Consider the following 72,089-nt stretch of genomic DNA (forward strand, 5'->3'; position numbering starts at 1 on the left):
CATATTAATATTAAATTTACCATAAGTGTCACAAATCTCAACAAACTGCTGTTGGATTTCCTGGCTTTTATGTGGACTCTTAAATGAAAGAGTGAAAACTAGTTACTGCCCTGAGCTTGAGAACAATTATTAAGCAAAACCAAAAACATTTCAGGGGTTGGTATCAAGTTTTACTGTAAAAGTTTACTATATAGTACACACTGATGAAGAACTTTGTTTTGAAAACTTTTTTTTCCAGCTCAAGTAAAATTGAGAATCTTAAATGTGATGCAACTGCTTTACAGAGTTAAAAGCATGCTTTCATTAGTTTACCTGTTTGGACTATTTATGTTTCTGCCTCACTGTAAAAAAAAAAAATGTTGACAACTTCTCAATGGGAAGGATTTGCTATTATATACAACAGTTGGGCATAAATTGTGCTTGAGAAATAATTTGAATAGCATATAAAGAAAACAGTCAACATATCAGTGTGATTGTATTAACTTTTATTGGCAAATGTTAATTTATTTGAATAACACTTCAATTTAAATTTTCCATTCAAAACTAAAACTAATCGATTACCTGAACTTGCACATGTGATAGTAAAGATGAACATTCACTATCACATGATATCCTGGCTGATAATTTTGATCAAAATTCTAGTCCAAAAGATGTTCAGTGCATTGAACAGGCAACAGCAGAAATATTTGTGTTCATCACCTCCTCTTTTACCTGTTGGGTTTCTTCTCACATGATCATGCAATGGTTAAATAGGGACAAAGCACTTTATAGAGTTGATCACTAATACCTGACCCGAGTGATTATTACTGACAACGTGTAAATCAAATGACTGTTATACTGTTTAAATTCATTGTACATAACAAATAGCACAAGTAGATTGAAGCCACATTAACCAGCTGAGAATAATCAGAGTATTATTTAAGTATAGCAAACCAGTGTAAAATAAAAGGCATTATTTATTTCAGGGCATAGTTGTTTCACTTGAATGTAATCAAATATTCAGGACAGGCCTGGCTGTCATGGAAGATAATGAACATGGTGGGCGGGGACTCGTCATTCACAACGCTGTCGTACTTATCAATGGAGTTGGGGTCCTTGGGGTCCTTGGCTGGTGCTACCTTCATGTCTTCTTCTCCAACTATAAAATCTCCTGTTAGCACCCGGCAGAGATACATGCACTTCTCACCATTTTGATTTGGTTTGGAGTAGGTGTCGTCGGCAGAGTAACTGGCATCGACAGCAAAGTATGTGCCAATGCCATAACAAGTAGCTGAAAATGAAGATGACAGCAAAAAATTATTTAATTAATCTGTGAGATGTGAACGGCAATTCTCTCATTAAACATCACGAATTTAAGTTGAATAACTGTGGTGTTGTAAACATGTATTTAGATTAAACTGGAATTTCTTTTTAGCTAATTGATTTTGCTCTAAAGAAACTCTTGATCAGCTTTAACCAAACTGATTTTAAACTGTGCTCAAGCTAACAATCAACATTTCAAGGAATAGCATGTGTCTCACTGGAGTCATATATTTTGGTTTGCAAACATGATTAGGGAAGTGAGTGAACATGGTCTGATATTGTCACCATAAACTTCTCACCATTCTTTCCTGCGTAGCTCCTGTTGAAGCCGTGATGGTTGATGTGGTCCACAGTGGTGTGACAGGTGCCATGAAAGAGACGCTTCTCGTTGTTTTGATGACCGTTTCTCTGATCCATCTCACGCTTCTTGATCTGAAGGCCCTTCCACAATATAGGGTTCTGGATCCTCTCAATCTACGGGGAAGTGAAAGTGTATATTTAACTCCATGTAGAATGAAGTGGCTGAGATATACAGCAGATGGAAGTTAGTGACTTCATGACCAACTTTTTCTCTGGCAAGTGGTAGTACAGTAGTGTTAAATGTGGACTACCTTAATAATGGTCTGTTTGCATGAGGCCTGGAACAGAGTCTGGACTTCATTGTACTCTGCTGTTCCAGCCTGGATGGTAACAGCATGACAAAAAGTTTGGGGTGGCATAGTATCCCAGTTCTCAGGAATATCATCATCTAGTAGCAAAATAAACAATGTCATTTTTTATTATTGGAGCAGAACTTTTTCAAATTTCAACAATGACTTGTCTCCATCTACTAGTAGAATACCTTTCAACTTATCGATTCTCTTTATCTGCAGTTTATGTCCTTGGCTATCAGAGGCCGGTCCACTTGGCATGGTGACAGTGTAGTCTTGTCCATTGACTGTGAGTTTTATAGTTGGTACATTGTTTTCCAATGCTTGCTCAAGGTGGTAGTTGGTCATTGGATCAAAACTCTGAAACTGTTGTCCTTGCTGTTGGTACTGCCACTCTGCCAGTGTGCTTGTCACCTCCACTTTCTTCATTAGCTCCTTCTCGTCTCTTGCCTTTGTCAGCATGGTTTGGATCTCGTTGATGGCTTTGAGTACATCTTTGGAGAATCCCTCAATAGTCATTGTGGCTTTGCCCTTCTTGCTTTCAATCCTTATGCCCACACCCATGGTCTTCTGCATGTCAACAATGCGCTGGTGGTCTGCTTCAGAGAGGCTCAGGATGGTGTGGTCTGAAAATGTGTTTGTGACGTACTCTTTATCTAGCAAGTCATTGATCCACTGCTTGGCGTTGTCTACTTTAGTTTGTGAGTCACCACAGATGTGGAAGCAAGCTGGATCTATTTTCTGAGCCTCAACAACAAAATCTTCTTCTTTCTGTGACTTGCTGGCAGCGTCACCAATAAAGAAAGCTAAAAGAACAAACATCAAGGTCTACTTTAGACTAGAACATTAAAACATGACTAGGGGTTGAGTATGAACATGAACACCAAAATAATTCCCTTCTTTCTACTCACCTTTGATTTTGGTGCCAATGTTGTCAAAGAACCCGGCTTTATTCTTGGGTTCAGCCTTAGATTCCGTGCCTTCTCTTTGATGCATACTGTCATAGAAATCTTTCAGCATTGCTGGTTGGAAAATTACTACCCGGACTGTCTTCAGTGTTGCAGTAGGGGACTGGTTCAACACATCAATAACTGCATCCATCATTGCATCTGCCACCTGCTTTGTCTGTGCTTGGCCTTGACCTAAAACAGTACAACAGAAATTTCAGTCTTTAATAATTATGATAATTAAAAACTGTAGGAGGGCAGAAAAACATAATTAGACAAAGGCTATACTGTGAACGGCCATAAACACATGTTCATGTTGACTGTGATTGTTGAATCTGAAACTATAAAATCACATTTCCTTAAATAGCTGTATACAAACAAATCTGACTCAAATCTCACCTGTGCCAATGGCAGGGAAAGAGACAGAAGTGTATGATTTTTTCACACACATTTCAAGAGCATCTTTCACAACCTTCTTGATTTTTATTGGGTCACACTGTCCAGGCAAGTGAAGGATCTTCTTACACTGTAGGTTGCCTGGCTGGGTCATTATCATGCCTGAATTGGGCTCTTTACCTAGAAATATAACACAGTGTATCTGAATGAATATTAAAGTTTACAGCTTTGTTGTTTGTTGTTTGTTTAGGCCAGACATTGTTTATAGCGTATCTTGTTTAATGATGAGTTGAGTTAATGATTGTTGTTACCAAGCAAAGACATCGTTATACAGGGGATGGTGTCATGACTGATACAGCATTGTAAAAGTAAAGGTTTCCTCACCAAGGGCTTTACATTGTGCTTCAACAGCCTGACCAGCTGCATCCAGAATAGCCTTAGACACTCCTGGAGAGAAGAAGAAGAATAAATGTCACAAATCATATCAAATCAATTTAGCAAATGAAGAGCATGATAACCTTGAAAACATTTTTTTGTTGATATATATAATTAAGAATTCTTCTGTCTAAAACATTGCTTGCCTTATAGTTACGTTGAGTATTTTGTATCATGTATCTATCTATTATGTACACATTTAGATTTAGATGTAAAGAAGGTGGTGGAGAAGCTAGAGCTTATGTATGGTTTAAATGAATAATTACTATTTTAAATGAGGTATTTTACTTCTTCCTGTCTTTTACCTGATTTAAGAGAGAATGTTTCATTGGAGGAGTTGACAATCACATCACTTGTCTCCTTGGTGATGTCTCCTGTGACCACCTGTATTGCCACACTCCCCATTTTGGTTTCATGCATTCCTGAGCTCGAGACAACTTTAGAGAAGGGATCTTGTGGCAGAAGAGACAAGTAAAGGATTAATGGCAAGGCTACATGGGTTGAACTTTATTTGAAAACAAAATGATTCAGTATTCATCAAATTGTTGATCAAAAAATATACAATAATTTACTGACAGAGTAAATACTGAGACATAATAATATGTAAACTTCCAAGGCTTTTTTAGTTATGATTTTATAAATTCAGAGATTTACTTCAGGGTTAAGTTTTTTGTCAGATTTTTAACATACAGCATTGTGTTGTTGCACATACAAATGTTGAAAAGATGTCACATACCCAGACTTTGCAGGGAACCTGGAGTACCTGATGCTCTGATGAAATTGTTTTTAAATTCATCGCTAAAAGCCTGTGGAGAGAATCAGAGTGTTTTCATCCTCCAAAGCACTCACAAATATTATAAATATGTGTGAAACATATAACAAAAACAGAAACATCAAGACATTGCCTCTTTGGAAACATTGGTGATGTTACTAGTAGATACTACTGATATATATTTTGTTTAGCACTCTGAGCACAAAGGTATTAGCATGATTCATTTGCAAAATTACCTGAACAGTCTGTGTATCTCCAGGGTAAAGGATGATAACAACCTTCTTCAGGTGCTGAGGTTGTTTCTTACTGCTAAACGCATAGATTTCATTAAAGATCAAAGATGCCACAAGGTCCCTTGGGAAACCCAGGTTCCCAGTGCCAATGGCAGGGAAGGACATGGAAGTCAGACCAGTACCCTCGGCTTTCTCTAAGCAGTCCTTGAAAATGGCACTCAAGATCTGTAAGGTAAAGCATAAACATGCCATCAAGATCTAAGAGCAACATATTGATTTCCAAACTCGTACAACTAAGATCTTGTGATGTTAAACTGTGCACACAACAGCTGAGCAAACCAATTTTAAACTTTCATATCACACCATGTGCAGTCAGAAGCCAGAGGAACACATGCAGATCTGTGGGAGATTCCTCATGGTGTATATTGACTTTCCATCACATTATAAAATCTACATTATATCTGTTTACCTTTTCAGCTGTGCCTTGTCCATCGTCCCAAAAAGGTGTAATTGCATGAAAGACGAGTTTGCTCTTCAGGTTGCAGCCGTCAGTAACAATGATCTCACCAGTTTTTCCATTGGCATTCTTAGCATTTATCAGCTGCTGAAGTTTGGGTCCAGCTGCACTCAAGATGGCATTTGAAACTGCTCCATTGCTCAGATCAAGATCTTCAGACACAGTATTCACGATCACATCAGTCTAAAAGGTAGTAAGAGAATTTATCAGTTGCATGTTTATCTCTGATTATGTGAATACTATGGACTGGAGAAAGAGAATGGTGTACGGTACATATTCCAATCTCCTCTTGTTCCACTGTGGAAATGTTTCATTGTTATACTAACTCTTGTCTCTTTGGTAAAGATAATTTAAAAAGATATCCAAATTACCATGGCATCTTGGATTTGTCCTTTGGTAAGACTGATTTCCAAGCCGTCTTTGGTCCTCACTTGACCCAAGCAGTTTTTGTCAGATACAGCAGGTCCAGCAACTTTTACAACAGACTGTGTAACTTTGGTAGGAAGTTGAGAATGAACTACACCATCACTTCCAAACTCAAGTCTGACAGCTCTCTCCATAGCCTGAACAGCAGCATCATCAATGTTCACCAAATGGATCTTCTCCAGAGTGTTGTCATCATATCTCTCATCACAGTATTCTTTTATGGCTTTGATGATGGTGATTGCACACAAATCAAGAGCAAAGCCTTGGTTACTGCTGATGGCAGGCAGGGCCACAGAGGTGCAGCCGTACTTTTCAGCAAGGTCTAAGCTTCCTTTAACAGCTTTCTTCAACTGTGCCTGAGCCTTCTGAGATTTTTTTGGGTCAAATGTGGGCCCCACTGCATGGATAACTTTTTTGCAACAAAGCTTCCCTGTCGCATCAGTAATGACACGATCTCCAGGCTTGAGTTTTCCCTTCGATCTGATTATTTTGTCACAATCATCCTGCAACTGACAGCCTGCTGCTTTCAGAAGTTCTGCTGAAAGACCGCCATCATGCTTCAAGTCAGGATTGGAAGAATTTACAACTGCATGTGCTGGGTAACTACACATATCTGCCTTGACAACAGCTATTTCCACTCCATCTGCTGTCTGAAGCTGATACACAGGCTTTGCAAAGTCATCTTGTCCATGAGTCTCATCAACCAGTTGGACCAGGCAGCCGGTCAGTGATGAAACATACATAGTTTCTTTGTCTTTGAAGAACTTCTTGACTCCAGGCTTGGAGACCTTTAAACTTTCAAAGACCACTGAAGAGACCAACTCTTCAACCAAGGTCTTGCAAATTGCAACATCAGCTCTAGAACCACTCAGGCAGATGGCCTCATTTTTGTAAGACACTGTGACTTGCTCCTCAAACTTTGGGCTGCATTTCTTCATATATTCAACTACGACATTGGACTCAACCACAATATCTTCTTCAACTTGAGCATTCTGCTTTAAGAAGTCTTCAAGTTCAGTGCTAACTCTTATGACACTGTTCTTGTGGCCAGACACTACAACTCGTTGGCTAGTAGTGTGGATTTTAAGTCTCATGAAGGACTTACTGTTTGCATCCTCTAACTGACTGACCAGTTTCTGCCACTCTGGCTTGTCCAGGACATTACAGTCTTCAACATCAATATCTTGAGACATTAGCAGATTTCCCAGATGATCTTGAGCATCAATCAGAGCTCCATCTGAGGCAGCAAGAAGCTGCACCCTCTGTCCACTGATCTCAAATGCTGCATTTATTCCATGAGCTGTAAGGAGGGCATTGGTCAGCTCCTCTTGTTCTTCACACTTCAACAGGTCAATGACATAGTTATCTATTTCTAATATCCTTCGTTTTAATGTCACTATTGCTTCACATATAACTTTGTTTGCTGCAAGAACCTCATCATTTAAGCCAGTTACTGCCAAATCTGGACTGTCTTTCCTGAATGACATTTTGAGTGCTGGAAACTCTCGTAGCAACTTGTCCTGAAGACCATCTTGACACAAGATGTGGAAAATTGATGGTGAGACCTTGATCACTTTGGTTACACTCAGTTTCTCTCTCTGAACTCTTTTGGCAATCTTGTTCACAACTTCATGAAGAGCTTGCTCAACTCTGTTGACTTCATCTGAAAGGCCAACCACAAATAACACACCACTAGCTTTGTCAGGCACAACACCCACATCCTTACTCTGTAGCGTCTGTCTAAACTTCTCCTCAGACTCTTCCCATACCTCTACATCTGTCTCAAATGTCAGGGACTTGAATTTTGACACAGCATCTGAAAAGGCTGACTTCACATTTTCCTTCCACTGTTTGATCATGGCTTTGGCATCTTTTTGCTTAAGCAGTGAAGGCATGGGGCTCAATCGTACAGGAGACTTGCTGAGGTTTACATCACAGAAGTGTTTTTCTAATTCTCTGTGAATGGTCTCTGCTGCTGACTGATTGACTGTGAGGTATCTCCAGACAGCACTGTCAACAGGTTCAGAGATAGCAGCAGGGAGTTTTAGTGAAGGCTCATCTTTGCCGTAGAGGGCTACCCCCAAAGATTCATAGAAAGGATAAACTCTGATCTCTTTCTGTTTGATATGATGCTTCTTCCTCATGATTTTCTGAACAGCTAGGAGAAAAAACAAAATTGTGTTGAATTCATACAATGATGATAATCACTGCTATATCAAACACATACTGTACATACTGACACTGTAATATTGAACATGTATGGTAATTGCCCTACCTTTATGGATTTTAAAAGTGATGATGGCAGACTGTTCCACTTCATTAAGCAGGACATTTTCCACATTCCCACCTTCTTTCTCAAAGTACATTTGGAGTAAATCTTCATTATAGTTCTGTATGTCCTCAACCACAACTTTCTCTGTGACTTCAAGAGGCCGGACTGATAACCTCTTTTTTGTAAAAATGTTGTTTTGAGGACATGTTGTCACGAAGGCAGAGTTTTCTGTGAAGACAAAGATAAGAAGTTGTGGTGGTTAGACCTTTCATAACTAGGTCTTGTGGATTCATGACATATTTTGGCAAAAGGCAGAACCTGCACACAACTTTGTTTTCAAGAACAATCCACATGTTGTCTTCACTGTTATGTCTCAATGAGGTTGTGCTGGATATGTGTGCTTGATAGGTTGTAAAGGGAAAAATGATCTAAAAGTAATCTAATCCTTTTACTACACACACACACACCACACACACACACACACACACACATACACACACACACACACACAAATGTGTACCTTTTTCAGTCTGGAAAGTAACCACAGCAGAGGAGATGTCAGGGATGACCTCCAGAGTGAAGCCTTTGGAAGCAGATGAAGAGGCAACATTTAAAACGTTCTCCACCAGCATCTCCAAAAACTCCCTATCAAAAGACTCTGGAATATTTCCTAAGACAGCTGAGGTGGAGCACACTTCCTCTTCTTCCTCAGTCTGAACTTCCGCTGCAGGTGTGGGTTCATCAGCACTTGACTGTTTGTTGTTTGTAGCAAGCACAGCTGTTAATGAGATAAGAGGGTTAAGAGGCTGAACATACAAATGAGACAACAATTTGGGCTACCATGTGTGATTAATCCACCCAGGTAAACCCACTTTTTTTTTTTTTTTTTTTTACTGAAGTTCATTGCTTTTTTAATACCAAACTTGAAAGTCATGGTTAGGTTAGAGCAAATTTAAAATTCACATGTGGCAGCTGGTGCTTTTTAGAAAATATTTGTATCCCTGTGCTGTAAACTTATCACCACTACTTAGCAGAACACTTTGTGCTTGTTTGTGCATATCTTTACAGCCATTTTACAACTGTGAGTCATACAGTATGTGGATCCCATCAGCACTCCTTTGGACAAAGACAGGAAGTGACTCACTTACAAGCTACTTTGGATGGATCAACACTGTGACTTAATTGTATTTCAATCAAATTTCAAATCACCACAACCACCATTTAGTGCCTGTCTCTAAAACTGAACTAAATAGACTTAATATAATGAATCATACCACAGTGCACATACTGCACTGACACAAAAAAATCAAAATAAATAAAAACTACCGAAATGTGAGAAAAGTGAGCAAAATATTTAGCAATAAAAATCAAACTGAAATTTTACATTCGACACCCCGTAAGTTGTAGTTGTAATATAAAAATGAGAGAAGGATTTGACCAATTCCTAAAAGGTGTGAAACCATTCAACGGATTGTACAGAAGCGTATGTGCATTCAGATGCATGCATGAAGGTATTTAATAACGAGTAACTTTCTTTTACAAAGTAAAACTTTCTTTTACAAATTTTTTTTTTTTTTTTAGTTTGCGATATGATTTGCAATAGAAACAAAATCACAACAGGGAAGTGAATAACAAAACCATTTCTGTTCATGGTATAACTGCACTGTACTGTCTTATGTGGTATAGGGTGAAAAGTGAACATATGTGTGTGTGTGTCTGTATTCATAAAGAACACACAAAAATGCACGTTTACAAAGTAGTATCACATACCAATCAATACTTGTCACATATACCAATCAATACTTACACTTCCTATCAGGTTTATCAGGTGTAGTTTCCTGTAAGGAAGAAACAAAAGTTTATATTAGTCAGTTTTGATAACAGCTGTGACATCTTGTGTGACCAGTTTCACTTGCACAATTCTCCAACTGGTTTGAAGATGAATATAATTAGAATTATAGCTGGCGGCCCTGGTTCGAATCCTGCGTCGAGCGGCCCTGTCCTGCATGTCACCCCCCCCCCCCCCCCCCCCCGTCTCTCTCTCTCAACTGTCCTATCCATTAAAGGCAAAAAAGCCCAAAAAAAAAAAATCAAATTGTGGACATTATTGCTATTATTCAAATTTTAATAGAGACTTAGAGAATAATTTAAAATATTTTTTAAATGCAGCCAGGGAGCTCTCTGCTCCCATTTACCCTGGTTCATTTTTTTCAGACCAGAGCAGATGGAGCTCCAGTTTGTAACTCGCTGTAAATGGCATTATACTTTGTTTAAAGCCCCAGTATGTAACTTATTTGGCTTTTTATTAGCAAAAATCTAATATTGCTTTCATAAATACGTATTTCACTGAAGTCGAATCACACCCGCATTCAGATGAAAGCTTTCTCGTACCTTAGAATGAGTTGTTACAAGTCGTTACAAATATACAGGGGGGGGGGGGGGGGGGGTGCACCGAACCTTGGCTGCCATGTTGCATCGCCATTTTTTTACGTTCAGCGGCAGCGTGACCGTAGGTAACCATGGAAAGTCACCGGAGCTGTCGGCTCGGGGAGAAAGTTTTCCAGGTAGCGCCTGTTAAAACTGTCACCATTGTGTAGTCGTGTGAGGAAGGACGGAGGCACTGATGTTACATTCAGGTGCAGTCCGGCACCTGAATGACGCCGTCGGCTAACCAACCGGATGTCATTTTACTCCACGAGAGAAAGACGGTAAAACGTGGGTCAGGTAAACAATACGACATCACCATGACAACATATTGTCACGCCTGTATTGTTTTGCCTCGTGCTGGCGGACCACTTGTTTACATAGACGCTTGTTTATCCTGTTACATGCAGCGTCTGTTGTCTGTCTGACTTCTGCCCGATTTCACGTGAACGCAACATCAAGAATACGTTCAGATATGCAACCGCACCACTAGATGGAGGTAATTCCTACATACTTTGTTTAAATTCACTCAAAATAGTCACACCTCTACATGTACTTCTTGCTGAGTTTTTTTTATTATTTTATCAACTTTCAGCTATCATTGAATAATCTCGGATTCATAACAGTGTAGAACCATATTCAAAATAAGTGTTGCTAATTGTCCAGTTGTACTAAGGTGACTGCTTGCCAACCCCAAGGTCGCTGTTTCTAACCCTGCCTGGGCAATCTCGATAGGGCATCATTCCTAAAATCTCTCTTTCTCAATTTAGCACCACACTTGATTCAACTATTCAGCTATCATCAGACAGTCTTTGATTTATCAGGGTATAAAACTAATTATTGGGTTCTCTGTGGTTGAGCGGTTAGCTTTCAGGGTTGCCAATCATGCGGTCCAGGGTTCAATGCCTGCCTCATCTGTGTTTGTTGCATGTCATTCCTGTAAATCCTCTCTTTGTCAAATTCTTCTCCTAATTCAATCAGCAAGTTGGTATAGTGACGGGGCTTTGCACCAGTCGGTCCCTGATTGGCCAACGTGCTGTGTCAATCACAGCAGCGACGCTGATTGGCTCGGTCTTCTGAGGGTTTCAGGCCAAACGCTTACAGCGGGAATGAGGCCAGACTCTCCGTCAGAAAAATAATGAAATGCATTTCCGCGAGAGGCTGGTTTACGAGGCTAGCCCCCCCTAGGAGGAATATTGACATCTGGCATTGGGTCGAACATTTACGTGAAGTCTTTTTCACTGATTATGCATGGGGTGTAGGACTTCCTCGGAAGAAGCAAGAAGAAAGAAGAACATTGAAGAAAACAATAGGGCTGCCCCCAAATAGTCGACCAAGCACTGGTCGACCAAAAAATCATTTGCCGACCAAAATTTCATTGGTCGATTGGTCGCAGGAAAAAAAAAAAAACATTTGGAGCCGAGTCTTGTCAAAATTAACTCATTGAGTGCCACCACGTAATTTCTTGTTTTTCGTTCCCATGCGTTGAGTGCCAAAAACAAGATTTTTCGTTTTTTGCTTTTTTTTTAAATTATGAAAATAGACACTTTAATACACATTATATGTAAATTTGGGGACTCTACGACGAGCAGAACTGAAATAGATGACGATCAAAGTCACATGACAGCTCATGATCTGGAAGTTTTTTTATCATAACTCAGCTTCTGCAAACGGAGTTCTGCATGCAGATGCAGCGCAGCTGCTCTGCTCTCACCTGCGCTGCTGCTCCGCAGCTGCTCGGAGCAGAAACAGGAAGCTCTCAGCCGACTGTCCCGCCCGGTTTTCATCTGGAGCAACACCGTGTCCTCCCCAAAGTCCTCCCGCGGTAAAATCTGATGGTCTCTGGGCCAAAGCAGACCGCCGGCACCGACCCGTACCACAGACGGACCGCGACCACCGGCGGGACCGGTGTTCCGGACCCGCTGTGGCCGACTGACCCTCACGTTCCGCGGCGAGAGGCTGTGACACGGCACGGCGCGTCTGTGTTATTGTTGTTTAGTGGCGCCCCCCCCGCCCCCGATGGTGGTTTTGTGAATAGAACAACAATTGTTGTATATATTTATCTTACACGAGCCCTTTGATCCAGAAATGCGAGTGTCAGAAGAGCGACAGACACAAACAGCGCACCTTTCATAAAAGACGCTCTATCTCCTTTTCTAGAAAAAAAGGAGGGATTTTGGTGAAACCCAGCCATGTTTAGCTTGAGTTTTCTCAGGAACGGAGGCACGTAGAAACAAACGGTTTGTGGCCATTTGAAGCATAAAGTTAAACCTTTCAATTGAGATACAGTATGTGTTGGTGGCAATAATATAGAATACACTATGGCTCTACATAAAAAGTCAAAAATGGTCTAAATTGCCGGTACACTTGACTAAAACTTTGGAAAGGAGCGTGGCACTCAATGAGTTAAGCCAACATCAATGACTGAACTGTATATGAAAGGTTATGGGGCTTTTATTTTGAAGGGCCAGATACAAGAAGTCGGGTCTCTCTCGTATCACCGCTGTCACCATTAGCGGGTGTTGTCTGAGCCCCGGTCCCGTCCCACAGCGCTCACCGGCACAACTTCCTGAAGTACAAACTGATGCTTTGACCACTGAGCTACAGAGATCACTTAACATTCAGAATTTCTCACTGAATTAAAGAGAAAAACTGTGGAATGACAGCTGAATGGTAGAACATTTTGTGTGTGTGTGTGTTTTTTTTAAAAGTTGAATCAAAGCAGAAGTTTGAGGGAATGATTCACTAACAAATTTGTTGAGGTGAGATTCAAACCTGCTAGAGTAGTCAGTAGTTTTGTTACCTAACCACTCAACTATTAACAGACTTGATACACATGTCAGAGATCAGTGAGTCTGTTAATCAGCTACACCCTGTCTCACTCTGAAGTTAACAAGCTCAAAGTTGCACCTGCTCGTCACTCACACACAGAGCAGAGGGAGAGCAGAGTGAGATTTGGGCTAGGAGCACCTCCTGAATCACAGCCGATTCTCACCGTACCTCCTATCATAACATCGAGGTGATTTCCTGGGTTAGAAGACCTTCCTGAACCCAGTGATGTGCATTACATGTTTGTAGGGGAAAAGGTTTTCTTGTGAGGGCAAATTAGATATAGGAGCCATTTCTGGTTTTCTCAAGAGATCAGCTCCTCCTTTGTATGGGAGTCAATGAGTAGTACTGTAGCTGCACAAAGAGGCCCAGTCAGACAATTCTGTAAGTCTGTCTGCTGTTTTGAGTGTGGCTACAAACATGGAGAAAATCATGTGTAGAGTTTAATTTGTGGCCGTGGTGACAGGGTAGAGAGAAAATTTCCAGAATGTTTTTTGCCTCTCCTCCACTCTGTTGATGATGTCACCACTCTAAGCTCTGATCGTTAGGTGCAATACACACCCATTATAAAGTTGGATTTTGTCAAAAAATTTGAATGATTTTAAAATTGCCAAAAATCTCAAACTGTTTGTAGCAGAAACTATGCTGAAGTTTTAGAAGTTAAAAGAAGCACAAGATTTGAAGAGTTTGAAGACTGTTTGGGCTGACCCAAAAAAATCGAAGCTTCGAAGCTTCGTTCGTTGCCATGGTAATCGATCATGAAGTCCGTGATTGATTGTTTTTTTTTTCTTCCTTTTTTCCTTTTTGACACCGGTTCTCATCGGCAATTGTTACATTAAAAAGAGTAGGCCACTTGGCATCCAGGAAACCTGCCTGATTTTGGAGATATGCAGTGTTTGTTTGCCATTACTGTCATTATTTCCGCTACGATCGTGGCCCAGTCAGACGTTACGGTCGCCGCCACCGCCCCCCCATCCCCCCGACCCCCTGCGCCCCCCCGCCCGATCGCGCACCCCGCCGGCCGTCAAAGCTTCGATTAAAATCGATTTTATGTCCGCGAAGCTTCGATTACCGAATTATATGATAATCGGGTCAGCCCTAGTTTCAATGTATTTCCTATGGGACAAAAAAATCAGAACTATTTGAATATTTTAGTATAAAAAAGTTGAATACAGAAAAAGCTGCACGTTTTAATATTTGAATTGTTGAAATAGCACAAAGTATGAAGGACTAAAGCGGTCCGTAAAACGGCGGAAAGTAGGGAGAAATAGAAGTATAGAAAATGGCCAACCTGAAGAACAATAGTGTGAATGCTTTCAGCATTCGGAAAGGCGGGGTGTGTAACCATGAGTCACCCAGTAAGGAATGTGGTCTCAGCTCACCTGCTGACGGCAATTTCTCACCTGTGCTGCTTTCTCATCTGGAGGTAGGCGGACTGTCATCTTCAACACGCATGTATCCAAAGAGATCTGATGCACCTCTTTCCCCAACACATTTCTCCGGTCTGTGAAACAGTTAAAACACTTTCAAACGAGGGGGGGGGGGGGGGGTTGTGTGTGTGTGTGTGTGTGTGTGTGTGTGTGTGTGTGTGTGTGTGTGTGAAAGCTTGCCAGTGGTCCTTCAAGAATAACATTTAACAAATAATAACAATTTAGATAGCCTATATGAAATGACCAGGCCCCCCTTGGTCACATGATCCACCAAGATGTGCCCTGATGTGCCCCGACGTGCCCCTAGAGATGGGCTTGGTCAATCACTAATTGGATTACGTTATAAAAGGGGAGTAGTGATGGCCTGGCCATAGGGCAATATGGGCAAAGTCCACAATGGTCGGACCGGCGTGGCCGCTGAAGATGCAGCCGTGTGGTGCTGTTTGAGAAGTGTTTTAAGAGCTCAGCAGGTCTGCATACAGAGCTGGAGCTGTGGCCCTGATGTCTGTCTGAACTCTTTTTTTTCATAATCTTTCTAATCAAATGAGTAAAAATTTTCAGCCTCTGAAGTAGAGATGCGCGGTTTGCGGACACAACCGCGGAGTCCGCGGATAAACCGCGGGTCGGGCGGGTGACATGACGAAAAAATATATTTTAATTAGGGCTGTCAGAGTTAACGCGTTAATCGCGATGCGATTAATTAAAAAAATTAACGCGATTAATTTTTTTAATCGCGGTTAATCGCGGCCCATTTTGTCCTCTGTCTGCTGGACTGGAGGACTGGAGTGTGGGACCTCCAGTCCAGTAGGTGGCGGTAAGGCACCTTCAAGTTGGTTGCTACACAAATATACACAGTCTAACATATATCCACAGCTCCATCCATTGATTTTTTGACGGCTTTGTTGTAAACAAATGCACGTGGCCAGGCAGAGGTGTAGCAAAGTAACGGGCAATTTCCACTGGATGCAATTCGTTTCAATTCTGTGTGAGTTTCATGCATCATGTGTTATGATTAGGTACTAGGCCTACTAGGTCTGGTCTAAAAGTTGTTTGTCTAGAGATTATAACACTTTGGAGTGTTGAAAGTCCAAAGCGCCATATATAATATTTTTAATAGAGATTAATCGCGAGTTAACTATGGAAAAAATGCGATTAATCACGATTAGAAAAATTAATCGTTTGACAGCCCTAATTTTAATTAGATTCTGGCGGGTGGCGGTTGAACCAATTAGGAAAAATATATACATAGTTAAAGCAGAAGTGAGTGATATATTTGTGTTAATATAAGTCTTAAATAGTTATATCTTCCGACAGCAATCACTTTCATAGAGTGTTTGGACCGAAACACGGGTCTCTCAGTCCCTCTGCTCTGCTCTGAGCCGAAGAGAAAACATTTATCGTATCCTACAGTTTTTATCCAATGAGGAGAGAGAACGGCATGCAGGGCTGTGTGTGCAGCCAAGGAACGCCGTGAATGTGGTGACGTAGGGACGAGGACTGTTATGGTGCGTTCAAGGAAACTCGTATTTTTCCGACCGTGAAGTGGTACCAGTTCGATCTGGTACGAGTTCACCGGTCGGAAGTTACGAGTGGCCGTTATAGTGACTTTCACCGGTAAAACAGGTCGGAAAAACACGAGTGGGTTGCCTGAAACGCTACAAAGTCGTAAGTTGTGACTTGAAGCTGTAATTTACGATTTCAAAAGCCTGCCTGGAACGCAGCATTAGCGAAAACGACCGGACCACTTCTGCTTTAAATATTGTTACCCACATACGAAAAACGAGCAGCACTCTTTGAAACAGTCAAATTTTCATCAGGCACTGCAGTAATTGCCCACTGGTGTCTGTGCATGAGAGATGGCAACACCTTATTCATTTTGTGAGGAACGCACTCCTGTCCTGATCTGAGGGCATTGGCAACAACAGTGATCACGGATATAGTAGCCTAATCAACCGCTTAGCCTATATGGATCAAAAGGCTTGGGACGGAATCATTTCTAGACAAATGCTGTTTAAATAATTAGTTATAGTGATCAAGAAATCCGCTAGTGTTCATTTTTTTTGTCATTTTATGGATGAAAACATGCGCAAAAACAATTCAAAAACTATGTGTAGCCTATTTATTTTATTTTTCGGCGGTGTCCCTTTGACGTGCACTGCTGCAGCAGCAGCCTGCACATGTGCTGCGCTGTGTTGTGCTGTGTGCGTCACCTGGCTGCTGAGCCACATGGCTGTCGGTGCGGCGCAACTCTTTATCACTGGCTGTTTGTGTTGTCTGTCAAAACATGGATGATTTATATCGACCGCGGACGTCAGGAATAGATTTTCGGCTTTTGGCTCGTTCCGTACATCTCCGCATAGCGCTCTTTTCCCGTTATTGGTAGAGAGAGAGAGAGAGAGAGAGAGAGAGAGAGAGAGAGAGAGAGAGAGAGACGCGCACTGCATGACAGCAGCGCGAGGCAGAAGTGAAACTCAGGCCTGACCCCCCTCATCCATATTAGATGTTGGCCTACAACAACGGGCGGATGGCGGGCGGGTGTGGTTTTGAAAAACCGTTGGTTCGGGTGGATGGCGGGTGGATGACGACTTTTGTGATGCGGTTGCAGATGAAATAATGGCCTATCCGCGCATCTCTAGTCTGTATAGATGTGGCCCTGATGTCTGAGTAGGCTGAAGTTTGAACTCTCTCGTCTTTTTTTTGTAATCTTTCATAAACTGGAATTTGTCAAAACTTTAAGCCTCTGAAGTCTCACGGTCATCCACCCCCCTCAATAGAAAGTAGCCTACAGATCCACACTCACCCTCCTCTGAGCGGAATCGAAGCGTCGCTGTCCTGCTGCCGCTCTCATACTCAACCTCACAGTCTCCTCCGTTAGATTTCTTACTCTGAAAGTACTTGACTAACTTATTTTTTAATTTCGGTGTATTGTTTTCTTGGAGCTCGACGAGCAGACGGTAGGAGTACCCGTCTGCCATGGCTGATGGCAGCTCAGTCTCTGACTTACTTTTGCTTTTGTTTCTTCAGAAATGACACAGGGGCGTTGTAGTTATAGGAAATTTGTCACTGTTTGAAGAGCCAGCGCTTTTGGCTCCGCTCACTAAATAGAGCCGCTCTTTCAGATTTTTCTGTTGTTTAAAGTAGCCTAGCCTATTTTTTTTATGCAAAACTTAGTGTAAAATGAATTACTACACATTAAAACACTACACACTACACTACAAACATTACAAATGTTTATCATTTAAATGGTAGGCCTACATACTGAGTGCTACAAAAATAAATAAAGTACAAAAACAAAGACCCATCTCAATTAGACAAAAAGGTCCAATCGCTGATAAACTTTTTAAATATTTACAGTGAAACAACCTGGACAAACTTAGAGAATCACACCACAAAATAATATTTTAAGACAGCATGTGAACAGGTGACAGACATATGACCGTGTGAGCTTTGAATCTGGTTTTATTATGATTTTATCATGGACCCTTAGAGATAACTGGGGGGAAAAGCTGATGGTGAATGTTATATTAAGTAATCACTGATTCTAAGTAGTTATTAGGCTGTGTGGAAAAGTGATAGGATTAATAAGAGATAGTCACAAATTAATTAAACGTGATAAACTTCATCTCTATCTAGCTGGGACGTTGTAGTGGCCTCTGACTGACTTAACTACGGTGGCCTGGAGGTGCAAATCAACATTACAAAACATAAAACACTTTTACAAATTCTGAAACAAATTTACATTTCAGAAAACAAAACTACAAGTCTTAAAACAAAGTTACATTTCAGAAAACAAATTTACATTTCAGAAAACAAAATTACATTTTAGAAAACAAAATTACATCTCAGAAAACACATTTACAAGTTGCAAAACAAAATTACAATTCAGAAAACAAATTTACAAGATGCAAAACAAAATTACATTTCAGAAAAAAAAATTACAAGTTGTAAAACAAAATTACATTTCAGAAAACAAATTTACAAATGCATCTTCAACTGGAGCTGCTGCATCTCCACTGGAGCTGCTGCATCTTCAACTGGAGCTGCTGCATCTTCAACTGGAGCTGCTGCATCTCCACTGGAGCTGCTGCATCTTCAACTGGAGCTGCTGCATCTTCACTGGAGCTGCTGCATCTTCACTGGAGCTGCTGCATCTTCAACTGGAGCTGCTGCATCTTCAACTGGAGCTGCTGCATCTCCACTGGAGCTGCTGCATCTTCAACTGGAGCTGCTGCATCTTCAACTGGAGCTGCTGCATCTTCACTGGAGCTGCTGCATCTTCACTGGAGCTGCTGCATCTTCAACTGGAGCTGCTGCATCTTCAACTGGAGCTGCTGCATCTTCACTGGAGCTGCTGCATCTTCACTGGAGCTGCTGCATCTTCAACTGGAGCTGCTGCATCTTCAACTGGAGCTGCTGCAGCTCCACTGGAGTAAATTTGCTGCAGCTCCACTGGAGTAAATTTGTTTCAGATATTGTAAAAGTGTTTTGGTCTTTGTAAAAGTGTTATGTTATTTGTCATTTTGTTTTCTGAAATGTAAATTTGTTTTGCAATTTGTAAATTTGTTTTCTGAAATGTAATTTTGTTTTACAACTTGTAATTTTTTTTTCTGAAATGTAATTTTGTTTTACAACTTGTATTTTTTTTTCTGAAATGTAATTTTGTTTTGCATCTTGTAAATTTGTTTTCTGAATTGTAATTTTGTTTTGCAACTTGTAAATGTGTTTTCTGAGATGTAATTTTGTTTTCTAAAATGTAATTTTGTTTTCTGAAATGTAAATTTGTTTTCTGAAATGTAACTTTGTTTTAAGACTTGTAGTTTTGTTTTCTGAAATGTAAATTTGTTTCAGAATTTGTAAAAGTGTTTTATGTTTTGTAATGTTGATTTGCACCTCCAGGCCACCGTACTTAACACTAGGGGGCAGCATTCCCACACAAACAAGAAACAAATGTCTGTAGCCTGCTGTAACGTTGCGTGAGCTGGAATACTTTGTTTTTGTTGTTTTTTTAGTCACAGAATACCACATACTGCATTTTCTCTTGCTGTGATATATTCAAGCGTACCTGCAGTAGGCTATTCCCATTAGCTGCTGAGTGGGTGTGACAGATCCCTTCAGTAATGAGAGAATTGTATCCTGTAAATTAAATCAAATTTGATGAATCCTCTCATCAAAAGAACAAGAGATGTAGTTACCACACAAAATGAAATTTGTCGTAACCAGTCTTCCAAAAGCAGGCAGGTGGTCTATAAATGAAAGTAGGCTATGATCTGAATCCTTTTTATCCTGGTAACAGCAGAAGAAATACAGGTGTAGACAGAGTTACCTCTAGAGTGCTTAGGCCTGCCCTATACACTGTCATGCAAACGTTTGGGCACCCCTGGTCAAAGGTTCTGTTAATGTGAACAAGCAAGTGGAAGATTAAATGATCCCCAAAAGGCATAAAGTTGAAAAAGCCAAACAAAGCAGCATCCTGGAGACTTGAGCTCTCAAATAACTGGTGAGTGAGACTAACTAGGTATGCTTTTCTGTCATTTTGAAAATGTAAAAGATGGGGAAAAAATGACATTATTATTATGATTATTATTAGACTTGGCTCACTGTTCACAAGACATTTTGACCAGGGGTGCTAACAATTGCATTTCACTGTACCTGTGATGTTGTCTCACTTAGAAGTGTTTCAAAAGCATTCTTATGCAGACAAATGAGCACTATCAAAGCTCAGTTTTTCAAGGTCCAGGGACAAATCTGATGTCAATGCCAGCGCCTGAAAAGTTTGACACACTTCTGAGCTCGGAGGAAGCACCATATTAATATTAGATTTACCATAAGTGTCACAAATCTCAACAAACTGCTGTTGGATTTCCTGGCTTTTATGTGGACTCTAAATGAAAGAGTGAAAACTAGTTACTGCCTGAGCTTGAGAACAATTATTAAACAAAACCAAAAACATGCCAGGGGTTGGTATCAAGTTTTACTGTAAAGGTTTACTATATTGTACACACTGACGAAGAACTTTGTTTTGAAAACTTTTTTTTCCAGCTCAAGTAAAATTGAGAATCTTGTGATTGAAGAATTGGGCTTATGCTTGAACATAAATGTGATACAACTGTTCTACAGAGTTAAAAGCAGGCTCTTTCATTGGTTTATCTGTTTGGACTATTTATGTCTCACTGTGAAAAATTGTTGACAACTTCTCAATGGGAAGGATTTGACATACTCTGATGTTATAGGTTTTGTCACTGAAAAGGAGTGTAGTTTGAAAAAAAAATGTAACCAACATGTATGTTGGGAAACAGTTGGGAAATTAAGAAATCAATTTAAATTTCAATAGTATATACAGTAAAGAGAACAGTCAACATATCAGTGTGCTCATATTAACTTTTATTGGAAAATGTTAATTTATTTGAACAACACTTCAATTTCAATTTTCCATTCAAAATTAAAACTAATCGATTACCTGAACTTGAACATGTGATAGTGAAGATGAACATTCACTGATATCCTGGCTGATAATTTTGATCAGTCTAAAAAATGTTCAGTACAGTGAACAGGCAAACAGCAGAAAGACTTGTGTTAGCAAAGAAACCATCCTCTCCTCTTTTACCTGCCGAGTTTCTTCTCACATGATCATGCAATGGTTTATAGAGACATTTTCAATTTGATCACTAATTGACCCTTACTGTTTCTATTAATTGTACATATCAACAAATAGCACAAGTAGATTGAAGCCACATTAACCAGCTGAGAATAAGCAGAGTATTATTTAAGTTTAGCAGACAGTGTAAAATAAAAGGCATTATTTATTTCAGGGCATAGTTGTTTCACTTGAACGTAATCAGATATTCAGGACAGGCCTGGCTGTCATGGAAGATAATGAACATGGCGGGGTTGGACTCGTCATTCACAACGCTGTCGTACTTATCAATGGAGTTGGGGTCCTTGGGGTCCTTGTGTGGTGGCACCTTCATGTCTTCTTCTCCACGAGTGAAATCTCCTGTTAGCACCCGGCAGAGATACATGCACTTCTCACCATTTTGATTTGGTTTGGAGTATTTATTGTCAGCAGAGTAACTGGCATTGACAGCAAAGTATGTGCCATCACCAAAGCAAGCAGCTGAAAATGAAGATGACAACAAAAAGTAAACATCAAGAATGTAATTTGAATAACTGTGGTGTTGAGAACATGTATTGAGATTCAACTGGAAAAATAGTTTTAGCAAATTGAGTTTGCTCTAAAGAAACTCTTGATCAGCTTTAACCAAACTGATTTTAAACTGTGCTCAAGCTAACAATCAACATTTCAAGGAATAGCATGTGTCTCACTGGAGTCATATATTTTGGTTTTCAAACATGATTAGGGAAGTGAGTGAACATGGTCTGATATTGTCACCATAAACTTCTCACCATTCTTTCCTGCGTAGCTCCTGTTGAAGCCGTGATAGTTGATGTGGTCCACAGTGGTGTGACAGGTGCCATGGAAGAGACGTCTCTCGTTGTTTTGATGACCGTTTCTCTGATCCATCTCACGCTTCTTGATCTGAAGGCCCTTCCACAATGTAGGGTTCTGGATCCTCTCAATCTACGGGGAAGTGAAAGTGCATATTTAACTCCATGTAGAATGAAGTGGCTGAGATATGCAGCAGATGAAGTGGTAGTACAGTAGCTGGATATAAAACATTATGCACTAAATACAGAGTGTGTTAAATGTGGACTACCTTAATAATGGTCTGTTTGCATGAGGCCTGGAACAGAGTCTGGACTTCATTGTACTCTGTTGTTCCAGCCTGGATGGTAACGGCATGACACAAAGTGTTGGGTGGCATAGCATCCCAGTTCTCAGGAATATCTTCATCTAGCAAAATAAACAATGTCATTTTTATTATTGGAGCAGAACTTTAACAAATTTGAACAATGACAAGTCTCCATCTACTAGAAGAATACCTAGAATCTTATTGATTCTCTTTATTAGCAGGGTCTGTCCTTGGCTATCAGTGGCCGGTCCACTTGGCATGGTGACAGTGTAGTCTTGTCCATTGACTGTGAGTTTTATAGTTGGTACATTGTTTTCCAATGCTTGCTCAAGGTGGTAGTTGGTCATTGAATCAAAAGTCTGAAACTGTTGTCCTTGCTGTTGGTACTGCCACTCTGCCAGTGTGCTCGTCACCTCCACTTTCTTCATTAGATCCTCCTCGTCTCTCGCCTTTGTCAGCATGTATTGGATTTCCTTGGTGGCTTTGAGTACATCTTTGGAGAATCCCTCAACGGTGATAGTGCCTTTGGACCTCTTGCTTTCAATCCTTATGCCCACACCCATGGTCTTCTGCATGTCAACAATGCGCTGGTGGTCTGCATCAGAGAGGCTCAGGATGGTGTGTTCTGAAAATGTGTTTGTGACGTAATCTTTATCTAGCAAGTCAGTGATCCACTGCTTGGCGTTGTCTACTTTAGTTTGTGAGTCACCACAGAGGTGGAAGCAAGCTGGATCTATTTTCTGAGCCTCAATGACAAAATCTTCTTCTTTCTGTGGTTTGCTGGCAGTGTCACTAATAAATAGAGCTGAAAAAACAAACATCAAGGTCTACTTTAGACTAGAACATTAAAACATGACTAGGGGTTGAGTATGAACATGAACACCAAAATAATTCCCTTCTTTCTACTCACCTTTGATTTTGGTGCCAATGTTGTCAAAGAACCCAGCTTTATTCTTGGGTTCAGCCTTAGTTTCACTCCCTTCTCTTTGATGCATACTGTCATAGAAATCTTTCAGCATTGCTGGTTGGAAAAGTACTACCCGGACTGTCTTCAGTGTTGCAGTAGGGGACTGGTTCAACACATCAATCACTGCATCCATCATTGAATCTGCCACCTGCTTTGTCTGTGCTTGGCCTTGACCTAAAACAGTACAACATAAATTTCAATCTTTAATAATTATGATAATTAAAAACTGTATAAGGGCAGAAAATCATAATTAGACAAAGGCTATACTGTGAACGCTCATAAACACATGTTCATGTTGACTGTGATTGTTGAATCTGAAACTATAAAATCACATTTCGTTAAATACCTGTATGCAAAACAAATCTGACTCAAATCTCACCTGTGCCAATGGCTGGTAAAGAGACAGAAGTGTATGAGCTTTTCAAACACATTTTGAGGGCATCTTTCACAACCTTCTTGATTTTTATTGGGTCACACTGTCCAGGCAAGTGAAGGATCTTCTTACACTGTAGGTTGCCTGGCTGGGTCATTATCATGCCTGAATTGGGCTCAGCACCTAAATATAACACAGTGTATTTGAATGAAAATTAAACTTTGTTGATTGTTGTTACCAAGCAAATACATCGTTATACTGGGGATGGTGTCATGACTGATACAGCATTGTAAAAGTAAAGGTTTCCTCACCAAGGGCTTTACATTGTGCTTCAACAGCCTGACCAGCTGCATCCAGAATAGCCTTAGACACTCCTGGAGAGAAGAAGAAGAATAAATGTCACAAATCATATCAAATCAATTTAGCAAATGAAGAGCATGATAACCTTGAAAACAAATTTTTGTTGATATTGATATTATGAAGAATTCTTCTGTCTAAAACATTGCTTGCCTTATAGTTACATTGAGTATTTTGTATTAACATGTATCTATCTATTATGTACACATTTAGATTTAGATTTAAAGGAGGTGGTGGAGAAGCTAGAGCTTATGTATGGTTTAAATGAAAAAATTACTATTTTAAATGAGGTATTCCACTTATTCCTGTCTTTTACCTGATTTAAGAGAGAATGTTTCATTGGAGGAGTTGACAATCACATCACTTGTCTCCTTGGTGATGTCTCCTGTGACCACCTGTATAGCCACACTCCCCATTTTGGTTTCATGCATTCCTGAGCTCGAGACAATTTTAGAGAAGGGATCTTGTGGCAGAAGAGACAAGTAAAGGATTAATGGCAATGCTACATGGGTTGAACTTTATTTGCAAACAAAATGATTCAGTATTCATCAAATTGTCGATCATAAAATATACAATAATTTACTGGCAAAGTAAATAAATACTGAGACATTTAAGTCAGTAATATGCAAACTTCCAAAGCTTTTTTAGTTATGACTAATGACTTCATAAATTCAAAGATTTACTTCAGGGTTAAGTTTTTTGTCAGATTTTTAACATACAGCATTGTGTTGTTGCACATACAAATGTTGAAAAGATGTCACATACCCAGACTTTGTAGGGAACCTGGAGCACCTGATGCTCTGATGAAACTGTTTTCAAATTCTTCGCTAAAAGCCTGTGGAGAGAATCAGAGTGTTTTCATCCTCCAATGCACTCACAAATATTATAAATATGTGTGAAAAATATAACAAAAACAGAAACATCAAGACATTGCCTCTTTGGAAACATTGGTGATATGTTAGTAGTTGATACTACTAATAAATATTTTGTTTAACACTCTGAGCACAAAGGTAGCATGATTCATTTGCAAAATTACCTGAACAGTCTGTGTATCTCCAGGGTAAAGGATGATAACAACCTTCTTCAGGTGCTGAGGTTGTTTCTTACTGCTAAACGCATAGATTTCATTGAGCATTAAAGATGCCACAAGGTCCCTTGGGAAATGCAGGTTCCCAGTGCCAATGGCAGGGAAGGACATGGAAGTCAGACCAGTACCCTCGGCTTTCTCTAAGCAGTCCTTGAAAATGGCACTCAAAATCTGTAAGTTAAAGCATAAACATGCAGTAACATATTGATTTCCAAACTCGTACAACTAAGATCTTGTGATGTTAAACTGTGCACACAACAGCTGAGCAAACCAATTTTAAACTTTCATATCACACCATGTGCAGTCAGAAGCCAGAGGAACACATGCAGATCTGTGGGAGATTCCTCATGGTGTATATTGACTTTCCATCACATTATAAAATCTACATTGTATCTGTTTACCTTTTCAGCTGTGCCTTGTCCATTGTCCCAGAAAGGTGTAATTGCATGAAAGACGTGTTTGCTCTTCAGGTTGCAGCCGTCAGTAACAATGATCTCACCAGTTTTTCCATTGGCATTCTTAGCATTTATCAGCTGCTGAAGTTTGGGTCCAGCTGCACTCAAGATGGCATTTGAAACTGCTCCTTTGCTCAAATCAAGATCTTCAGACACAGTATTCACGATCACATCAGTCTAAAAGGTAGTAAGAGAATTTATCAGTTGCATGTTTATCTTTACATCTTTCACTGACAGTCAGACATGTAAAAGTCAGTCAGAACAATCAGTCAAGCCCCAACCTCTGATTATGTGAGACTGGAGAAAGAGAATGGTGTAGTAATTACTGCTACATGTTCCAATCTCCTCTTGTTCCACTGTGGAAATGTTTCATACTAACTCTTTTCTCTTTGTTAAAGATAATTAAAAAAAAAAAAATCCAAATTACCATGGCATCTTGGATGTGTCCTTTGATAAGACTGATTTCCAAGCCGTCTTTGGTCCTCACTTGACCCAAGCAGTTCTTGTCAGATCCACCAGGTCCAGCAAGTTTCACAACAGACTGTGTGGCTTTGGTAGGAAGTTGAGAATGAACTACACCATGATTTCCAAACTCAAGTCTGACAGCTCTCTCCATAGCCTGAACAGCAACATCGTCAATGTTCACCAAATGGATCTTCTCCAGAGTGTTATCATCATATCTCTCATCACAGTATTCTTTTATGGCTTTGATGATGGTGATTGCACACAAATCAAGAGCAAAGCCTTGGTTACTGCTGATGGCAGGCAGGGCCACAGAGGTGCAGCCGTACTTTTCAGCAAGGTCTAAGCTTCCTTTAACAGCTTTCTTCAACTGTGCCTGAGCTTTCTTAGATTTATTTGGGTCAAATGTGGGCCCCACTGCATGGATAACTTTTTTGCAACAAAGCTTCCCTGTCGCATCAGTTATGACACAATCTCCAGGCTTGAGCTGTCCCTTCGATCTTATTATTTCATCACAATCATCCTGCAACTGACGGCCTGCCGCTTTCATAAGTTCTGCTGAAAGACCGGCATCATGCTTCAAGTCAGGATTGGAAGAATTGGCAACTGCATGTGCTGGGTAACTACACATATCTGCCTTGACAACAGCTATTTCCACTCCATCTGCTGTCTGAAGCTGATACACAGGCTTTGCAAAGTCATCTTGTCCATTAGTCTCATCAACCAGTTGGACCAAGCAGCCAGTTTGATTCAGCATTGATGAAACATACATAGTTTCTTTATCTTTGAAGAACTTCTTGACTCCAGGCTTGGAGACATTGAACATTTCAAAGACCACTGAAAAGACCATCTCTTCCATCAAGGTCTTGCAAGTTGCAACATCAGCTCTAGTACCACTTAGGCAGATGGCCTCATTTCTATAAGATACTGTGACTTGCTCCATAAATGTTGGGCTGAATTTCTTCACATATTCAACTATGACATTGGACTCAACCACAATATTTTCTTCAACTTGAGCATTCTGCTTTAAGAAGTCTTCAAGCTCAGTGCTAACTCTTATGACACTGTCCTTATGGCCAGACACTACAACTCGTTGGCTAGTAGTGTGGATTTTAAGTCTCATGCAGGACTTAGTGTTTGCATCCTCTAACTGACTGACCAGTTTCTGCCACTCTGGCTTGTCCAGGACATTACAGTCTTCAACATCAATGTCTTGAGACATTAGCAGCATTCCCAGATGGTCTTCAGCATCAATCAGAGCTCCATCTGAGGCAGCAAGGAGCTGCACCCTCTGTCCACTGATCTCAAATGCTGCATTTATTCCATGAGCTGTAAGGAGGATGTTGGTCAGCTCCTCTTGTTCTTCACACTTCAACAGGTCAATGACATAGTTATCTATTTCTAATATCTTTCGTTTTAATGACATTATTGCTTCACATATAACTTTGTTTGCTGCAAGAACCTCATCATTTAAGCCAGTTACTGTCAAATCTGGACTGTCTTTCCTGAATGACATTTTGAGTGCTGGAAACACTTGTAGCAACTTGTCCTGAAGACCATCTTGACACAGGATGTGGAAAATTGATGGTGAGACTTTGATCACTTCGGTTACACTCAGTTTCTCTCTCTGAACTCTTTTGGCAATTTCGTTCACAACTTCGTGAAGAGCTTCCTCAATTCTGTTGACATCATCCAGAAGGCCAACCACTGATAAAACACCGCTAGCTTTGTCAGGCACAACAACCACATCCTTACTCTGTAGCATCTGTCTAAACTTCTCCTCAGACTCTTCCCATACCTCTACATCTGTCTGAAATTTAATGGACCTGAATTTTGACACAGCATCTGAAAAGGCTGACTTCACAGTTTCCTTCCACTGTTTGATCATGGCTTTGGCATCTTTTTGCTTAAGCAGTGAAGGCATGGGGCTCAATCGTACAGGAGACTTGCTGAGGTTTACATCACAGAAGTGTTTTTCTAATTCTCTGTGAATGGTCTCTGCTGCTGACTGATTGACTGTGAGGTATCTCCAGACAGCACTGTCAACAGGTTCAGAGAGAGCAGCAGGGAGTTTTAGTGAAGGCTCATCTTTGCCGTAGAGGGCTACCCCCAAAGATTCATAGAAAGGATAAACTCTGATCTCTTTCTGTTTGAGGTGATGCTTCTTCCTCATGATTTTCTGAACAGCTAGGAGAAAAAACAAATTGTCATATTGTGTTGAATTCATACTGTACATTGGTGGTAATCACTGCTTTATCAAACAACATACATACCGACACTGTAATATTGAACATGTATGGTAATTGCCCTACCTTTGTGGACTTTAAAAGTGATGATGGCAGACTGTTCCACTTCATTAAGCAGGACATTTTCCACATCCCAACCTTCTTTCTCAAAATACATTTGGAGGAAATCTTCATTACAGTCCTGTATGTCCTCAACCACAACTTTCTCAGTGACTTCAAGAGGCCGGACTGATAACCCCTTTTTTGTAAACATTTTGTTTTGAGGACATCTTGTCACAAAGTCAGAGTTTTCTGTGAAGACAAAAATAAGAAGTTATGGTAGTTTTACCTTTCATAAAATTAGAGTATTGTGGATTCATGATGTATTTTGGCAAAAGACACAGAACCTAAATTACAATTACAAAAAAATACAAGAACACTCCACATGTTGTCTTTAATGTTAATACCTTAATACGTTTGTCAGTGCTGTGTCTTACTGCATTGATCATATTTTGTGTTGTCAGATCATAGTAATTATAAATATATTATCTTACACACTCACCTCTTTATAATTAACACAAATGCTTTAAATCACCATAGGTATGCTGGGTATCTGTGCTTGATTGATTGTGAAAGGGAAATATCAGTCTTATATTTTTAGAACACACCCACACATACGAATGTGTACCTTTTTCAGTCTGGAAAGTTACCACAGCCGAGGAGATGTCAGGGATGACCTCCAGAGTGAAGCCTTGGGAAGCAGATGAAGAGTCAAGATCTTTTAAAACGTTCTCCACCATCATCTCCAAAAACTCCCTGTCTAAAGACTCTGGAATATTTCCTAAGACAGCTGAGGTGGAGCACACTTCCTCTTCTTCCTCAGTCTGAACTTCAGCTGCAGGTGTGGGTTCATCAGCACTTGACTGTTTGTTGTTTGTAGCAAGCTCAGCTGTTAATGAGATAAGAGGGTTAAGAGGCGGAACATACAGTCATAAATAAATAAACAAAACAAATCATGTCATGGTTAGGTTACAGCAAATTTACAATACACATATGGCAGGCTGTGCATTCTTTTTTTATTCAAACCAGGGCTGTAAACGTATATTTTTTTAGTAAAACACTTGTGTTTGTTTGTGCATATCTTTATGGCCATTTTATGACCATGAGTCGGATGTAGATCCCAGTTGCCAGGGTTCTCACCCGCACCAAACCTTGGCAGCACATCACCTCTACCCTCAAACATCTGGCTCAGCATCAGATAACCTTCATACTTCTCCTCCTCACTTTCAAATCTCTGCATGCACTTGCCCCTCAGTATTTAACAGACCTCCTTCATGCTCAACACCACTCACAGAACTTGCGGCCTGCTGACCTGGGTCCCCTCACCATCCCCTGCACAAGTAGGCCCACCTTTGGGAACAGGGCCTTCAGTGTGGCAGCTCCCACTGACTCTGCGCCAAACACAGACTCTGGACTCTTTTAAATCTATGTTAAAAACACACTTGTTTTTGCAGGCTTTTGCCTGCTAATTTGGTTGTCTGTGTTGTTGTTTTCCGTTGTCGTTGTTGTTAAGTGTCCTTGGGTATCATGAAAGGCTCTATATGAATCAAAGTTATTATTCTCAAAGGAGGCTAAATCGAAAGCAACTGGACTTAGTTATTTGTCTGGGAAGACTTCATCAGTTCATGTAGCATCTGACCAGGCTGGGACTGGTGAGTGACCAGTCCCAGTCACCAGTCCCAGCCTGGTCAGATGCGTACATGAACTGATGAAGCCTCTTGGATGAGAGGTGAAACGTCTTCCCAGACAAATAACTAAGTCCAGTTGCTTTCGATTGAGATACTATGACCTGAACAAATGAGAATATGCACAGGCCCAAAGTTATCATTGTTATTATCATCTCCTCAGCACTCACTTGGAGAAAGATGGGAAGTGACTCACTCACCAGCCATTTTAGATCAACACAGTGACTTTTAAACAACTCTGACACTATGGTAATTCGTTTACATGTTATTATGAAGTTAACCAAGTACCCAGAGAGACTATAATCAAAGCAAAAGAGAGAAGAGGAGAGAGAGAGAGAGAGAGAGAGAGAGAGAGAGAGAGAGAGAGAGAGAGAGAGAGAGAGAGAGAGACCAGAAATTGAAACCAACTACTCTCTGCTATTCTCTGCTATGTCATGCACTTCTGTGAAATGCTTTAGCTAAACTAAACTGACCTACATGACTTGGTACAGAGCCCAGTTTCTGTTTTGAATTTCTCAGTCAAGTTATTTGATACGCTCCAATCCAGCCTCTCTGCTCCCCTCACCCACACATAAGCACCAGATAGCTACTCTGTGTTGGCCCGCCCCAACTGACCTCAACCGTCCTTGTAGCCTACACTACAGTCTCTTTCTTTGTAAGTAAGAGTAACTAGAACTGTAACTAGTGATCTCACTGATTACTTTTGAAATAAAGTAATGTGCCAGTAATTTAATCACTTTTCCAGATTAATTTGCCCAGCACTGCTGCTGTCGATGAAATGGTAACAAAGATGATCAGAAACACAAAAAAGTCTGGGTTGAAGAGCAAGGGAAGAGAAAGAAGCAGTCCTCTACACCTCCAGCTACGCTAAGGAAGATGTATTTGCAGTCAATTAAATTGCAAATCATCACAACTACCCTTCAATGTTTGACAGTCTCTAAAACTGCACTAATGCAACTTAGTATACGTAATGACCGCACCATAGTGCATACTGCAACACACTTTGAAACACAAACACACACATCATCATCATAATAATTTGTGATCGTTAGTATAAAAATGAGAGAAGGATTTGAGGAATCCTCTTTCGGGTATCCCTCAGCTTGGTGTGAAAATATTGATTGATCAGAAATGATTTTGCATTCAGGTGCATGCACATGCACAAAGATTAATAATTATTAGGAGTGACTTTGCTAAAATATAAATTATTTTTTTTAGTTTGCAGTGGGATTTGCAATAGAATCAAAATCCCAACAGGGAACTGAATTACATAACCATTTCTATTAATGGTGTACTGGTGTGCGTGTGCCTGTTAATAAAAACACACAAAACACATGTTTACAGAGTAAGAATCGTTTTAATAGGCTATCAATACTTACACTCCTTACTGACTTTATGTGGTGGAGCCTCCTGTAAGGAAGAGACAAAAGCTTAGGAAGAGCCAACCAAACGTGCAATCACCTCTAATGTAACTGCATGCTTTTACTGTACTGCTCTGTCTTGTAATATTGTATGTGTTTATGCTGTTTTAATACTTACTTAAAATGTATTCTAACCTTTTGTATTGTAACACCAACCTGCCTAGAGGACTCCGGATGGAAATTAGCCCTCGGGCTACAATCTGGCACATTTACAGGTACTACGGTACATGTTCATCAATGTGCATTGTCCTGACTTTTCAATAAATAAATAAATAAATAAAATATATAGTCTGGTTTGAAAACTGCTGTGGCATCTTGTGTGGTTTAGGCATCTGTAACATCACAGCAGCAACTGACAGCAGCAGAAATCACAGTGCACAGCCCCACCTGTGTGTGCCAGAGTAGCTCTCTACATGTTATGTTCTTATTCACAGCTTCATCACTCTGATTAGAACTGAGGGGAGGTAGAGCCATTACGTTAAAGAGGAATAGTTTTAGGAATGTACCTCAGGGCATTAAGTGAATGTTACTGAAATGACAGATGTTTTTCCTTCACTTACTTTCTGACCTCCTCATATAGACCATACACTATGTACCCTGGTGGGTTCTTACACACTCTCTCTAGACACATCAGGTCTCAGCTCACCTGCTGAAAGCAGCTGCTTCTCACCTGTGCTGCTTTCTCATCTGGAGGTAGGCGAACTGTCACCTTCAACACACCCTTATCCAAAGAGATCTGATGCGCCTCTTTCCCCAAAACATTTCTCTGGTCTGCGAGACAGTAAAAACACTTTCAAACGACCTCGCTAAAGATAACAGTAACGAGGTAACAGTAGGCTACTTGTAACGGTACACACTCACCCTTCTCTGAGCGGAATCGAAGCGTCGCTGTCCTGCTGCCGCTCTCATATTCGACATCACAGTCTCCTCCGTTTGATTTCTTACTCTGAAAGTACTTGACTAATTTATTTTTTAATTTCGGTATATTGTTTTCTTCGAGCTCGACGAGCAGAGGGTAGGAATACGCGTCTGCCATCGCTGGTGGCTCTCAGCTTCTGATTTAACATACTTTCACTTTTGTTCCTTCTGAAATGCAACAGGTGGTCTTGTGCTGTTTTTCCCCCGCTGCTGTCGAGCTATAAATTGTTCAAAGTGGGCTGCGACTGAAACCAAAACACAGGATCTGTGGTCGGTAAACATGGAGATAAACCCAAACTTGGAGTCTGCTACTTTTGCTTTCACTATGTGCTTTCTCTTACTTTTCCAGCTGAGTGAGTCTGTAAATATTTAATTATGTGGTCTGTAGGCTAAAGTTAAACCAATTTAATTATAAGCATGAAACATTCAATATTTTAGATATAAAAGCCCATACACCATTTTACATTGTACATTCAAATGAAGAAAGAGGAGATCCAGAGATAGAAGAAGAAAATATTAATTGGTAGAACATCAGAGAGACTAGAGCCCTGTCCTCCTTATATGCTCCGAAAGCCAATCGGGCACAGGTTTAGGGCAACTGCCTACCTAATTGTAACTGGCAGGTTAATGCTGACATCAATCAATCAATCAAATTACTTTATTCATCCCCAAGGGACAATTAAAAGGCACACAGGGTAGCATGCATAACACAACAACAACAACAACAACAACAACAGTATGAGAAATAAGAAAGATGAAGTGCATCAGTTGGGGTGGGGGGATGCTGGACTGCGAATGATGGGAATTAAGGAGCTGGACAGCCATGGAAACAAAGGTGGCTCTGCAGCCTGGGCAGTGAAGCCTACATCCTGACAGTAGCAACTCAAACAGGTGGAACATAACATGTGATGGGTCCTGTGAGCTGTTCTTATGGTCTGCCGTTCACAGTGGGTAAAAGCACTCTCACAGTGACCAATAATTTTAGAGCAGACTTTGACAGCCAACCCCCTCTGCTGTATGGGCCAATGCCAGCAGTTCCTGCACCAGTCCACCTGAAGGTAATTGACAGGTGAGATGTGCCAAACTCCCTTTCTCTCTCCCTGCTGCATGGTGTCTTGTCTGTTACACAGTGTTCACTCCTTGTTGAGGAAGGTGGCAGGTACCACTATCTAGAGTTCTTTGATTTAGCACATTGATTATTAGTGAATATTTTCCAGATTACTGGTTCAGGAGGCTGCATTTCCTCCTGCGCCTCTGCTTGGTAAGTGGCTCAGATTCCCACACACAGCCCAGAACAGAGACACTGATGTTTGCCTGGTTTAGTTATTTAGTTTCTCCTTCTCCACTTGAGTCTTTTAATCCATTGTTTGTTTGTTTTTACATTTTTTAGTGATACTCTGTGGTTTTAATTTAGCAAAAGGATTACTGACAGCCATTTTATGCAATTGATTTCTGATGTTAATTAAATGTATGATTAATTCCCTACATGTAAATCATAATGCCAAGCTTTTCATTGTGTAAACTCATCCAACTGAGTGTAGAGAGTCAATAAGGAGATGGATCATCATCTTTCATTAGATTTTTTCCTAAAGTGGTTGCCCTCACCCACCATCCTGGTTGTTGTGTTCCCCCTCCTGGCTGAATGATAGAACTACACTAGACAAACATACTGTACATACCAATACAGAGTGACTCATAGCTGTGTTTCCTTTTTATAATCTTTGTATCAATTTTCAAAAGAAATAGTGTGGTGATCCTTAGAAAAAGAGACTCATTCATTTCACTATTGTGAACCAATTGCTTTTTTTTGTGTAAAAGACAATCTAAATGTAAACTTATCCATGTTAGTGGAAATTCCTCACGATCTGCCGATCTTATTTTTTGCTTTACAGTTTGGAAGTTAACCAGGTCTAAGAAGTTGCGGATATTTCTTATTCTTTTTTGGAGTATCATGTACAGATCAGGCAGACACAATGGAGGAGTCAGGGATCAGGCAAGCTCAGAGGTTGTTTATTCAAAAAGCAGGGTCAACGCCAGGTAATCAAAATCTCACAGGCAAAGGTACAGAGCTCCGTTAGGCAAAACTCAGGGAACAAGAGACAGATTACAGTCACAACAGGGAAACACTCAAAGGGTGATAAAGGCTGAAAAGCTTACATATACTTGACAAGATCTGGCACAGAAGGAATGGGAGGCACAGCTCATGGAGAGGAGACAATGAGAGATAGGTGAAAGACACATACTTCAAAATAAGACAGGAAGTGACGAGAACAAGACAGAAAACTGAACTTAAGAAATAACAGCAGAAAATTGGCTCTATGTGGTCCTTAATGAATGAACATTTATAGGTATTTCCCCACACTTTAGCACTGTAATTTAGGATGAAACCAGTGAGCATTAGAGAATCTGGATTGTGTTGTAATCTAAAAACTGTCTTGCTTTGTTTATTATTGCAATACTTGGTGGTTTGGAGTTTATGTGTTTTATGTGTGGTTTCCAGTTGAGTTTTTCATTAACAATTGTCTCAAGAAATTTAACTTCCTTAACTGTTTCAATAATAACCCAATCCAGAGACCCAGAGACAAATCTGATATATGGCAAGAACCTGATCTACAGAGAAACACTTCTCAGCGCTGAGGAAACTTAGTCTAACATTTAACTACAGCACAATATTTACATAAAATTTACCATAAATGTCACAAATCTCTAGCCTGACAAGCCAGACTATATCATTAACATGTATAGTCTGGAAACGACCGGTATAGACCTCGGCTCAATCCAGGGGGCGGGATGAAGACTGTCTTTCAACTGCCTCTGCACGCAATAGGGTAGCGCTACAACTAATCAGAGCAAAGAGCAGGATGACGTTAGCCTGACAAGCCAATTAAAATGTATGTCGCCATCGCGTTAAGCCCGCCCAACAACTCTCTAAACAGATAGAGCGCTGTGATTGGTGAACACAATCGGTGTTCAAGACTCAAAAAGTTCCTATGGCTCGTTTCTAGACCTACCTACGGAGCAAATATATTTTCTGCCGCTAGGGTGCGTCTAGATTTCTAGGCTAACAAATCTCAACAAACTGCTTTTGAATTAACACTGTAAAAGTACTAGTTCATATGATTTCTGATTTCAAATTCGTCAGTATTTCCTGTCTTTAGTCCTACGTGATGTCTATGAAATTAAAGAGTGGAAGACAATAACTGTCCTGAGCTGCAGAACATTTATTAAACAAAACCATGATGTCATGGATTAACATCCACAGTTTTATTGTAAAGGTTTAGAAAAACCTTACACACACTGACAGATCAACTTTGATCTGGAAAAACAGTCAACATATCAGTGTGCTCGTTTTAACTTTTATTGGTTAAAGCAACTACAAAGAACTTGGCCATGGTGTAAATAGTGAAACTCTATACCTTTGGAAGGCAGTAGACAGGTTGGTCCACTGGACGAAACGATTTACAGCACTCAGACCGGAGGAGATGGCACACCTGACGAGGCTATAAATTAGAATTGAGTTGCTGCTAAGCTAGCCAGTAAAAATCGAGCTCAATTTCATCACTATATTCCCGTCATGGCTGATACTGGGACAGGATCCGCAAAGACAAACCTACCGTTTTTGTCCACAGGGGTTCTTTGTAGTTGCTTTAATTTACTGGAATAACATTTAACTTTATATTTTTTCTTTCAAAACTAAAACTGAACGATTACCTGCATTTACACATGCACACAGAAGATCACTATCACTGTCTGATTATTTTCACGTGTCTAAAAAATGTTCAATGCAGTGAACAGGCAGACAAAAAAGTTTAAGAACTAAATTATTCCATAACCATGTATAGACACATTCATCTTATTCCAGTTATAAAGGTTAATTGTGGTTTAATTTCCACAGTGATGGAAGAGTTTGATCAATAGAATGTTGAGATATACACTTTATCTATCAAGAATAAATCACATTGTCACAATCGTTTCATGTGAAGAGGTAAAAAGAAATATTTTACTCCAACTTTATAGGCAACCATGTACCAATTGTATGAAGTGGATACATAAGTATAAGTATATTGAAGAACAAACACTTTAACCAGCTGTTAGCAGGCAGTTAAAATTAAATAAACTAAAATGCATTTGTTCTGATCTTATGGCATAGTTGTGTCACTTGAAGGTAATCAAGTATTCAGGACAAGCCTGGGTGTCATGGAAGACAATGAACATGCTGGGGGTGGACACATTGTCCACGACGCTGTCATACTTATCAATGGAGTTGGAGCCCTTGAATGGTGGTACATTCATGCCTGGTTGCCCAAGAGTAAAATCTCCAGTTAGCACTTGGCAAAGATACATGCACTTCTCACCATTTTGATTTGGTTTGGAGTAGGTGTTGTGGGCAGAGTAACTGGCATTGACAGCAAAGTATGTGCCATTGCCGTAGCAAGTAGCTGAAAATGAAGATGACAACAGAAGGTGATTTATTTACTATGTGACACAAGCTGCAATTCCCTCAGTAAACATTACAAATTTGAATTGAATAACTGTTGTGTTGTAAACATGTGTTGAGATTAAACTGGATAAAACATTTTAGCTGATTGATATTGCTCTGAAGAAACACTTAATGAATGACTTAGGTTTAACCAAACAGATTTTGATTTCTTGTGCTAAATTTTGGTGTAAAAGCTAACAATCAACATTTCAATGAATGGCATGTGTCTGACTAGAGTTGTAATCTGTTTTGCGCATATGATTAAGAGTGAACATGGTCTGATATTGCCACCATAAACTTCTCACCATTCTTTCCTGCGTAGCTCCTGTTGAAGCCGTGATGGTTGATGTGGTCCACAGTGGTGTCGCAGGTGCCATGGAAGAGACGTCTCTCGTTGTTTTGATGACCGTTTCTCTGATCCATCTCACGCTTCTTGATCTGCAGGCCCTTCCACAATATAGGGTTCTGGATCCTCTCAATCTAAGGGGAGGTGAAAGTGCATCTTTAACTCCATGTAGAATAAAGTGGCTGAGAAGGAATTAGTGACTTCATGTTAAATGTGGACTACCTTAATAATGGTCTGTTTGCATGAGGCCTGGAACAGAGTCTGGACTTCATTGTACTCTGTTGTTCCAGCCTGGATGGTAACGGCATGACACAAAGTGTTGGGTGGCATAGCATCCCAGTTCTCAGGAAAATCTTCATCTAGTAGCAAAATAAACAATTTAGTTTTTTTCATAGGATCAGAACTTTAACAAATTTCAGCTATGACAAGTCTCTATCTATTCGTAGAATACCTGTCATCCTATCAATTCTCCTTATCTCCAGGGTCTGTCCTTGGCTATCAGTGGCCGGTCCACTTGGCATGGTGACAGTGTAGTCTTGTCCATTGACTTTGACTTTTACACTTGGTATGTCACTTTCCATTGCTTGCTCAAGCTGGTAGTTGGTCATTGGATCAAAACTCTGAAACTGTTGTCCTTGCTGTTGGTACTGCCACTCTGCCATTGTGCTTGTCAGTTCTACTATCTTTGTCAGCTCCTCCTCGTCTCTCGCCTTTGTCAGCATGTTTTGGATCTCCTTGGTGGCTTTGAGTACATCCTTGGTGAATCCCTCAATGGTCATTGTGGCTTTAGGCATTTTGCTTTCAATCTTTATGCTCACACCCATGGTCTTCTGCATGTCAACAATGCGCTGGTGGTCTGCATCAGAGAAGCTCAGGATGGCATCTTCTGAAATTGTGTTTGTGACATATTCTTTATCTAGCAAGTCATTGATCCACTGCTTGGCTTTGTCTACTTTAGTTTGTGAGTCACCACAGATGTGGAAGCAAGTTGGATCTATTTTCTGAGCCTCAATGACAAAATCTCCTTCTCTGTGTGGTTTACTGGCAGCGTCACCAATAAAGAATGCTGAAACAAATTTCACACTCTACATTAGACATATGACATTAACATATGATCAAGGATTGAGTATCATGAACACCAAAGTCATTCCCTTCTCTGTACTCACCTTTCACTTTGGTGGCCCAGTTTCCAAGGGACCAGCCTTTATTCTTGGTTTCAGCCTTAGAATCAGTGTCTGCTCTTTGATGCATACTGTCATAGAAGTCTTTCAGCATTGCTGGTTGGATAATTACTACTCGAACTGTATTCAGTGGAGCAGTAGGGTACAGGCTCAACACATCAATAACTGCATCCATCATTGCATCTGCCACCTGCTTTGCATTACCTTGACCTAAAACATTACAACAGTCAATACAATTTGATGGAGGGCAGAAAAGCATCATCAGAATAAAGGCAGACTGTGAAAACTCATAAACATGTTTGTGTTGACTGTAATTTTTGTATTGTTGTACCATAAAACCACATTTCCCTACTTTTCTATTTTTTCAGCATTGTTTTTATGTAAGGCAAAACTGACAAATCTCACCTGTGCCAATGGCAGGGAAGGAGACAGAAGTGTATGAGCTTTTCACACACACTTCAAGAGCATCTTTCACAACCTTCTTGATTTTTATTGGGTCCGACTGTTCAACCAAGTGAAGGATCGTCTTACACTGTAGGTTGCCTGGCTGGGTCATTATCATGCCTGAATTGGGCTCAGCACCTAAATATAACACAGTGTATTTGAATGAAAATTAAACTTTGCCACCCATGAGTATGTTTATTTCAGCAAACTTCCTTTCTACATTGTGTCACGATGTGGACTATAGGGATGAGTTGATGACTGTTGTGATCAAGCAAAGACGTCGTACTGGTGTCAACACTGGGGTACAGTGTCATAAAAGTATCGAGGTATAAATGTTTCCTTACCAAGGGCTAGGCATTGTGCTTCAACAGCCTGGCCAGCTGCATCCAGAATAGCCTTAGACACTCCTGGAGAGAATAATAATAATAAATATAACACATTATATAAAATCAATATTTAGTAGCCAAGGTGATAACAGTGAAGACAACTTTTTGTTGATATTGATATTATGAAGAGTTCTTCTGTCTCAAACATTGCTTGCCATAGTCTTATTTTGAGTATTTTAAGTATTAACATGTATCTATTGTATCCTGTGTGTACACATTTAGATTTAGATTTAAATGAGGAGCAAGATCTTGTGTATGGATTAATTGAAATCATAATAATAAATAAGATGAAGTGCTTCACTTCCTCCTGTCTTTTACCTGATTTAAGGGAGAATGTATCGTTGGAGAAGTTGACAATCATATCACTTGTCTCCTTGGTGATGTCTCCCGTGAACACCTGTATAGCCACACTCCCCATTTTGGTTTCATGCATTCCTGAGCTCGAGACAACTTTAGAGAAGGGACCTTGTGGCAGCACACACAAGTTAATGATTAATGGCAGGGCTACAGTGAGTTTATTAGCAAACATAATGATTCTATATTAGTCAAATTTGTTGATTAAAAAAAATGCACAGTATAATTGAGTGACTTTTTAGTGAGTAATGCTGCGTTCACATGGAGTCCGGTAAACGGCAGACGGCATGCCATCGTCAGTACCGGTACCAGACCTGCCAGAGACAGGTCTTGAACAAAGTTCATTTTCTCCTGAATTGTCCGTCTGAAAATTGCCATTTTCATGTCAAACTGTTCAGAAGAGATGTGGCTTATGACAAATGAGTCCAATATTTACTATGGGGCGAAGTGACTAACTTCACTAACATCCGCGGCAGCATCCAAGTAATGCATTACGCCACCACGACCAATCACGATGTGCCACGTCATCGCCAGTCGCGGCCCCGGACAAATTTCGCAGCCTGTACCCGTACCCGTTGGTACACCGTCCCGAGTTCAAATATTTTAACTTTTGCCGTCTGCCGCAACGGTATCCGTATCCTCAACCGAATGCGACATGTGAGTACGAGTATGTTGACGTTGCCATAGCAACATGGTGACGCGTCTTGCCGTTGTGCCGTGCTGTCCGACAGTTTGTTTGTTTTTACCGTTCCGTCCAGCGGCATTCGTCATTTACCGTCTGCTGTTTACCGGACTCCATGTGAACGTAGCATAAATCATTATTAAGATATTAAAGTCATTAAATATGTAAACTTCCAAAGCATTTTAGTTGTGACTTAAAATAATAATACATTTGAAGATTTACGTTCAGGGTTACGGCGTGTTCCCACCAAACGCGGTGACGCGTGGTCGCACGTCGAGATTACATGTAAAGTCAATGCAAAGATGCGATTAGACGCGTCATCGCGCCGGGCGATGCGACGGACGCGATAGCGCGGCGCGATGGACGCGTTGGCCGCGAAAAATCGCTTCATCGCTCGAGTTGAAATAATTGAACTTTTGCGGCAAATTCACGTGAAGACTCGCCGCGACAGCCTATCAGCGTCGAGATCGTCGCTGACGTACGGACGTACTGGTGTTCCCTTGGCAGTTTAGTCAGAGCGAGTCTATTGACAATATTAGAAGTTATCTGGTTTAGTTTAGTTTATTATTCAGATCCCCATTAGCTGCAGCAAAGCCACAGCTATTCAGTGTTGCTTTTCTGGTGCTGTCATTCCATGAAAACTTAAGTTTGGGTCCCCAACATTCAAAGAGGTATAGGAGGCATAATAAAACTGTCAGTAATACTTTCAGTGTCTGAAGCCATTAATTAAAGTTTACTTTCTAGCATGAGGTAAAATAAAAGTAAATAATAAATATACAATTTGCACATATATAACTTTTTGTGTTAAACTACAGTCATTTTCTCATGTCCGCTCTGACCATTTTTCTCATTCATGTAATGTAAAACTTAAAAAACATCAAATAAATCTCAAACATTTATTGTTCTTATAGTTAGAAATACTTTCTTCTTAATAGGAAAAATGTTAATTATATTAAAATGTCATATTTCTTTTATTAAAATAGCATAATTTCTCCATGTCCATCAATTTCATATTCCACCCCGTCACACCAATGTAATTTTGCGCCAAAATGCAATAAACTTCCTGTAAGGAAACAGGAAACAGGGAGTGACATCATTCAAGAGTTTGAAGGAGGGAAGTGCAAACAATGATGAGTTCTGATTTTTCTTTTAGAACATTTTTGGTAAATTTTTCTTTCAAAACCTTCTCCGTTAAGCATAGCATATCCACCCCGTCACACACAAAAAGTGGGGTTTAAATCAAAATTTCAAATTACATTTGTATAAATCCTTAATTTTACGATGTAATTCCATGCTAACTGCAGTGTTAGCTTTTAGCACATCCAGGAATTCGGCCATATTGCTTTAGATTTTCCACCCCGTCACATTCCACCCCGTCACACACTAAAGTGACGGGGTGGAATCAGTGGCACTGTTCTTCATATTGAATTAGTATAAAATATTTAAATCTCTATCACTTTCACACTTCCCTCCCCCAGCATCAAATTAAACACTTTGTTCTGTGTTATCAGTATGTTCTTAAATTTTGTCCATTCCACCCCGTCACAATATTCCACTCCGTCACACTATATTCCACCCCGTCACAGAATGCTGTACATGAAATAAAAAGATTTTTAAAAAAAATAATTTAAACAAACTATTGGTGTTTTTGAACAAAAAGACAACTTCTGAAGTGAATAACTTTTTGTTTGTCTTATTTTAATCTAAAATTACTGTTCAATTTGTTAACCTTTATCCTGTGACGGGGTGGAAAAAGAAACTCTGATTTTGGGATTTTAATGTGCTAAAAGACCGTCAGAAAAGGCTGTCTGAGCTTGAAAAATATGTTTTTTTGCAAGTGTTACATGTTCTGCATGCAATGAAACAAAAAAAAACAAAAAACGTTGAGATAAAAAAACTCAAATTTCCAAAGCCCAAACTTAACAGTTTTCATGGAATGACCCTACAAACGTTTCTGGTTTGGAGATTCGGACCTGAAAGCCCGTTATCACTGCTGTTTTCAACCAGCAGGCGCTGTGAGCCGGCCGCCCCGTCCCAAAGCACTCAACAGGCGGTCAGTCACACAGTAGTGTCACGGAGCTGTCTCCACTGCGGCCAGAGACCCGCACCGCTGTTCCTGTCCTATCTCCAGGGACAGGAACAGTGCAGCGACGGTGGTTATCTCAGCCATGGTCGACGAGAGAATGAAATAGTGGAAGAAATGTTGTTGTTTGGGTGGGAGTCGCGCGACACAATGTCGCGACGAGGCGTTTTTTGCATATTGGACCAGCGTCAAAACTGGAGCGTCTGGCGCGACGCGATTTCATTTGACGCGCGAATAAATCGCGTTCATCGCGTTTGGTGGGAACACGGCGTTAGGGTTTCTTAATTTTTTCTTCAGTGTGTCAATGATATGCCACAATAACATGTTTCTGATTTGTAGCATACAGCACTGCATCTTAATTGCACATTGGAATGTTGAAAAACTGTTCCCTACCCAGACTTTGCGGGGAAGCTGGAACACCTGACGCACTGGGGAACTTGTTCTTAAATACATCACTAAAAGCCTGTTGACAGAATAATCATTTCTATGATATGTTTTTGTTCAGCACTCTGAGTACAAAGGTATTAACACACGTCCTTTATGAGATTACCTGAACAGTCTGTGTGTCCCCAGGGTAAAGGATGATAACAACCTTCTTCAGATGCTGAGGTTGTTTATTACTGCTAAATGCAGAGATTTCATTGAGCATCAACGACGCAACAAGGTCCCTTGGGAAATGCAGGTTCCCAGTGCCAATGGCAGGGAAGGACATGGAAGTCAGACCAGTAGCTTCGGCCTTCTCTAAGCAGTCCTTGAAAATGGCACTCAAGATCTGTAAGGCAAAGCATAAACATGCTTTAGAACTAGGAGCATTGATTTTCAAGCCTTACAACTAAGTCGTTATCCGGTGGCATCACACAATACACAAAAGCAAGCCATTTTATATTTTTATATAACATTGTATGTATCTGGCATAACTTCACCAATTTACAAGGTGCATGGAGAGCCAATGAAACTTGAAAAGAAAAAAGCTCTAGCAACAGTTGTAGGTAAGAAAAAGAAACATTATAGGACAGACGTGTTGACTTTCAGCCTTAATCAGGGTCATCAATATCACATCATAAGCCAGAGGAACACATGCCAATCTTATCTATATTCCTCAATGGGTGTTTTGACTTTCCATCATAATTAACATATAAAACATACATTGTATCTGTTTACCTTTTCAGCTGTGCCTTGTCCATTGTCCCAGAAAGGTGTAATTGAATGAAAGACGCGTTTGCTCTTCAGGTTGCAGCCGTCAGTAACAATGATCTCACCAATGTTTCCATTGGCATTCTTAGCATTTACCAGCTGCTGAAGTTTGGGTCCTGCTGCACCCAAGATGGCATTTGAAACTGCTCCTTTGCTCAGATCAAGATCTTCAGACACAGTGTTCACGATCACATCAGTCTAAAAAGTAGTAAGATAATTTTATCAGTTGCATGTTCATCTTCATTTTTCATCATTAACACTAAGAGCTATAAAAGTCAATCGGAAGAATCAGTCAAGCCCCAACCTCCGATGATGTGATTACTAGACTAGAGCAAGAAAATGGTGTCAACAGTTAATGCTACATATTCCAATATCTTCTTGTCCTGTTTTCTCTAAGTTAAAGATTGTAAAAAAAAATATACAAATTACCGTGGCACCCTGGATTTGTCCTTTGGTAAGACTGATTTCCAAGCCTTCTTTGGTCCTCACTTGACCCAAGCAGTTCTTGTCAGATCCACCAGGTCCAGCAAGTTTCACAACAGACTGTGTGGCTTTGGTAGGAAGTTGAGAATGAACTACACCATGATTTCCAAACCCAAGTCTGACAGCTCTCTCCATAGCCTGAACAGCAGCATCGTCAATGTTCACCAAATGGATCTTCTCCAGAGAGTTGTCATCATATCTCTCATCACAGTATTCTTTTATGACTTTGATGATGGTGATTGCACACAAATCAAGAGCAAAGCCTTGGTTACTGCTGATGGCAGGCAGGGCCACAGAGGTGCAGCCGTACTTTTCAGCAAGGTCTAAGCTTCCTTTAACAGCTTTCTTCAACTGTGCCTGAGCTTTCTTAGATTTATTTGGGTCAAATGTGGGCCCCACTGCATGGATAACTTTTTTGCAACAAAGCTTCCCTGTCGCATCAGTAATGACACAATCTCCAGGCTTGAGCTGTCCCTTCAATCTTATTATTTTGTCACAATCATCCTGCAGCTGATGGCCTGCTGCTTTCAGAAGTGCTGCTGCAAGACCACCATTGTGCTTCAAGTCAGGATTGGAAGAATTGACAACTGCATGTGCTGGGTAACTACACATATCTGCCTTGACAACAGCTATTTCCACTCCATCTGCTGTCTGAAGCTGATACACAGGCTTTGCAAAGTCATCTTGTCCATGAGTCTCATCAACCAGTTGGACCAAGCAGCCGGTTTCATTCGACAGTGATGAAACATACATAGTTTCTTTATCCTTGAAAAACTTCTTGACTCCAGGCTTGGAAACCTTTAAACTTTCAAAGACCACTGAAGAGACCAACTCTTCAACCAAGGTCTTGCAAGTTGCAACATCAGCTCTAGAACCACTCAGACAGATGGTCTCATTTCTGTAAGACACTGTGACTTGCTCCACAAAAGTCGAGTTGAATTTTCTAACATATTTAACTATGACATTGGACTCAACCTCAATATTTTCTTCAACTTGAGCATTCTGCTTTAAGAAGTCTTCAAGCTCAGTGCTAACTCTTCTGACACTGCCCTTGTGGCCAGACACTACAACTCGTTGACTAGTAGTGTGGATTTTAAGTCTCATGCAGGACTTAGTGTTTGCATCCTCTAACTGACTGACCAGTTTCTGCCACTCTGGCTTGTCCAGGACATTACAGTCTTCAACATCAATGTATTGAGACATTAGCAGCATTCCCAGATGGTCTTGAGCATCAACCAGAGCTCCATCTGAGGCAGCAAGAAGCTGCACCCTCTGTCCACTGATCTCAAATGCTGCATTTATTCCATGAGCTGTAAGGAGGGCATTGGTCAGCTCCTCTTGTTCTTCACACTTCAACAGGTCAATGACATAGTTATCTATTTCTAATATCTTTCGTTTTAATGTCACTATTGCTTCACATACAACTTTGTTTGCTGCAAGAACCTCATCATTTAAGCCAGTTACTGTCAAATCTGGACTGTCTTTCCTGAATGACATTTTGAGTGCTGGAAACACTCGTGTCAACTTGTCCCGAAGACCATCTTGACACAAGATGTGGAAAATTGATGGTGAGACTTTGATCACTTCGGTTACACTCAGTTTCTCTCTGTGCACTCTTTTGACAATCTTGTTCACGACTTCGTGAAGAGCTTGTTCAACTCTGTTGACATCATCCAGAAGGCCAACCACTGATAATACACCACTAGCTTTGTCAGGCACAACAACCACATCCTTACTCCGTAGCGTCTGTCTAAACTTCTCCTCAGACTCTTCCCATACCTCTACATCCGTCTCAAATTTAATGGACCTGAATTTTGACACAGCATCTGAAAAGGCTGACTTCACATTTTCCTTCCACTGTTTGATGATGGCTTTGGCATCTTTTTGCTTAAGCAGTGAAGGCATGGGGCTCAACCGTACAGGAGACTTGCTGAGGTTTACATCACAGAAGTGTTTTTCTAATTCTCTGTGAATGGTCTCTGCTGCTGACTGATTGACTGTGAGGTATCTCCAGACAGCACTGTCAACAGGTTCAGAGATAGCAGCAGGGAGTTTTAGTGAAGGCTCATCTTTGCCGTAGAGAGCTGCCCCCAAAGATTCATAGAAAGGATAAACTCTGATCTCTTTCTGTTTGATGTGATGCTTCTTCTTCAAGATTTCCTGAACAGCTAGGAGAAAAAACAAATTGTCAAATTGTGTTAAATTCTAATGGTGGTAATCACTGCTTTATCAAACTATACTGACACTGCAATATTGAACATGTATGGTAATTGCCCTACCTTTATGGTCTTTAAAAGTGATGATGACAGACTGTTCTACTTCATTAAGCAGGACATTTTCCACATCCCAACCTTCTTTCTCAAAATACATTTGGAGGAAATCTTCATTATAGTTCTGTATGTCCTCAACCACAACTTTCTCAGTGACTTCAAGAGGCCGGATTGTTAACCCCTTTTTTGTAAAAATTTTGTTTTGAGGACATCTTGTCACGAAGGCAGAGCTTTCTGTGAAGACAAAAATAAGAAGTTATGGTAGTTAGACCTTTCATAAAATGATGTCTTGTGGATTCATGATGTATTTTGCAAAAGACACAGAAACTAAACACAACTTTGTCTACAAGAACACCCCACATGTTGTCTGTTAATGTTAATGTCTCAATGATCATTTTGTCATTAGTTTTTCAATGCAGTGTATCAATCAGATTAGTGCTAATATCTCATTGCACTGATCAGATTAGTAAGTGCTGTGAGTTCATAGTGTGCAATAAATGCATAAATATATTATCTCACACACATTAACCTCTTCATCATTTGTAAAAGGAAAAAATGATCTAAAAATTGTCTAATCCTTTTACCCCCCCCCCCCACACACACACACACACACACACACACACACACACACACACACACACACACACACACACACACACACACACACACACACACACACACAAATGTGTACCTTTTTCAGTCTGGAAAGTAACCACAGCAGAGGTGATGGGGATGACCTCCAGAGTGAAGCCTTTGGAAGCAGATGAAGAGCCAAGGTTTTTCAAAACGTTCTCCACCAGCATCTCCAAAAACTCCCTGTCTAAAGACTCTGGAATATTTCCTAAGACAGCTGAGGTGGAGCACACTTCCTCTTCTTCCTCAGTCTGAACTTCAGCTGCAGGTGTGGGTTCATCAGCACTTGACTGTTTGTTGTTTGTAGCAAGCTCAGCTGTTAATGAGATAATAGGGTTAAGTAACTGAACATACAAATTAGACAATATAATCATTCCAAGTGTTAATCACACTGGGTAGCCCAAACCATTATCCATCGAAGTAAACCCCCTTTTTACTGAAGTTCATTGCTTTTTTAATATCAAAATTTAAAGTCATGGTTAGGTTAGAGCAAATTAAAAATTCACATGTGGCAGCCGGTGCTTTTTTTTTTTTTTTTTAACCCAGGGCGGTACACTTATCACCATTACTTAGCACAACACTTCATGCTCGTTTGTGTATATTGTAGCGACCCTGCAGTAATGTTACTGTTATAATGTGTTCTGTGTTAAAGTTCTGTGATTTCTGACTGTCAGTGAACGTGTTTAGTATAGACAGGTATGTGGATGAGTAAGCAAGGGGGCGGGGTGAGTGTAGGGAGTGAGAGTGTGGATAGGAGAGTGAGAGTGCGGAAAATGTAGGCGAGCTGTAAGACCAACTCGGCGCTGTTGTTATTTTGGCGTAGTTACGGCCGACAGTAACTGTTGCGTTTCTAATAATAAAGAAAGGTGAGACCAACTCCTCGTCATTCTTCTGACGTCCGGTCGGATGCTTCAATATCTTGACAGCCATTTTACGACGCGAGTCACGTGGATCCCATCAGTCTGGGTTGAAGAACAATGAGTCCTTCAACATGTGGTCATACCAACACATCAACAGGCACATTGTCAATATAATCAGATGATGACTTCTTGTGTTAAAAAATGAGAGGCAGTCTTCTACACCTCCAGCTACGCTAAGGAAGATGTATTTCAATCACATTTCAAATCACCACAACCACCATGTAGTGCCTGTCTCTAAAACTGAACTAATTAGACTTAGTATAATGAATCATACCACAGTACACATGCTGCACTGACACACTTTAAAAACACACACAAAATAATAATAACTATAATAGGCATTAGTAGATTTATACCTCTAGTACCCAATACCTAAAAGGTTTACTTTGGTGTGAAAACATTCAACGGATTGCACAGAAGCGCATGTGCATTCAGATGCATGCACAAAGGTAACTAATAACAAGTAACTTTCTTTTACTAAAATATATATATTTTTTAATTTGCGATATGATTTGCAATAGAAACAAAATCACAATAGGGAACTGAATAACACAACCATTTCTGTTCATGATATAACTGCACTGTATTTTCTCATGTGATAGAGTGAAAAGTGAACGTATGTATGTGTGTGTGTGTGTGTGTGTGTGTGTGTGTGTGTGTGTGTGTGTGTGTGTGTGTGTGTGTGTGTGTGTGTGTGTGTGTGTGTGTGTGTGTGTGTGTGTGTGTGTGTGTGTGTTGTATTCATAAAGATCACACAAAAATGCATGTTTACAAAGTATCACATATACCAATCAATACTTATCACTACCAATCAATACTTACACTTCTTATTGGGTGTATCAGGTGGAGTTTCCTGTAAGGAAGAAACAAAAGTTTATATCAGTCAGTTTTAATAACTGCTGTGACATGTTGTGTGACCAGTTTCACTTGCACAATTATCCAACTGGTTTTAAGATGAATATAATTAGAATGATTATCAATGTGGATTAGTACCACTACAAAACACACTGTGGTTTGTTCTTCTGGTTTTGGCCTAGTAACCTCACAGCAGAAACCACAGTGCACAGTAACACCAGAGTTTATGATGAGTCACAGGAATGTGCTTGGGCGGCTCTCTGCCTTTCCTGTTCTTATTCACAGCTTGACCACTCTGATTAGAAGTGGGGGGAGGTAGCGGCATTAAGCAAATGAGGAATAGTTATGGGAATATATGACATGAATTTGTATGACATTCACATCCAGGCCATGTAACACAGCCAGTGTGTACGGTCTACACTATGGGCCGGATTTACTAAGATCCCAGATAGCGGGCGCTATATTGTTTGCGCCCGCTATAATATTGCGAGTTTGGTTAGTGCACGCAAAACAGTTGATCTACTAAGGGCCGGATTTACTAAGATCCCAGATAGCGGGCGCTATATTGTTTGCGCCCGCTATAATATTGCGAGTTTGGTTAGTGCACGCAAAACAGTTGATCTACTAAGAGTAACCCGCTAAATGAAAACACGTGCAAACCGCAATATGTAAATGAGGGTTTTGCGCGTGGTAATCGTTTCCGCCATGGAGAGAGTGGACAGAGAGCTGGACGGACGAAGGGACATAATGACATTTGATCCGATGCAGACAAAGACAGCATGTGTGTTCATCTCTCTCGCGCTCTGTTTAGATAAATAAACACAAATCGCTACAGGGCCCAACTCGTCATATAGTGACGAACAGGCAGCAGCTGCAGCGACAATCACACACCTGTAATATGTGTGTGTGTGTGTGTGTGTGTGTGTGTGTGTGTGTGTGTGTGTGTGTGTGTGTGTGTGTGTGTGTGTGTGTGTGTGTGTGTGTGTGTGTGTGTGTGTGTGTGTGTGCGTGCCGCCCATGATCCAGTGGATTAATAGAGAGCTCAGGTGGGACACACGGATCTAAACGCTCTGACCATTGACCAGAGGGATCAAAGACGGGTGAAGGCAGCGGTGACGTCTCTCAGTCCGGGACTGGGACTGAGAGACGGAGCTGAGCAGCCAGGTGAGAGGAGAGGAAAGGAGAGGAGAGGACAGGAGAGGAGCGCACTGTAGGACAGACGTGCCCCGTGCGTAACGGCGCGTAAATGACTTTTAACACGGCTGAAAAACTGTTACAGAATTACCCAGACGTGAGGAAATGCAGAGATGTAAGATCATGGGGCTCTGACAGGTATCAAATCAATAATCGCATAAGTTTTGGCAAAGTTGTATCAGTTAGTACATGGTTTTCAGACGTGGTGAATAAAGACGCAAAAACAGCCACCGCAATCTCTTCCTGGTTTGGTAAATCACATTGCCAGCGCTAAATAAATCTATTTGCATCTACTCCTCCCAGTATTCTGCACGTTCTGGCTGAAACGCCCATATTTACATATGGCAAACACGCTAAATGGATCACACGTGCTATTCTGCCCGTGTGACGGACGCAATCCTCGGTGCGTCCGGTTAGTAGATCAGGTTCCACATGTGTTTGCGCGTGCAATCACGTTTGCACACGTTTTAATACACGCAAACCTTTAGTAAATCCGGCCCTATATGTACCCTGTAGGCTACTTGTATTCAAGATCTTATAGACATCTAGAAGACACATCAGGTCTCAGCTCACCTGCTGACAGCAGCTGCTTCTCACCTGTGCTGCTTTCTCATCTGGAGGTAGGCGAACTGTCATCTTCAACAACACACCCTTATCCAAAGAGATCTGATGTGCCTCTTTCCCCAACACATTTCTCTGGTCTGTGAGACAGTAAAAACACTTTCAAACGACCTCGTTTAACAGTCAGAGTATTGCAACGTTACTAGTTAACGCCAAAGCGTAAGCATAAAGCCTACCCACTTATTTTTCAGTCAGCATTGCATATATTCTGAATCCCTTATTTTTTTCCCCCTTTATGTTTGTGATGACCATCTCATGAACACCGATGTAGACTACTACTCCTCCCTTGATACGCAGACCTCTCTCTGTGTGCGTGATTTATTTATTTATTTTTAAACGTGAAGCATCTTGTCTTTCACTTTATTGTCTTCTCAGAGTACACCCGAATGCCACCCCCCCCCCCCCCCCCCCCCCCTTAATAGAAAGTAGGCCTAGCCTAAGAGGTCCACACTCACCTTCCTCTGAGCGGAAACGAAGCGTCGCTGTCCTGCTGCCGCTCTCATACTCAACCTCACAATCTCCTCCGTTAGATTTCCTACTCTGAAAGTACTTGACTAATTTATTTTTTAATTTCGGTGTATTGTTTTCTTCGAGCTCAACGAGCAGACGGTAGGAGTGTGCGTCTGCCATGGCTGCAGACTCGCTCTGACTTACTTTTGCTTTTGCTTTTGTTTCTTAGGAAATGAAACAGGGGCGTTGTAGTTAGGGTTAGGGTTTTTTTTCCTGCTCTTTTGGCACAGCTCACTAAAAGGAGCCGGCTCTCTGTTTAATACAACCTATTCCAAAAAATAATGTAAAATGAATTACTAATAGGAAAAACATATGTTAGTCAAATGTTTATCATTTACATCATGTCTATATTTAGCCTACATGCTGGGTCTAATTCATGAAACCTTGTGAAAAAGTGTGTACCTTTTTCACACAGACTTATATGCACTTATGTGAATTCTAAGCGAAAACATCTTCTTTGTTATTTGTTTATTATTTATTGATTTGTTTTTGTTGTTTCGTTTGATAGGTTCCCAGCAAGCCAAATGACGTCAGATTGACGTCATCTTGACGTCATTCGGTGACGTTCCGGACTAGGTTAAATAGGCGATGTTTTCGACGTCATAACCAGGACGTCCTAACCAAGACGTCAAATCGACGGCTTGTTAATGACCCTAAGCCGACCACATACCCGTCCAGTTTATGTCGTCGAGAGGACGTCTTGTGGCCGCATCCTGGAAATGACGTCCAAATGTCCCCCGATTCAGCCGTGATCTGGCCCATTACTGAACGTTGCTGAAAAGCCGTCTCGCAACCAGAGCGAGAGAAAAGTGCCAAATCAAAATTTTAATTCTGCATAGAAAATCATCAATTTAAGCAGGCAATATGTGATCACTATTGACTTTACAAGATAGTTTAATTACAATAAAAAAAGTATAAATAAAAGTATACATGAAGAGTTCATTTGCAAAAGCAGATAAGTGCCATTTTGAAAAAAAAGAGCTGCTTTGTAATTATTCTTTGCATAGTGTTGTTTTCAATAAAACTTTATTTTTTTGAGATATGTCTGTTTTGTTACATCTCAAAGTCACTCAACTTTGGTTTGACTGATATCACCTTATGTAAATGAAAAATGAAAAATGAAGATTCTAGAATTTTTTAAAAACGGAGTTATCTGCTTTTGCTATTAAGCTTCAAATATTTCAGACACAAATCAAACACCAAACTTTAGCTGGATTAAAATAGAACAATTTATTTTTTAAAATTTAACAAAAATAATGTCAAACGACTAAACATGGAAGCAGAGTGTGATACACACAAATACACTTTATGAACACTGGAAACGGGTCTCATGTTTGAACAGGAAACAGGTCACATGTTTGTTTTTAAAAAGAAACAAACGGTGAATGAACAACAGTGAGTCTAATGAGGCTCACAAGGCCTGAGTCAGGTGACCACAAGCACTGTCACCTGCAGGTGTAGGTCTCTCCCCCGTTGGCCAGGCCTATGAAAACAACCCCTGTAACCTTGAGTCCTCTGTTTGTGTGGTCAGGTATGATAAAATCTTTTAACAAACTGCCATTATGGCGTGTCAAAGGCCACCTTGTTAGCTGGGTTCAGCTTCTTGTAGCCCCCCCCACCAGTCCTCCCTGGTGCATGTTTGAGGTAATCTGCCACCACAGCACTGACGGCAGTTTCTGTCACGGTCTTGTCCCACCGTTTGATAGCATCTGTAATACAAAATCAATCAGACTGTCAGACTTTGAAAACATGCATTCTCAGGAAAAAAATATTAATAACAATGTTGTAATTACCTAGGACAACAGTGTAAAGCAGTGTCGGCTGAAAGCCCATCTTTGTCCCAGTCCCCCTCATGTTGAGGCCTGCCATCAGGCTGTTGGTGAACAATCTGAAATAGAAGAAAGACAAACAATATCAAACTCAGAACAAGAGGCATAACTGGGAAAATGATGGTAAAAATGACTTTTCATGTAGCATTGTGTTCAGTTTGCATAAAAAAAAAAAAATCAAAATTTCATGTATTATCAATGGTTTGAAGTTTTCTGCTGTGTCAGTGTTGACCTGCACCAGTCTGCGTCTTCCAGCTTATTCACTGAAAATGTCAGTCATCTGTCTGCTATCTATCTCAACCTCCCAAAATGTTACAGACATTTTCCATGCTTGATCTGTTCATTTGTACATACCGATCTAAAACCTTGTGGACACAGTCCGTCAATGATTTCCCTCCAACACTGGCCAGATAGGAAGTCTGTGTATATCAATGTTTAAAGTCAGTTGATGTTCCTTTAAGAGACATCCTCAACATTATTCAAATTATTTACAATTTGCTTGGACCAAAAAGAAATAAAAGTGTGTTGATGAATGGCAATACCAATTGGTTTTTAAAAGTTGTGTTGGACTCCACTTTGTCCTCCAACTCCAAGAACTCCCTGACGGAGTCCATTCTATGTAGGGATATCGAGGACACCGTTTGGCCCCGAAGCTCCTTCACGATGTCCTCTATATCCAGGAGCTTTTTTAAAACTTTACGTTGAAATTCTGAAAAGACAATGTATCTTATTACAACTACAATTATCATCTTTAACCTATTTCATATTTCATGTGACATTAGTGGCTTTAAACAACAGCTGAGTGCGCTGAATGAAAAAAATATGAGCGCCGTCAAGATGGATAGAACGAGATCGTACCAGACAGGAAGTCGGGCACAGAAAAGGCGAGAGAATCCGGTCAATTTTCAAAATAAATGATGATAAAGTTTGCCTGTCCGTAAATATTTGTCAGATGCGTCTGCACACAAGACACACATCCGTATACAGCGCTAGAGATAGACCTGGAAAACCGAGTAGCCTACAGACGGGTGACCTGCGCGGAGAGAGCAGGAGAAGCTGCTGCCTGAGATCAGCCAAGCGCCTGTGAGGCGCTGCACTTCCGCGGGCAGTGTGTCCGGGCTGCCGGCAATTAAAAAAAAAAAAAAAAACCCCGCTCATCGAAAGCTTTACGTCGTGCACAACACCCAACAACAGCAACAACCAACCAGGAAAAACAAAAACTGTGAGTGAAACTGTGACTGAGCAGGACTGTGATGGTGACGAGGCCTGTGTGTCGTTTTCCTCCCTATACAGTAGCTATAGTATTTTCTTTTGCACTTGTGAGTGTGTATGTTACAAAAAAACAAACTGATTTACAGCTTGTTGTTTATAAAGCTGCTGTTCTGTGGACTGATTTCTGTGCATGAGCTGTCAGTGAATACAGATTGTTGCAAAGCTTTTCCCTCCTCCTGTGACTTTAGTTATGATGGGAAAAATATGAATGACGTCATCAGCAACTAGTCGACGTCGACTCGACTTCCATAACATTAGAGTCGAGTTTAAAAAATCTGAAGTCATGCAACCCCTACACCGCAGGACAACATGTCTCTACTCAGACTGCAGTACACACTATTAATATGCTCTGATCGACCTGGGAGTGAATTAAGTGCTACGGCGTGCACAACGGAGACAGAGACCTAGGCCATGAGAAAGATTAAGATGACCTACTGAAGATGAGATTAGTCACTAATGTGTAAAAAGAAACATAGGGATTTAGAAATAAAGGCTATTGGGCAGTTGTGTAAATGAAGGACCCGGCTATGATTTGAGGAAATACAGTAAATTCAGTGTTTTAGTTGTTAGCACTACAATATAAGGATGGAACAGAAAACAGATTGAAGGAGATCTTGTTATTGATGCAATAACTTCAAAAACATTACATTTTTATACAGTTCAACATTATGCATAGCTATACTTACTTTCCTGAGACATTGGGAAGGCCGGTGCTTGATTTAATTGAAGGAGAGGAATAAAACAGAGCAATTATAAAAACATTGCAACTTTTCAGAATAAAGACAATGTGGTTAAGAATTTTGATGGTGCATATTTTTTAGGCTTACCTGGCATCTTCTTGGGTGATTTTTTTGCAGAACCAAGGGACGGTGGCCTCTGGCTCCCCCTCTTCCCAGGAGATGTTCTCCGATGCAAGCCAACTGCTGACCTCTTCCTTGGCGTGGTGGAAGTGATTGGCTGTGGGCTTGACCTTTTCCTTGGGGATCTTCTCACTATAGTATAAGCACAATATGAAAAGTAATTACATTATATTTTCAGAAATATTACTTTTTTGCATGAGACTTTGTAGTTAAATGAAAAGTATAGCTTGTACACCATCTTGCCATTGCGATCACTGAAATACTTTTAATGGAACAATGAAAAGGTTTACCCTGGTTTAACCTACATGCTAATTCTTAAATACTACTTACATTACTCAAACTTTCCTTTATTTTGACAAAGCATAATTGACAGTTGAACAACTTCAACAAGTGAGAGGCCATCATGTGAAACTTACATGGTGTCACTTGAGGCACTGGAGCAGCCGGCAGCAACTCTATATCACTGCTTTCAGTGGAATAGGTATCAGCATCTGGATAGAGAATTTTTTCTTCTTTTAATACATATATTATTTATATAACTTAAATCTTAATCTTTATGTTATAATGAACCAGATGTAGTCCTTTTTTTTCATCCACTATGACACTTGTGTGTCCTCACGAATGCAGAGCTATGCAATAAGTGCAGCAGTCAGTACGTTTACATGATACTTGAAAACTAAATTATTGCCTTTATCTGACTATAACTGGAAAACTGAAGTGCATGTAAACCCTGTTGTCCTACTAACGTCAGAGTTCTACCGGCCAAGTAAAGAAAAAAAACGGCGTCAGTGCAGATTCAAGAGAAAAAGAGGAGTGAGAGAAAGACTGGTGTGTCTGTTCGGGAACTGTAGTTCAGAATTTATTAAGTTTATGAAGTTGTTTATATTCAGTTTTTTGACAGAAAAGGTGACAGAAAAGTCAACAGGACGGGGGGCCGTATTAACCTGCTGAACCAACGCATATCGCTGCCTGGGGGGCGGACACCCGTCAGTTACTCGATTTTCTCTGTTGCATGTAAATTGAGACAAAGATAGAACATCAACAAGATGCTCAAATGCTATGCTCAAAAAGCTATGAGCATAGCTCGATTAAGCTGTGCATGTAAACATACCGAGTCAGTAACTCTGCAGCTGTCTTTCATACATTTTACTGAGCACTGTGTGTAAAAGCATGGACAGAACTGTTGTGTAACTAATTAAAAACATACCTTTCTTTGGAGCCACAGCTGGATGATCATCAGATGAGCTCTCCGTTTCCTCTACTAAAGATAACATGTCAATTTCCATTAATTGATTTCGAATAACTGACATTTATTTTATTGTAAGGATTATTGTGGTGTCATGAAACAGACTAACGTAAACTGCTTACCTGGGGTCTTCTTTCCTGCTGTTTGTTTGGATAACTTTTTTAAAGTGGAGGCTCCAGGTTTTGAGGTATCTAGACAGACAGAGATATCTCATCAAACAGGATTTTTTTGGGGGAAATCAACCATAACTCTTCCTGGCAATTGAACTAACTTTAACATTACACTATAGGACCAATTATCTTTACTGTTGTGTAACCAATTACAAACATACCTTTCCTTTGAGCCACAGCTGGATGATCATCAGATGAGCTCTCCGTTTCTTCTACTATAGATAAAGTGTACATTTTCATTAATGGATTCTGGATAACTGATATACCCTCCAAATGTGGAAGACAGACACACTTCCGGTAAAGATCATTTTTGTGTAATAACTGTCTAGAAGCTCCGTTCAAAACGCTGTGTTTAATGTATGCCACATTGATCGTCTTGGAGTCGCATGGTCTTTTAAACAGGTCCTCTGCACTGTCCTGTGAAATCAGGTCTACAACAACTGTGCCTTCCTGTCTGTTTTCTCGGATGAAGACAAAGTCCTCGTTCTTGAGGAGGAAGCAGAAATTCGGTGGTTTTGTTGAAACAAAGTGACCTTTGTATCTGGGGCGCAGTATGTCACTCTGAACATGCTGTCTTTCGGCCACTCTCTTGGTTATTTGTGCAATTGGGTTGCAGCTCTTCCTGACCATTTTTTTCAGGCTCTGAAGGTGATTTTCGAAGGGGAAGCAGGAGATGTCATTCAAAGAACTGCCAAAATATGCTGCATCGTCTGCCACATGCCTCAACGAATGTACATTGTACACAGGGAAGTCATTGCTGTACAGCTCTGCACTGTTTCTGACAAAGTGCTCCATAAGCTCCTTGGCATAGGAAATGTAGGTCTGTCTCTTTGAATTGTCAGACTCCAGGAGAATGGAAGTGGCTACTGAGAGAGTCAAAAAATGTTCATAGTAAGCATCATCAACTACACCCTCGAGAACAACAGAGCCAGTGTAGAGAATGAACTGCCGTAGCTCTGTTGCCTTCCATCGGTCGAGTTCCTTGAGAGAACGTGGCTGTCTGGCAAACTCAGCTGGCATGGCACCCCGCAGCATTACCAGTCTTTCAGATAGCTGTTCTCGCGCTCTTGGTCTAAGCCTGCAGACATCAGGGCCATGTAACAAAAAATGAAGCAATCTCTTCGTCACTCCAAGGCATATAAGGTGCATATAATCCAGAGGAAACTGTTGAATACAGAGTATGCCAGCATCAAATAAAGGAGATGGGCCGTGTTGGTGCTCTGGGTACTGAAGTTGACTGAGCCCAAGATCAGTCCTAGATTCATGAGTGGCTGTGGACAGGAATGTTTGTTTGTTATTTGACCTTACTGCTTTTTCCACACAACGCTCACAGCCCTCAGTAGCGTTGTGGCCCTTTATGTTTTTCAGGAAGGCCCTGGCAGGTGCATCACACACAAATCCCCTCAAGGTGAATCGGTGCATTACGCCACCATACATAATGCCATTGGTCTGCAGGTGCTTCAGCTCTTCAACCAAGTCTAGCAGATATTCTGCAACAGGCTTTGGTTTTCCTACACCACAAAACAGTCCTACTAGAAATGGCTGGGAGTCATGGAATTTGGCAAGTATTGGCCACAGTTCTGTTCTGCTAGATTTGAAAAGGGGAGTCCCATCTATGTTGACAAAAAGTTCTATATCTCCTGTAAACTCGGGGCATACAGACAGATAGCGGGTAACTCCTTGTTCCACTCCGTAATAAATGTACTGACCATTGCATTTGTCCTTTACTTCAACTTGGCGTGGGGTAGCAAGAAGTGTACGCTTATCTTTGGGAAGGTTATGCCCATGTCCTCTAAGGATGCCAAGGAGTGAATTAATGGCATGATCGGTTTGCCTTGTTTCAACAGCCCACTTTGCCAGCTCTTGGTCTAACGTTGGCACTTCCACTCTTGGAGCAGCACCTGCACCAAGAAGTTCTGGTTCAGAGTCACTTGAGTGAATGTGCTCATTGAAGCCATAGTCATAAATGATGTCATCATCAGACTGGACTGGATTTACATCATTGTTCTCAGCTGTAGTATCAACCACTTCTGCAGCACTAGGTGATGTCTCGCTTGTTGGTAAATTGCTTTCACTAGTGGTAGCGCCCTCTGGTGCCTCCTCACCCTCCTCACCCTCCTCACCCTCTCCTGATGTGTCACTGTCAAGTGTGTCAATGTTATCATCATCTTCCTCAATAAAAACTCTGAGCCGCTTCTTAGACCGTTTCCAGTCACGGTTATAGTTGCGATCCATGTTATGACGACCTACCTCTTGTCTTTTGTGATTCTGCAAGGGAAAAAAAAGATCCTGCAAGGAAAAAAAAAGATACAGTTATTAACACAAATAACAAAAACTTCTAACTCTTAGTACAAGATATCCACACTTTAGTTTTCATATAAAATCTAAATGAATAAGAAATTTTATAAAAGCAAAAGCTAAACACTTACTTCAGGCACTCTGACTGAGCCAGGTAAGTCTTTAAAAAACCTTTATCTCATTGAGATAGGCCCCAAGGCTTTTAAAAGAATTCCTTGGCTCAGGCAGAGTGCCTGAAGTAGCTAAGCATTTCGCTTTTGCTTTTTACTCAACTTCAAGAACACCTGAACAAATTGTCTGGAGTCCACCCCTCACCTAAAAGCACTAGGTAACTTTTTGTTTGTTGAAATAAATTATTTTTGTTTTGATTTAATTTGGAATTGATTTTAAAAAAATAGTTACCCCAAAATCATGCAGTTTACCTTCGCCAAACACTCATTTACATTACATCGTCCCCATCATCATAATTATTTCCTCCACGCTGTATTTTCTTTTATTTTTTAGCGCATATGGGATGGTGGAGAACCGTGTTTTCTCTCCAGCCAACAGAGCAGGTGAAGCACCAAGCAGGGGGGCTGCTGTCCCGGATGCTAGCGAGTGTTAGCAGCGGATGCTCAGCCCGCCGATATTGCGGTTTGCGGTCCTGACAACTGCTTCTGTCAGGTGCAGGAGGCCACAAAGTGGAGCCCGAGAGGAGGGACCCAGAGCGATGTTATATCTATCGCTCTGGAGGGACCCAATTTGAACTGCAATAATTCCTCCCGGCTCTATACCGAGTGCGCTGAAATGCTGTTAGCAGCTAGCAGCAGGCCTTTGCGGCCTAGTTAATTCGGTGAGAAAATATGGTAGTTCACGTGCTAGTTTGATTCAAAACACCAATATTTAGGAACTTGCAGCCTGTCTACGGACAGTGACAGTATTTTACCACAACCCCGAGAACATGAAAAGGTTACTTACTTTACTCTCTGCTGTGCTACCACCATAGGGCTACCACCGCTGCGCGTGCCGAGCTGCTCTGGTGCGTGACTGCGTGTTGGACAAATATGCGTCACGTGCGGGGTCGTAGGTCAGATCACGCCCACTTTCTTATGTATATAATTTTTTGATGGTTGTTTGTCTGTTCATTGTATAAATGTGTGTGTGTGTGTGTCTGTGTATAAAAAAATAAAAATAAATACAAAACGCACTTTCTTCACCTAAAAAGTTTTTGTATGCCTGAGAGCCAGATTGGGTCGTGATGACGTCCAATCACAACTAGTCCGATCAGGCCGAGAATATGACCATATCACAACAATTACTGTAACAAGTACGTTCAAGCCCAGTCGTGATCGGACTTATTGTCCGTTTGTGCCTAAGTAATTGGTTGTGATATGGTCATATTCTCGGCCTGATCGGACTAGTTGTGATTGGACGTCATCACGACCCAATCTGGCTCTCTCGGACACGTCCGGGTCCGTCCGTGTTTGCTGGGTTATAGTTATCATTGTGTATTTTGACATATTAGAATTTAACAACCCCTCTTGTCTTGTGTTGTTATGAATGTTTGTGTGGCAAGGTGAAGAGGGCCCGGGCGGGGATTGAACCCACACCTCCCGGGTAAGAGTCATGCGCGCTTGCCAGTCACCCAAAGGGACATCCCCTTGGCCAAGTAGCCAGGGCGCATGATCAATTGGAGGCATAGTGACAGGAACCTCAACTGTCACATCTGTTTTTAACCATTGTTTTACACTTAGATATTGTTCCCTGTTTCATGTTGTCTTATCACCTGTAGAGCACTATGTAATAAAAAATAAATAAAAAAAAGAAAAACAGGGGAAAAAATATTAGTCAGAATCAATGTTCCCTCTAATTTTCAAAACTCCTGAGCAGAAATTCAACTCCCCTGATGCTCCTTGAGCGACTGTGAGTGAAAGCTCAAGCATACACAGTACGTCCACATGCTGGTGCTATGGCCTCATCTCTCCAACTCCAAATATCATGATTAATATAAAGTAATATGATTATATATATATATATATATATATATATATATATATATATATATATATATATATATATATATATATATATATATATATATACTGTACATGCACACACACACACACACACACACACACACACACACACACACACACACACACACACACACACATATATATATATTGATTATTTTGACAACATTACCTAGGCTACTTTTGCGTCACTGCACGTCTTGCAAACGACTCCAGTCTCGGTTGAAAAAGATAAAAATGTCGCCGACTTTCACCGGTGTTCCCTCGTCAGTATTTGTACTGTGACCACAGACTGTGACAGCCACTCCACTTTCAACGACGGGCGTTTCTTCTTTACTTTCTGGCAGTCTCACAACCCTCCCATTTAGCCATGGCTGAATTGCTATGCAATAACAAAAACACCAGAATTAAAGAAGAATTAAAGCTGCAAGCGGCGATGATCAGGCCCTCGCGACTCCGCGCCATCGCGGACCTGAGGCACGCAGGGGCTGTGGCGAGAAGGGAAAAGGGAGAAAAAACCTAGCCTCGTAAACCAGCCTCTCGCGGAAATGCATTTAATTTCTCGAGAGAGTCTGGCCTCATCCCCCCTGCAAGCGTTTGGGTTGGGCGGGAGCTGGGCGGGAGTAGTAGCAAAGACGGTTTAATATCTTTGGTAGTAGCGTTGACAGACAACCCCATTCAGCCAATCAGCAAGTTGGTGTAGTGACAGGGCTTTGCACCAGTCGGTCCCTGATTGGCCAACGTGCTGTGTCAATCACAGCGGGCGACGCTGATTGGCTCGGCCTTCTGAGGGTTTCAGTCCAAACGCTTAGAATGGGGATGAGGCCAGACTCTCCCTCGGAATGAAATGAAATGCACTTCCGCGAGAGGCTGGTTTACGAGGCTAGAAAAAACCTGGCAGGAGCGAAAAAACACAATGTTTCGTTTATCCACCAGGGGGCGGCAACCAGATGTGGGCAGATCAGCTCAGGGGTGGACCTTCATGACACACGTGAAGTTTCGAGCAAATCGGACAATGCATGACGGAGTTATGGTAAGTTGATGGTTCATCCACCAGGGGGCAGTAGGAGCGTAGCAAAACATGGGCCGGTGCGTTCAGGGGGCGACCCTGATCACACATGTGAAGTTTGGAGCAAATTGGACAATGTTGATGTAAAACACGGCATTTCCTGTTTCCACAAGGGGGCGACATGAGTGAGATGGCTTCTGAGCATATGGAGACATTGAGGGTGGGGCTCTGATCATGTACAGAAAATCTGAAGCAGTTTGGATGAAGTATGTAGGAGAGAGAGCTGCTTGAATATGCATGGCGATGGATCAAACATGGCGGCACCATAGCGGCCACGGCCCTTGACGTAGAAAAAAAGCTTTTAATAACTTTTGATCAGCATAGTCTCTGGATGATGTGTAACCAATTTGAAGTCGATCGGACAAAATCCCTAGGACAAGTTCGTTAAAACACAACGTGTGGAAATCACGCCAAAATGGCGAGTAAAATCAAAATGGCCGACTTCCTGTTTGGATTAGACCAATGGTGCAAGAGACTTTTATGTGCGTTTTGACAACTTACACATGTGTACCGATTGTCATGTTCCAACTAAAAAAAAAACCCTATGGGGAGGGGTTTCTGAAAATTTCAAGGGGGCACTATAGAGGCATTTGGCCCCGCCCATGGGCGTCGCCACTATCAGATGTAAGAAGTCACCACCCTGGACCTGTGTATCAATTTTCATGATGATATGAGCCACATGGCGGCTTGGAAGCAAGCAACTTGTTCTGCATGTTTTAGAAGTGGAATGAAGTTGATGGGGTCAACTTTGTGCCATCAATACATGTTAAAGGAAAACCTGGCCACTTCCTGTTACCACCGGGGGGCGCTATGAGTGACGTAGGAAATTAATATATCAGGACGTTCAGGGCGGAGTCATCGTCATGTCCAGCAAGTTTGAAGCTGATCAGATAAAGCATGTGGGTGTTAGAGCTGTTCAAAGTGAAATGGCGAGCAAACGAAAAGTTGCCAAAATTCCCAAGGCCCTAGAAGCCACGTCCTTTGACCTACAGACATTCTTTTAATAACTTTTGATCAGAGTTGCATCTAGATGGTCTGTAGCCAATTTGAAGTCAATCGGGTGAAATCCCTAGCAGGAGTTCGTTCAAAAAGGTCAAAAGTTCAAATCAAAATGGCTGACTTCCTGTTGTGATTTCACCATGTCATTAGGAGGATTTTTTGTGTGTCTTGGCATGTTCTATAAGCCCACCAAATGTCATGCGTCTAGGTGAAACACAAAGGCGGGGCTGATGTTTTGAAATTTTCTAGGGGGCGCCATTCAGCCATTTGGCCACGCCCATTCCCAACGACTTTAAAATATCAAAAAAAGAATTTACAGAGTAATCTTTTTAGTATCACATATACCAATCGATACTTACACTTCTTATTGAGTGTATCAGGTGGAGCTTCCTGTATGGAACAAACAAAAGCTTATATCAGTCAGGTTTAAAGGGATGAAAAAATGAAATTCAGTCATACTGACTCACCCTCATGAAAAGGCCTACTCTGGAGTAGTTATTTGTTCCTCAAAGTGCATCTGGAGACCCGGGAGGGGGGTTCGTAGTCCAACGAAATCCTTATGAGAGTCAATATAGCACCTGACACAAAAAGTCCATAAAACTATAACCCTCTAATATTCCTCCTTACTGCTTGTCCGCTGCAATCCCAGTGTCCTGAAGGGATATAGTCCGGAGTTTACTCAAAACAACGTCATTTAGGACATTTTTACAGCCTAAAGCTATTGAATTTGCCTGGGGCGCGGTCTCACACATGAACATACATGACTGTTTAGGCTGTAAAAATGTCCTAAACTCTGCACTATACTATCCCTTCAGGACACTTGGATTGCAGCGGATGAGGTGGAATATTAGAGGGTTTTTGTGTAGATTTATGGACCTTTTTGTGTCGGGCGTTATTGACTCTCATAAGGATTTCGTTGGACTACGAACCCTCCTCCCGGGTCTCCAGATGCACGCACAATAAAAAACTACTCTGGAGTATTCATCAGCATGAGGGTGAGTCAATAATGACTGAATTTCATTTTGTGGTGAACTATTCCTTTGACCCATGGTCTAACACACCGTCGTGACACCGTGTAAGACCCCCCCTCAAGAGATCGACCTGCTGACTGCAAACTTCTTTCTTCTTTCACTTTGCACAATTCTCCAAAAGATTTGAAGTTGAATATACCATAATTCGAACGATTATCAGTGTGTATCAATCACTTCCTTACACACAAATGCATTTTTACTGTTAGGCCTCTGTAATATCACATCAGGCACTGACAGCAGCAGAAATCACAGTGCAGTGCACCATCTGGGTTTATGATGAGGCACATGATAAAGAATGTGCCTGGGCAGCTCTCTACCTTTTATAATCTCATTTACAGCTTGATCACTCTGGTTAGAATGAGGGAAGGTAGAGGCATTAAGCAAATTAGGGACAGTTGTAGGAACAGGTGTGTTATTTCAAAATATAATGTGAATGTTATGGAACACACACCCTGTACTGGGGTGGGATCTCAGAAACACTCTTTAAACACATCAGGTCTCAGCTCACCTGCTGACAGCAGCTGCTTCTCACCTGTGCTGCTTCCTCATCTGGAGGTAGGCGGACTGTCACCTTCAACACACCCTTATCCAAAGAGACCTGATGCTCCTCTTTAACCAACACATTTTTCTGGTCTGTGAGACAGTAAAAACACTTTCACACAACCTGAATTGATTCTAATGAAGGTAACAGTAATGACAAAGTACAGATCCACACTCACCCTTCTCTGTGCGGAAACGAAGCGTCGCTGTCCTGCTGCCGCTCTCATATTCGACCTCACAGTCTCCTCCATTAGATTTCTTACTCTGAAAGTATTTGACTAATTTGTTTTTTAATCTCGGTATATTGTTTTCTTCAAGCTCGATGAGCAGAGGGTAGGAGTATGCGTCTGCCATGGCTGCTGACTCTCAGCCTCTGTCCTGACTTAAGTACTTTCACTTTAGTTTAATGCATAAAATGGGGGCGTTGCATTGTTTTTTATGAGACTGTTATCGATCAATAAAGTGTATAATCATAGTGGACTGTTTCCTCTGCAATCACAACACCTAAACTGCTCCTTCTCTTTGCACTTTTGTTTATTTATTTTTTTATTTTCCCTCAGTACTTTTTCAGCTGTTACAGATTGAGTCTGTGATATTAGAGATACTAGGCGCGTTTCCACTGCAGGAACTTCGGGGTAATTTTATGGGGCCAGCCCCGTTGGTGCGTGTTTCCACTGCAGGAACCTCCCCCACAGGGCCATTTACAGGAACTTTTACGGGGGCCAACGGAGTACCTACTCCAGGGTAGGTACTCCGTTCGGCCCTGAGGGAGAGTCTGGCCTCATCCCCGCTGTAAGCGTTTGGGGTGGGCGGGAGCTGGGCGGGAGTAGTAGCGTTGACAGACAACCCCATTCAGCCAATCAGCAAGTTGGTGTAGTGACGGGGCTTTGCACCAGTCGGTCCCTGATTGGCCAACGTGCTGTGTCAATCACAGCGGCGACGCTGATTGGCTCGGCCTTCTGAGGGTTTCAGGCCAAACGCTTACAGCGGGGATGAGGCCAGACTCTCCCTCAGAAATGAAATGAATTGCATTTCCGGGAGAGGCTGGTTTACGAGGCTACACAACTTGCACAACAATCAGTAAAACTTCATTGAGTAAATCCTGGGTGAAGACATGAAAAAAGAGTCTCTTTACAGTCATGACAACAACCTGTTGTGGTGCTTGAAATGGGTAGGCCTATACAAAAGTCTTGGCTTCACAAAAGCAGTGGAATATGAATAAATAACTGTGGTGCCCTTCTCTGAGCGGAATCGAAGCGTCGCTGTCCTGCTGCCGCTCTCATACTCGACCTCACAGTCTCCTCCGTTAGATTTCTTACTCTGAAAGTACTTGACTAACTTATTTTTTAATTTCGGTGTATTGTTTTCTTGGAGCTCGACGAGCAGACGGTAGGAGTACCCGTCTGCCATGACTGATGGCAGCTCAGTCTCTGACTTACTTTTGCTTTTGTTTCTTCAGAAATGACACTGGGGCGTTGTAGTGATAGGAAATTTGTCACTTTTTGAAGAGACAGCGCTTTTGGCTCCGCTCACTAAATAGAGCCGCTCTTTCAGATTTTTCTGTTGTTTAAAGTAGCCTAGCCTATTTATTTTTTTTAATGCAAAACTTAGTGTAAAATGAATTACTAATATAAAAAAAATATCAAATGTTTATCATTTACAACATGGTACATACTGAGTGCTACAAAAATAAATTTGAAAGTACAAAAACAAAGACCCATCTCAATTAGACAAAAAGGTCCAATCGCTGATAAACTTTTTAAATATTTACAGTGAAACAACCTCGACAAACTTAGAGAATCACACCACAAAATAATATTTTATAACATGTGAACAGGTGACAGACATATGACCGTGTGAGCTTTGAATCTGGTTTTATTATGATTTTATCATGGACCCTTAGAGATAACTGGGGGGAAAAGCTGATGGTGAATGTTATTTTAAGTAATCACTGATTCTAAGTAGCTATTAGGCTATGTGGAAAAGTGATAGGATTAATAAGAGATAGTCACAAATTAATTAAACGTGATAAACTTCATCTCTATCTAGCTGGGACGTTGTATTGGCTTCTGACTGACTTAACACTAGGGGGCAGCATTCCCACACAAACAAGAAACAAATGTCTGTAGCCTGCTGTAAACATGTTGCGTGAGCTGGAATACTTTGTTTTGTTTTTTTGAGTCACAGAATACCACATACTGCATGTTCTCTTGCTGTGATATATTAAAGCGTACCTGCAGTAGGCTATTCCCATTAGCTGCTGAGTGGGTGTGACAGATCCCTTCAGTAATGAGAGAATTGTATCCTGTAAATTAAATCAAATTTGATGAATCCTCTCATCAAAAGAACAAGAGATGTAGTTACACACAAAATGTAATTTGTCGTAACCAGTCTTCCAAAAGCAGGCAGGTGGTCTATAAATGAAAGTAGGCTATGATCTGAATCCTTTTTATCCTGGTAACAGCAGAAGAAATATTATGTGCATGTGTGCAGTATGACCTGCAGGTGTAGACAGAGTTACCTCTAGAGTGCTTAGGCCTGCCCATGCAAACGTTTGGGCACCCCTACCCCTGGTCAAAGGTTCTGTTAATGTGAACAAGCAAGTGGAAGATTAAATGATCTCCAAAAGGCATAAAGTTGAACAAGGGAAACAAAGCAGCATCCTGGAGACTTGAGCTCTCAAATAACTGGTGAGTGAGACTAACTAGGTATGCTTTTCTGTCATTTTGAAAATGTAAAAGATTGGGAAAAAATGACATTATTATATGATTATTATTTCACTTGGCTCACTGTTCACAAGACATTTTGACCAGGGGTGCTAACAATTGCATTTCACTGTACCTGTGATGTTGTCTCACTTAGAAATGTTTCAAAAGCATTCTTATGCAGACAAATTAGCACTATCAAAGCTCAGTTTTTCAAGGTCCAGGGACAAATCTGATGTCAATGCCAGAGCCTGAAAAGTTTGACACACTTCTGAGCTCGGAGGAAGCACCATATTAATATTAAATTTACCATAAGTGTCACAAATCTCAACAAACTGCAGTTGGATTTCCTGGCTTTTATGTGGACTCTAAATGAAAGAGTGAAAACTTGTTACTGCCCTGAGCTTGAGAACATTTATTAAACAAAACCAAAAACATGCCAGGGGTTGGTATCAAGTTTTACTGTAAAGGTTTACTTTATTGTACACACTGACGAAGAACTTTGTTTTAAAAAACCTTTTTTTCCAGCTCAAGTAAAATTGAGAATCTTGTGATTGAAGAATTGGGCTTATGCTTGAACATAAATGTGATGCAACTGCTTTACAGAGTTAAAAGCATGCTCTTTCATTGGTTTATCTGTTTGGACTATTTATCTCTCACTGTGAAAAATTGTTGACAACTTCTCAATAGGAAGGATTTGACATACTCTGATGTTATAGGTTTTGTCACTGAAAAGGAGTGTAGTTTGGAAAAAAAATGTAACCAACATGTATGTTGGGAAACAGTTGGGAAATTAAGAAATTAATTTCAATTTCAATAGTATATACAGTAAAGAAAACAGTCAACGTATCAGTGTGCTCATATTAACTTTTATTGGCAAATGTTAATTTATTTGAACAACACTTCAATTTCAATTTTAAAACTAATCGATTACCTGAACTTGCACATGATAGTGAAGATGAACATTCACTGATATCCTGGCTGATATTTTGATCAGTCTAAATCTAATCTCTAATGTTCAGTACAGTGAACAGGCAAACAGCAGAAAGACTTGTGTTAGCAAAGAAATCATCCTCTCCTCTTTAACCTGTCGAGTTTCTTACATGATCATGTAATGGTTTAAATAGAGACATTTTCAATTTGATCACTAATTGACCCTTACTGTTTCTATTAATTGTACATCACTGATTCTTGAGAGTCGGGACAAAACATGTCCCACATAGAAAAGTCTTATTTATATCAAAAATAAAGAAATTAATAATGATTGACATACTCACAAAGTTAGATCTAAAGGAGTTGTGAATACTGATGTTATGTTTTAGCATAGATAAGTCCTTTTTGGGGGGATATTTGTTTAATTATATGACCAGTGGTCAGACGGCCCATGTTATTTCTCTTGTCCTCAGCAATAGGTCACAATATTCACCAGCCCCAAAAAACTTTAAAAACCTCTACAATTGTGAAAACATTTATATCAAATCAAAGATAAGGGTTATAAATGTATAAAACAATGCATGCCATGAACATCTAAAAATATTTTCCACAGAAATCTGCCCATCAAAGTTGTGTCCTCTGTTTCCGTCAACTCCGTCAGATTTTTTCATAAACCTCATTAAATCAGGCAATAGCATGGCCAGCTATCCCCTGAGGATCCCTTTTGATTCTCCTGGCTGTGGTGAATGCTTCAATACCACACATGGTCTGGTAAAGTTGACATTTTTTGATATTTTAGATGAACAATGTCAATTTTCCTATGGTCACAGCCGGAGCATGTCAACACCATCTCTCCCTTATGATACTTTTTTTAAACCATAGTGGACTCAATGAAAGTATTTTATTGAGATTATGGAGACAGCTAGCAATAGCCAAAAAACTAGCTAGCTAGCTGCAGTGCTTTTTTCTGCAGAAGGAAAAAACATGCCATTTCGTCAACTCCGTCAGAGTCAACTCCGTCAGGTTTTCTGTCTGACGGAGTTGACATGTAAGCTGACGGAGTTGACAAATCCACCAATAACTGCTTAAATGTGCTAATATTATACTATTTTCAAATATAGTAAAGGAATATAATGTTATTTTAGGGTTTTATCTGCACATTAAGGTATGTATATAGCATGCAATTACATTATTTTACAATATACTTATGATTTGTAGAGCACGGCCAGACTGTGGTCTGCTTATTGAATAATTGTCTTCTCTTTTCTATCTGCTTATTATTGGATGACTTTCCAGCTCATGTGTTATATAAACACTTGTCTACATGTTTGATTTATTGATTGATGTAAAATTTTAAAGGTACAGTGTGTAGTTTTCACTATTGAAAATATTCACACTTCTTATAGAGCAGGGAAGAAGTTCAGTGTTGCTTTTTCAAATCAGTTTACTTGGACCATCATACCAAAAGTGCACCTGTGGTAATTTTTTCTTGATATATTTTAAGACATGATCCATAGGATCTGTATCCAGAATGCCACAGCATCCAGTCTCTTTGACTCGGACAGTGTGCAAAACCCTGCCTTTTCAACCGTCATTAGTGTAATATATGCAGTACAGTGTTATCTGTGGCAGATATGTCCAAAACAGACACATCTTCCAATCAAATGCTAGATACTGTGACATTATAGAAGGGCTTCGGAGTACAAAATGAAGAAGTGCAATTTGTTATAGTTTGAAATGGTGTATTTACAGTTGTGTTTATTATAGTTGAATTAAAAATATGTTCAGTAAGACAAGGGATTGCTATTTCTTAATTTAGTGTCACTTCCATCTGTTTAAAAAAGGTTTTGCTCATTGATCAGAAATGCAAATACAATTTTGTCAACTCCGTCAGCTCCGTCAGATCTTCATCAGCACCGTCAGATACATGTTTTTGTAATTTTTTGGGGAAACAACTAATTCTTTCTTCAGTTTTTGTTGTTTAAGTAATAAAGGATCATCAGATCTACATCCTCTTGTGTTTTATTCACTTTAGGATTTTTTTCTATAGTGGCGAAATAAAAGATAAAGTTGGAAAATGCTAATTTTTAGAAATCTGTGTATTCATAACAGTGTGAAATTAAACCTTAAGTTTATATCTTACTTTTTATTGCATATCAGAGCAACTAAACACTATTAAAAAATACATCAGAACTTAACATTCTTGTTAGGCTATTATAATTATATAATTATATACCTTTAGTGTGTCTGACGGAGTTGACACAAATCAAGTCCTTAAGGTAAACATGTGAATTTGTTAAAAATGTTTTTCAACCTCCAGCCTGCACCTTTACATGGTTAAATAGAACAGATCTTTATCTACATGAATATATAACTCTAATCAATATAGTGTAAATTTTTAAAAAAAGTTTTTCAGAACGTGTTTTGTCCCGACTCTCAAGAATCAGTGTAAGTAGATTGAAGCCACATTAACCAGCTGAGAATAAGCAGAGTATTATTTAAGTATAGCAGGCAGTGTAAAATAAAGGGCATTATTTATTTCAGGGCATAGTTGTTTCACTTGAACGTAATCAAATATTCAGGACAGGCCCGGCTGTCATGGAAGATAATGAACATGAACAACTTCTCAATGGGAAGGATGTGACATACTCTGCTGTTATAGGTTTTGTCACTGAAAAGGAGTGGAAAAAAATTGTAACCAACAAGTAAGTTGCTCTTATATACAACAGTTGGGCATAAATTTTGCTTGAGAAATAATTTTAATATCATATAAAGAAAACAATCAACATATCAGTGTGCTTGTATTAACTTTCATTGGCAAATTTGAATAACACTTCAATTTCAAATTTTCCATTCAAAATTAAAACTAATTGATTACCTGAACTTGTACATGTGATAGTAAAGATGAACATTCACTGATATCCTGGCTGATAATTTTGATCAAAATTCTAGTCCAAAAGATGTTCAGTGCATTGAACAGGCAAACAGCAGAAATATTTGTGTTAGCCAAGGAATCATCCCCTCCTCTTTTACCTGTTGGGTTTCTTCTCACATGATCATGCAATGGTTAAATAGCACTTTATAGATTTGATCACTAATACCTGACCCGAGTGGTTATTACTGACAACGTGTAAATCAAATGAATGTTATACTGTTTATATTTATTGTACATAACAAATAGCACAAGTAGATTGAAGCCACATTACAGTAAAGCAGAAGTAAGCGATCCGGTGGTTTTGGCTAACTTCTTGTCAGCCGATGGAGTTAGCAGTCCCCGCCCTCGTCCCTACGTCACCACATGCACGTGCATCCCTTGGCTGCACACACAGAGAGGACCGCCCCTTTATGCCGTTCTCTCTCCTCATTGGATAAAGGTTGTAGGATATAAGGAAAGTTTTCTCCTCGGCTTACAGCAGAGCAGAGTGACTGACAGACCCGTGTTTCAGACCAAACACTCTACAAGTGATTGCTGTCGGAAGATATAACTATTTAAGACTTATATTAACACAAACATTCCGCTTACTTCTGCTTTAACCAGCTGAGAATAAGCAGAGTATTATTTAAGTTTAGCAAACCAGTGTAAAATAAAGGGCATTATTTATTTCAGGGCATAGTTGTTTCACTTGAACGTAATCAAATATTCAGGACAGGCCTGGCTGTCATGGAAGATAATGAACATGGTGGGTGGGGACTCGTCATTCACAACGCTGTCGTACTTATCAATGGAGTTGGGGTCCTTGGGGTCCTTGGCTGGTGCTACCTTCATGTCTTTTACTCCAACAATAAAATCTCCTGTTAGCACCCGGCAGAGATACATGCACTTCTCACCATTTTGATTTGGTTTGGAGTAGGTGTCGTAGGCAGAGTACTTGGCATCGACAGCAAAGTATGTGCCAATGCCATAACAAGTAGCTGAAAATGAAGATGACAGCAAAAAAATATTTAATTAATCTGTGAGATGTGAACTGCAATTCTCTCATTAAACATCAAGAATTTAAGTTGAATAACTGTGGTGTTGTAAACATGTATTGAGATTAAACTGGAATTTATTTTTAGCTAATTGAGTTTGCTCTAAAGAAACTTTTGATCAGCTTT

At 40.5% G+C, this 72,089-nt stretch overlaps 4 protein-coding genes across 4 annotated transcripts in view; all 4 read right to left on the bottom strand.

The window, feature by feature from the left end:
* Positions 1–566: 566 nt before the first annotated feature.
* LOC311004650 (protein mono-ADP-ribosyltransferase PARP14-like) lies at positions 567–14,702 on the bottom strand. Its single transcript, XM_083996812.1, has 16 exons — positions 14,607–14,702; positions 9,758–9,788; positions 8,471–8,674; positions 7,954–8,178; positions 5,624–7,836; positions 5,205–5,435; positions 4,739–4,960; positions 4,467–4,536; positions 4,036–4,182; positions 3,680–3,742; positions 3,299–3,475; positions 2,864–3,094; positions 2,144–2,758; positions 1,914–2,050; positions 1,602–1,776; positions 567–1,270 (listed from the first exon to the last, which is right to left on the bottom strand). Exons 1-16 carry the CDS (start codon positions 14,643–14,645, stop codon positions 978–980), a joined length of 5,073 nt encoding a protein of 1,690 aa, XP_083852938.1. The 5' UTR covers positions 14,646–14,702; the 3' UTR covers positions 567–977.
* A 6,664-nt stretch (positions 14,703–21,366) lies between these two features.
* LOC311004649 (protein mono-ADP-ribosyltransferase PARP14-like) lies at positions 21,367–32,512 on the bottom strand (the record flags this gene model as incomplete). Its single annotated transcript, XM_083996811.1, has 17 exons — positions 21,367–21,747; positions 22,038–22,212; positions 22,349–22,485; positions 22,575–23,189; positions 23,295–23,525; positions 23,731–23,907; positions 24,036–24,098; positions 24,398–24,544; positions 24,847–24,916; positions 25,118–25,339; positions 25,570–25,800; positions 26,051–28,272; positions 28,398–28,622; positions 28,999–29,259; positions 31,435–31,465; positions 32,147–32,247; positions 32,338–32,512. The coding sequence occupies 17 exons, from the start codon at positions 32,510–32,512 to the stop codon at positions 21,455–21,457; spliced, it is 5,376 nt and encodes a 1,791-aa protein (XP_083852937.1). The 3' UTR covers positions 21,367–21,454.
* Positions 32,513–36,510: 3,998 nt separating this feature from the next.
* Positions 36,511–72,089, bottom strand: part of LOC311004757 (protein mono-ADP-ribosyltransferase PARP14-like) — a gene marked incomplete at its 5' end in the record, with an annotated part of 46,177 nt that continues 10,598 nt past the window's right edge. Inside the window, 15 exons of the mRNA XM_083996926.1 lie at positions 36,511–36,833; positions 37,180–37,354; positions 37,443–37,579; positions 37,672–38,286; positions 38,387–38,611; positions 38,807–38,983; positions 39,190–39,252; positions 39,550–39,696; positions 42,744–42,813; positions 42,901–43,122; positions 43,512–43,742; positions 43,974–46,195; positions 46,307–46,531; positions 46,989–47,246; positions 48,673–48,703. Of these exons, the coding sequence (XP_083853052.1) occupies positions 36,550–36,833; positions 37,180–37,354; positions 37,443–37,579; positions 37,672–38,286; positions 38,387–38,611; positions 38,807–38,983; positions 39,190–39,252; positions 39,550–39,696; positions 42,744–42,813; positions 42,901–43,122; positions 43,512–43,742; positions 43,974–46,195; positions 46,307–46,531; positions 46,989–47,246; positions 48,673–48,703 (5,082 nt within the window). The 3' untranslated portion in view covers positions 36,511–36,549. The remainder of the gene's footprint in view (positions 36,834–37,179; positions 37,355–37,442; positions 37,580–37,671; positions 38,287–38,386; positions 38,612–38,806; positions 38,984–39,189; positions 39,253–39,549; positions 39,697–42,743; positions 42,814–42,900; positions 43,123–43,511; positions 43,743–43,973; positions 46,196–46,306; positions 46,532–46,988; positions 47,247–48,672; positions 48,704–72,089) is intronic.
* The window catches only part of LOC311004671 (protein mono-ADP-ribosyltransferase PARP14-like), a gene marked incomplete at both ends in the record, with an annotated part of 8,558 nt that continues 8,082 nt past the window's right edge, over positions 71,614–72,089 (bottom strand). The window contains one exon of the mRNA XM_083996842.1: positions 71,614–71,906. Coding sequence (XP_083852968.1) covers positions 71,614–71,906 — 293 coding nt within the window. The remainder of the gene's footprint in view (positions 71,907–72,089) is intronic.

This window comes from Trachurus trachurus (assembly GCF_905171665.1).
Source record: "Trachurus trachurus genome assembly, chromosome: 21".
Taxonomy (NCBI): Eukaryota; Metazoa; Chordata; class Actinopteri; order Carangiformes; family Carangidae; genus Trachurus; species Trachurus trachurus.

Bases quoted from the DNA above. Each gene is read 5' to 3' on its own strand.
- LOC311004650 (XM_083996812.1), bottom strand. From the start codon at position 14,645: ATGACAGTCCGCCTACCTCCAGATGAGAAAGCAGCACAG. The intron at 5,436-5,623 runs GTAATTTGGATA...ACTACCTTTTAG, and splicing joins GACAAATCCAAGATGCCATG to ACTGATGTGATCGTGAATAC. The intron at 2,759-2,863 runs GTGAGTAGAAAG...TTGTTCTTTTAG, and splicing joins CATTGGCACCAAAATCAAAG to CTTTCTTTATTGGTGACGCT.